Source organism: Mustela erminea, chromosome 7 (assembly GCF_009829155.1).
Source record: "Mustela erminea isolate mMusErm1 chromosome 7, mMusErm1.Pri, whole genome shotgun sequence".
In the NCBI taxonomy this organism is placed as follows: Eukaryota; Metazoa; Chordata; class Mammalia; order Carnivora; family Mustelidae; genus Mustela; species Mustela erminea.
Window position 1 is genome coordinate 104,895,607 of NC_045620.1, and position 60,948 is coordinate 104,956,554.

General features: G+C 40.5%; 1 protein-coding gene across 3 annotated transcripts; it reads right to left on the reverse strand.

The window, feature by feature from the left end:
- Positions 1-3,666: 3,666 nt before the first annotated feature.
- TMEM87B (transmembrane protein 87B) lies at positions 3,667-54,571 on the reverse strand. Of its 3 annotated transcripts, none has more exons than XM_032352764.1 (19): positions 54,172-54,571; positions 50,380-50,440; positions 42,325-42,416; positions 39,692-39,829; positions 38,635-38,688; positions 37,332-37,422; positions 35,011-35,072; positions 34,589-34,772; positions 30,208-30,307; positions 25,704-25,797; positions 20,076-20,147; positions 18,272-18,380; positions 18,130-18,188; positions 17,723-17,826; positions 15,623-15,696; positions 9,415-9,488; positions 6,866-6,918; positions 6,547-6,577; positions 3,667-5,406 (listed from the first exon to the last, which is right to left on the reverse strand). In XM_032352764.1, exons 1-19 carry the CDS (start codon positions 54,328-54,330, stop codon positions 5,347-5,349), a joined length of 1,671 nt encoding a protein of 556 aa, XP_032208655.1. In that variant the 5' UTR covers positions 54,331-54,571; the 3' UTR covers positions 3,667-5,346. The 3 variants fall into 3 exon arrangements, with proteins under 3 accessions (XP_032208655.1, XP_032208654.1, XP_032208656.1); XM_032352763.1 differs by lacking the exon at positions 20,076-20,147 and adding an exon at positions 24,107-24,178 and having other exon boundaries at positions 54,172-54,569; XM_032352765.1 differs by lacking the exons at positions 20,076-20,147; positions 54,172-54,571 and adding exons at positions 24,107-24,178; positions 54,062-54,140.
- Between the last annotated feature and the right edge of the window lie 6,377 nt (positions 54,572-60,948).

Below are 60,948 nucleotides of genomic sequence, written 5' to 3' on the forward strand. Positions count from 1 at the left end.
TAACGTCGCTGTGTTGTGAAGGCCTGAGCACCAAGCACTTTAGATACATGACCTTAATCCTCTAACCAGCAACCACATACCTCCTCCCTGCCAGGATTTCATAGAAACCCTTTGAGCGTTAACACCAATATTATACCAGCTTTCCATTCACCAGGAGGGTGACTTTGGACAAGTCGTTTAGCCATGCTCAGTCTGTTTTCTCATCTATAAATTCACAGGCTACACCCACCTTACTGACTACAGACACTGTGATGGTTAACAGAGCCTGCCACTCTGTGAGCACTCCCAACCCTCCCTAAACTATCAGCACTATTACTACAACAGATGTCCTTTTCCTCCAGGGAACACCCATCTTGGTCACTGCCGAGGCTGGGAGAACGTCCAAGAATGTTCTCCATGTTCCATCTACTCACTTGGGGCAGGATGGATTTTTATTTTACAATGGATTAAGCTGTGTTCTGAGACCATGCGCATTTCTAGATTTTCTGATAATCATATAGTCTACTACGGACTATCACTTTTTAGATATTTCTCCATATGTTTACCTTAGAAAATAGAAAGGCGTAAGTTTTTGTCTTCCTTGTCCACTGCTCCCAAAGAATCTGTAGCAGGAGCCAGTAGCTGTCCCCCCCCCAAATCCATCCTCTCCTTCACAGAGTAGAATAGCAGGCAAGCGTATGGCTCTTATTTCCTAGATGCCTGGCAGTTTGTGTGGCCCTGTGAGTGCCCACGGAATATGCTCGGAAGTGATGAGCAGCACTTCCAGTTTCACCCCATAAAACTCCCTAGTCTGTCCTTTCTCTTCTGTCGGCTACATGGAGATGACTGGCCCTAGTTGCTGGAGGGCCCACCAGAGAGAAACTTTGGGTCCCTGAGCCATGTGTGGGGGAAGCTTGTCTTGCCCACCTCTATACCCACGCCAGAATTGTTGCATGACCAGGAAATGAACTTCTTTTTGTCTTAACCTTCTGAAATGTTGGATCACCTTGTGACCACTGCTTAGCTAATTCTAAACATTAACCATGAATGCCACTGTGGTCCATTTCCACTCAATCCTTTCTCTACTTTGTGGTCTCATGGATAGTTCACAACAGTGACTTTGTATCTTATTTCTTTTTTTTTTTTTTTTTTTAAGATTTTATTTATTCATTTGACACAGAGAGATCACAAGTAGGCAGAGAGGCAGGCAGAGAGAGAGAGAGGAGGAAGCAGGCTCCCCGCGGAGCAGAGAACCCGATGCGGGACTCGATCCCAGGACCCTGAGATCATGACCTGAGCCGAAGGCAGCGGCTCAACCCACTGAGCCACCCAGGCACCCTGTATCTTATTTCTTATAAATAATTTTCTGTTATTATAATGAATTCTTCATAATTTAATGGTTGCAGTATCCCATAAAGTAGCTGGCTAGACCTTAATTCACTTACTATTCTACTGTTGATATTTAGTTTGTTTCTAATTCTGTCTCCACTTTAAATAATCATCAAATAAACATTTTTTTTGCAGAAGCCTTCTATAGTTTGAATCATTTTAAAAAAGATCACCAGAACTGGCAGGAACCAAAGGTTATAAACACGTTGTTGATCTTCTTTTCTTGAAGCCTGAATCAAGTATATTACTATAATTGAGTGTGTTCATCAGACTTTGCAAGCAGATTTTACAAATGTTAGCATAAACCTGTTAATTTTTAAAATTCCCCATCTTGTATTTTGCATTAAAAAATGTATTTATTTATTTATCAAAGATTTTATTTATTTATTCAAGAGAGAGAGGTAGGCGCAGGGAGAGGGAGAAGCAGGTTCCCTGCTGAGCAGGGAACCCGAAGCAGGACACAACCCCAGACCCTGGGATCATGACCTGAGCTGAAGACAGATGCATAAGCAAGTGAGTCACCCAGCCACCCCTACTTATTTATTGGGGCAGAGAGAGTGCACAGAAGGAGAGGGAGAGCGACTCTCAAGCAGACTCCCTGCTGAGTGCAAAGCCCAACACGGGCTTGATCTCAGGACCCTGAGGTCATGACCTGAGCCGAAACCAAGAGCTGGACACTTACCCACTGAGACTACCCAGGCGCCCCATATTTTGCATTTCTTTGCTCACTACTGAGGATGAACACTTTTCCGTATTTGTTAATTAGTGTGTCTCCTGTCTTAAGACTTTTGTTTAAAGCCTGGCATCTATTTGGGCCTACATTTCCTGCAGCTTCACATAATCTAGCACTAACAGAATACTAGAATCAATCACCCAGAATTTCAGAAAGCATTTTATTAAAAGTCAGAACAAATATTAAGGCACAAAAATACATAAACTTTTCAAACAAAAATCTTTGAAACAGTTTTGTCCTACATTCAAAGCAACCTTTTCCAAATTATGCAATAATTTAACCCTTTTAAATAGAAAAATATAACTTCTCAAACCCCTAAATTTTCTCCTCAAACACAGGAATACTTTCCTAGTTCTAAAGAAGTTCCTTAATGCAGTACTGAGCTTCTCTATATACTGACATTTCCTTAAAATCCTACCTTTGTCACTTATGTACATTTGATATGTTTAGAACTTTACCAATATGTTAACTTTTTTTCTTGTAAGTATAAGGCTTGGTGTTTTGTATTGCTTATGGCATGCTGTTGATCATACAAAGACACATTAAGAAAACTAGTTATTTTTTTAAATCTAGCACAACATCTCTCCACTTTAAATTAGTCATGTAGAGCTTAGTGCAATAGATTCAACCCCTTTTATTTATTTTTAAAGTAAACTCTACCCCTAACGTGGGGCTTGAACTCATGATCCCAAGATCAAGAGTTGTATGTTTTACTGAATGAGCCAGGCAGGCACCTCAAACCCCTTTAAAAAAAAAGATATAAAAATTAATCTTATATGTACATTTTTTATACTTCCAGTCTTGACATTATTATAGTAGTGCAAACATAATGTACTATATCACAGAGGAAAAGTTGGCTTTCTCTACAGGATATGAAAGATTTAAAAATTATCTTCTTTACAGGAAAAGTAAAGGATCATCATCTCAGTCTTAAAAAATTCACACTGATTCCTCTATTTTTCCTTATTTTTGAAATAAATTAAGTATCCTTTAAAGCAGACAATTAAATGCTAATCTAACACAAATCATGAAAATTTCCTTGTAAGCAGATTTCACACATCATATAAATCTAACATGACTTGCATAAGAACACTTGAGCATTTTCTCTAGAAACACATAAAACTGGACTCTACTCAGATTCCTTCATTTATATTGAGACCCATCTCGATGGCAACCCAAGAACAAACTGATCTGATAAACTCAAAAGCTCTAAGGACCAGTTTCTGGACACTTCGTGCAACAGCTGGGATTGGTATTCCTTTTCCCCAGTGACCTTCAGAGGAAGCACAGCTACAGCCCGAGGACACCCCCTCTTATTTCTGTGAGGGGGCTAAGAGGACCTTCCACAGGCATACTCAGTTCAGGTCAAGAGACATCAACTGACGATACAATCATCACTGAAAGTGACAGATACCATACATGCCCTTTGAAAAACAACATTTCTGACAAGGTTATCAGAAGGGAATCCTGCTTACTCTGGAAGATGAGAAAAGTCTGCATTTCAGCCTGGAGGTGAGCTACACACATCACATCCTTTATCTTTCCCTGCCGAAAGAGATGTTTCCATAGGCTCACCATTGACCCTCCCCATGTCTGCCCCACTACATCTGTAGCTCCTACAGTCTAGAAGCCTGGGACCTTATATTTCAAACTTCAGCTGGAGCCATGACGAGTTGGGGGTCTGCCTCAAAATCCGGGTGGTAGTAGAGAAAAATGTTAGGAATGAGAAGGCAGGGTCACCTCCAGTTCTGCAACAACTGGGCCCAGGGTAAAATACACCAAAACCAGAATAGACCCCACCTTAACTGACATTCTTTTCCTAGGAAGGATGCCCCAAACCGCTCAATGTTCCCTACTGAAAATAAATTTGAAAGTATCTTTCAAGACACGTTATTGCTAGATTTATTATTTTTTTTTGCTAACTCCTATTACATGAGTAAATGAGAAATAAATCGAAAAGGCAGGTTTGAAAGAAAAACTTCTGTTTTGTAGCTTCACAATGAAAATAAATTAACAGTTATACTTAAATGTTTGTACTGGTTAAGACTTTAAATGCTTCTCAATCAAAATTCTCTGAAGTCATTCTCGATTCAAAAAAGAGCTACAAGATTCTAACTTTTATTCCTATTCTAAATGTCCACTAGCCCTGTATCTTTGGTCATGAAAGCAGCAAAACATTCACATTTCCAACATTCTACATTCAACTACTTTTCAAGTTTAGAATGTTCTGCACTTAAAAAAATATTAAAACAAAAAATTCTCAAATCATATATTACATACATAATGTAACAAAATGATGTATAAAACATGATTAAAGGTTAAGGAATTATTACAAGATTAATAGTGACATACTGTGCAGGTAAATACATGTTTCATTATGAAACCGAATAAACCAAGATTATGTAAAGAGTGTTCTAGCATCTACAAGGGTCACTGGTAGTGAGCCCCCCAGCTTGCCAGAGAGGAACTGCGATATGGCCACATGTCTAGCACCTGCCCAGACAGATTCCGCAGCAGCACGTGCACATATGGCCTGAGGAGACAATGACAGAGCAAATCCTTGGAAGTGATCATCAAGACCTCTTTCCTGTGTACTTGTGTTCCCCTGAGCTCAGAGAGGACCCAACTCTGATTTGGTGTGCATGGTGATATTCACAAACAAGGACTTTGTGTGGACCCGTATGTATACGTACACACACACACCAAAGCTAACCATATAAACATGCTCATGTTCTAAGGCTAACCAAATTGTACTTAATTTCAAATCACTCCAGTATAAAAGTCAAAGAAAATTATTATTGCATCTAGTAACTATACACCCAAGAGATGGAGACGCTGCTTTACTACAGAAGAATCACATCATCTACCTCAAAGGTTAATGAAGAACAGTAGGAGTGTTTATGTAAAAAATATTTTTAAGTCTGGAATCGTCATATTTTCCAGAGAAAAGAGAAAATCCACGTCCCTATTATCACTCAGCTAAGGGGATTTGGGCATATTTTTTTAATCATAATACTTTTCTTACATTATTTCCAAATCCAGGCAATTTGACGGACATGAAGCCGACATTCCAGAGCAGCTTAAAATGGTCGTAGAACCCTCATACCACCTGAATTCTTAGTTGTAATACACAGATTTCCAAGATAATGCAATGAAACCTTGTTGCACTCCATCAAAACAAAGCCTGCTTTCAGTCTTGAGGAAGGCCTTCACCGTTAACTATGTGTCACTTCTATGGGTTTCAATCACATTATCTTTTCTGACGAGAACATTTTTTCTGCCATTTCAGATCTGGTCATGATTTCCTTAAAAACAACAACAACAACAAAAGATGATATACTTTTGCAAATGTTGATGCTCCTTTCAGAACATAACAATTCTCTAATCTTTCAATGGTCACGATTTTGTGGGGGACTAAGTAGAGTCACTGGCACACACAAAAATATTAGATACAGAAAATAAACACCAGATAATACACACGTCTAGTGATGTATGCTCGATATCCGTTGGCAAGTTCAGAAAACCTGAACAGCCTGCCAGCTGGGAAACGTCTTGAGTTTAGAATTAGCAGGGAGACGTAGGGATGGGGCTAACATGGATCTCCGAGGCAGAGTTCCTCCGGGGATCTGCCTCACTTTACACAATTCATGTGTTTTGAAATTACAAAATTATTTATCATATGAATCCTCTAAGTGCCCTTTTAAAAGCAATTCTCCAGGGCGTGTCTTTCTGTAGAGTTCTAAATCCTCAAGTTCAACTCCTTTGTAGCCACGTGCGTGTCTACTGCAGCCTCCTCAAAACTTGCCGCCTACCGTCAGATCAGCCTGCTGCGGCTGGTCACCGCTCTTCCCTTCTGTCAACAAAGCCACGGGTTCTCTCCTGCTCCCCTGGCCACCACCTAAATCACGCCTAGGCTACCACTCCTGGTCCTCTACGATTCCTTCCTGTAAGCCCCTATTCCCCACATCCACCCTTTAATTCTTATAATTCAGACTTCTTCCCATTGTGGGCCACACTCCAATGTCCAGATGATCTGTAACTCATTTTTCTCCCCCAAACCTTGCCAAATCCACATCTTCTATTCAAATCTCCAGGTTAATAAATGAATATGAGACAGAAACTCTAATATCCCCCAAAATATGTTAAGTATAGATTAATTTAGACAAACTGCCATCTTAAAGTATTCTAAACTCTTAAAAACATACAAGAAGTTAGAAAATCATAGACTTGAAATCTTGTAATTCTCCTTTCCTTCATACCAACAAGCGCTTATCTTTCTCCTGTTTTAAATGAGGCTCGAGCTCCTTTACGCTTTACTGACAAATCAGTGCAGTCTGCCAACCTGCTGAATTTATCATTTTATAAAGTTCCAGAATTTCTTTCTGAAATACACTTCTACTTTGTGAAAATAACAGGACCAAGAAAATACGCAAAAAATGTTTTACCTCGTCTGAATCCACTAACACTGGAAGAGCTCTGAAACAAAACAAAAACAGACAACAATGTCGTTAAAAGGCCAGTGTACATACTAAAGCCGAATATAGGCATAGTCTGTGATCTACAAATCTGGAGGGACAGAGCCAATGGAAATAAACACCTCAGTTCACTAACAAACATGACACGAAACTGGTCATTCGGTAGTGGTGGGGGCTTATAAAAACATATAGAGGTATGATATTTGAAAAGCACATGACAAAGTATGAGAATTATCTCTTTATACGATATCCTAAAGTTTAGAGTCAAACTTTAACAGAGGATATTTACACATCTGTGAATGAGGAGGGAATATTTTCTTCTACCCACTTCAAATCTTCATCCTGTAGAAATAAATATTTATATATTAGCATTTGCTTAGAATCCCTGAAAGTAGAATTTTAAGGTATAATGTATATAAATTTAAGCATTTAAATTCAAATGCACAATCCTTTTCATTTCCACATCTCCTAAGAAGTTGGCATGCATGCCACACAGAAATTATGCCAGTATTTTCTTAAACAGGCAAAGAAACAAAAATTCTGGATTTCAGAATTTCATACTTCTTGGTTTTCATTAGATTCACAGGTTTTATTTCTTTGTCCTGAAAAACCATAGCAGAAACACAGTTTCAGCAGCAAGAATACTGATTTTTATTGATTTTTTTACTCCTAGCATTCATTATGCCTCCTAATTTGTTCAAGTTTTTATATCATGAGTTTATAATCTTTCGAAAGAAAAAGATGACAGTTTGGTTTGCAAAAGCAAACTGGAATTTTGTACTGTCTGGGGCAAATTTCAGTAAGTTGAATTATGAACCAACTCTCTGTAGTTTTCAGGGATGACTGAGTTCAAGAGCTCCCAACAGCCAAATGTGGTATTGTTACACCCGATCCAAGAGATGGTGCAACTGGAGTACGAAATGACAAGCACCTAGTAATGACTGCTCCTCTGAAGTCGTTGTTAAAAATCAAGTAGTTGCTTATTACTAAATTTACAAAAGCCTATTTATTTCTGTCACTTCTATTTATGCTCATCTCTCTGCAGGAGACAAGAAAAGAAAAGCAGGTCGGTCAGGGTATCTGTTTCTTTTTTTTTTTAAAGATTTTATTTATTTATTTGGCAGAGAGAGATCACAAGTAGGCAGAGAGGCAGGCAGAGAGAGAGAGGAGGAAGCAGGCTCCCTGCTGAGCAGAGAGCCGGATGCGGGACTCGATCCCAGGACCCTGAGATCATGACCTGAGCCGAAGGCAGCGGCTTAACCCACTGAGCCACCCAGGCGCCCCAGGGTATCTGTTTCTTAACAGAGACTTACTTATGGTTATCTCACAGGGAGAAAGAAAAACAAAAGGTATATTAAGTTTCTTTGTGATTTGGCTACATGGAATACTCTGGTTCTAGTATTAATCACATCTTGCTCACCTAGGAGAGAAACAAGGAAGCTGAGCCAGTATTAATAGGAACCCCAATTCTCTGAGTGAGTCTCAAGTAGAAATAAGTCTTGAGATAAGGCTTCTGATTAAGAGCTGACTGCCCTTAATTTAGTGAAATGAAAAAGTATTCCCTCGATGTGCTTGCAAGCATGGTAAAATAAAGTGAGACAGGGATGCCTGGGTGGCTCAGTCAGTTATGTCAGCCTTCATTCAGCTCCCGTCATGATCCCAGGGACCTGAGATCGAGTCCCACACTAGGCTCTCTGCTCAGTGGGGAATCTGTTTCTTCCTCTGCTCCTTCCCCTCCTTGCGATCCCTCTCTCTCTGTCAAATAAATTAATAAAATCTTTAAAAAATAAAATAAAATAAACTGATACATATCTCTAAAATAAAAGGAAAATACCTTTTTTTTTTTTAAGATTCTATTCATTTTGACAGAGAGAGACACAGTGAGAGAGGGAACACAAACAGAGGGAGTGGGAGAAGAAGGCTTCCTGCTGGGCAGGGAGCCCGAAGCGGGACCCAAACCCAGGACCCCGGGATCACAAACCCAAGCCAATGGCAGATGCCCAACAACTGAGCCACCCTGGCATCCCAAAAGGAAAATATCTTAATGAATTTAAACTTTAATAGCTCTAACACCAGATAATTAAAACTGCTGTAATTTTTTAAAAGTTTAAATCACGATAAAACTACTTAAAAAACACATTCAAAAAAATTATTATCAAAAATAAAAATGAAAAAATTTACCAAAACCAACAGATCAAACTGTACTCCTGGGTCATCTATACTGTCAGAATTTATAAGCATACATAAATTTCATAATCTGTTGATCACAACATATATAATTATAAGAAAGCAGAATATAAAACTATATGAAAGGCACTCCCACTGCCTAATTAATATGCATGAAATATTAAAAAAAACTTTACTCTCTATTTGACCATTTTCTGCAAGCTTCCACAGTTCTATAACAAATGCTAATTTTGTTAACTGCACAGGCAATACATAAAGTCCTTTCCTAACAGATAGCAGATGTTATCTGAAATGGCTTCAAAAATCACTTTAAAAATGTTGAAAAATTAACACAAGCTTCCACTATGTCAAAGCTTCTCCATCTTTAGTGTGCATGTGAATCATCTCTGGGATCCTGTGAAGAAGCAGATTCAGACTCAGTAGGTCTGCGGTGGGCCTAAGCCCACGAGTTGAACAGGCTCCCAGTGACGCCCATGCAGCTGGTCCGAGAATGGCCCCGGCAGCCGGTGTCTACCGGCAGTAAAGGCCAGCAGGCTTAACTAGTGTCGCTGCTCGGTAACACCGAATGTCACGCAAAAAATCTTAGTAGAAAAAGTTTTCCTGACAGTCAGAGAATGTGACACAGACTCTGTTAAAATATCTTATACTCACAAAATTATCAGAAGTAGCAGGTTTAGCTGTTCCGTTGGAAACCGTTTTTGAGACTCTTAATTTTATTCCTTCAGCTATAATGAGAAACATTATGGAGAGAAATATATAAATTGGAAAATGTTATTTTCTTTCATAATCTCACATTTAATAACCCAACAAAGATATGTTTTTATAGAGAGATTTATATATATATCTAATTATTCATATATGCATATATTTAAAGAAGAGTTAATACTGGAAGCTTCAGGCAGGGTGCTGACTTTAACATACAACTTGGAAATATAGAATGGCAAAAATTAATAGATTTCACAAATGTTTCAATAACAACGAGGTTTTCAAGATGCTAGTGTAGAATTCTGGTTTTAGAGGAATTTAAATATACAAGCAAACATAAATGCATATTTCCTTAGATAGTTCTGATACATTTTAAAATTTATGGATTTAAAAAATCTATAGATGAGGTGCCTGGGTGTCTCAGTCGGTTAAGCATCTGCCTTCAGGCTCAGGTTGCGATCCGGAGATCCTGGGATCAAGTCCTGTATCAGGCTCCCTGCTCTCTGGGGAGTCTGCTCCTCCCTCTGCCCCTGCCTCTCTCTCTCATGAATAAATAAAGAAAATCTTTTAAAAAATAAAATAAAAATAAAAACCTGTAGAATTTGCAGTATCATATTTAATAATAAAACATCTTTGGCTATGCCTTCACTTCTCTGATGTGTACATTTTGGAATGTACCTATGGTCAAAATAAAATAGGGAAGAGGATTTTCTTTCTTCCTGTATGACCCAGGCTCTCCTTTCTGCAGCAGTTTCAGAGCAGAGGTTAAGAGCATGAGTCCTGGAACTAGACTGCCCCACCTAGGATTCTGGCTCTCCCTATGCAACCCTGGGCAAAACAGTTAACTTTTTGTGGCTCAGTGTCCCCAGCAACACAATGGGATAATACTGATCTCTACCCATAGGGTTCTGATGAGCATTAAACAAGTTAGTGATACAAGGTGCCTGACATGTAATTTATGCCCCTTAAGTATTCATCTTAATTATTAAAATAATTTTCAAATTGTGTTTCTCCATAAACAAGGTCAATTGGTATATTATAATCATGAAGTGCTATAATGAATGAAAATGAGATTCCTCGATCAAAAAATGTTTCCATGGGGGCATTTTTTTTAAAAGATTTTATTTATTTGACAGAGAGAGATCACACGTAGACAGAGAGGCAGGCAGAGAGAGAGAGAGAGAGAGAGGGACACAGGCTCCCTGCTGAGCAGAGAGTCCAATGCGAGACTCGATCCCAGGACCCTAAGATCATTCATTACCTGAGCCGAAGGCAGCAGCTTAACCCACTGAGCCACCCAGGTGCCCCTCCAAGGGGGCATTTTTTAAAAAAATATTTTATTTGTTTGACAGAGAGACACAGCAAGAGAGGGAACACAAGCAGGGGGAGCGGGAGAGGGAGAAGCAGGCTTCCCGCCAAGCAGGGAGCCCGATGCGGGGTCCGTCCGATCCCAGGACCCTGGGATCATGACCCGAGCCGAAGGCAAACACTCAACGTCTGAGCCACCCAGGCGCCCCTCCATGGAGGGCATTTAAAATCCCAACATTTGAGATCTATTCTCTCAGTGGGGCAACACACCGATTTTTTAAATTAAGGTGCAATACAGATAATAAAATACACAAATTTTAAGTGTATAGTCTAAGAGATTTTACAAGTATATACACTTGTGCAACTACCATCTTGGGTGAGACCTTTAACATTCCAACATTACAGAAGGTTTTTAAATTCCTTTCTGGTCAATCCTAATCCTACCAGAAGCAATCATTGTTCTGATTTACATAATCACCATGGTTTTGTTCTGCCTGTTCTGGAACTTCACATATAGAACCATAATCCAGGGGCTCAGTATTCTTTTGGATTTGCCTACTTTCACTCAACATAAAGGTTTTGAGATTTATGTTGCAGTGTTGGTTACTTTTGAGATGGAACAGCAGCCCACTGTGTGGGCTACTTTATCTATTGTGTGGGCCACATTGTGTGGGTACACCACAAATACTTTAACTATTCAACTGTTGATGGACACTGGGCTATATCCAGTTTTGAACTATTAAGAATAAACCTGCTGGAAAATAATGGTGTACATCAGTATCTTTCTATGAATATTGCTTTCACTTCTATAATTTTTTCTAGGTAAAAAGCTTGGCGTAGAATGGCTGGGTTGGGGGCACGTGGGTGGCTCAGTTGGTTGGGCAACTGCCTTCAGCTCAGGTCATGATCCTGGAGTCCTGGGATAGAGTCCCACATCGGGCTCCCTGCTCAGCGGGGAGTCTGCTTCTCCGACTGACCTCTCTCCTCTCATGCTCTCTCTCTCGTTCTCTCTCTCTCTCAAATAAATAAATAAATAAAGTCTTAAAAAAAAAAAAGAATGACTGGTTTGTATGATAGACATAGGTTTAAGAACCAAATTGGTTCTTTTTAAGAACCAATTTTTTTTTCAAATTTTTAGAACCAAATTGTTTTTTAAAGAAGTCTTAGTACTTTACATTCCTTCCAGTAGTGTCTGAGTGATCTAGCTGTTCCACATCCTCTCCAACATTTCATGCTGTCAGTCTTTTAATCATTCTAGTGGGTATGTGGTGGTATCTCACTCTGGTTTTAATTTGTGTTTCCCTGATAACCAATTATACCGAGCACCTTTTCACATGCTTATTGGTCATTCCTCTGTCTTCTTTGGTGAAGTGTCAGGTATTTTTTTGTTTTTACAAATTGAGTTATATTTTATTGATTGATAGGAATTTTACTTATATTTTGGATACAAGTCTTTTCTCAGATATATGTACAGAGAATTTTTTATTTAAGTCTAAGTCTAATTTTTGATTTAAGTCTAAATTTTTTATTTAAGTCTAAGAATTTTTTATATAAGTCCCTTTGTTTTCTTGTTTCTCTGGATGAGTATTTTAATTTCTGTAAAGTCAATTTATTAGTTTTTAAAACTGTATGGTAACTCCTTATGTCCTAAGGTTATTAAGATACTTTGTTTTCTTTCAGAAGAGTTAAAAGTTTTTGGGGGGGGGAGGGGCAAAGGAGGAGAGAGAGAATCCTAAGCACGTTCCATACCCAGCGCAGAGCCCAACATGGGGCCCAATCTCACAACCCTGAGATCATGACCTGAGCTGAAATCAAGAGTCAGACATTTAACTGCCTGAGCCACCCAGGTGCCCGCAGAAGAGTTATAGTTTAAGTTCTCACATCTAGGTGTGTGGTCCATCCTGAATTAATTATTATGTGATATCTGTGTAAGGATTCTAGGTGAATTTTCCTCCATGTTTTCATCTAGTTGTTCCAACAACTAGATTTGCTGACAGTACTATTCTGTCCTCATAGAACATCCTGGTTCTCTTGTAAAGATTAGTTGGTGAATGAGGTTTCCAGTTTGGAGCTACTTTAATTATTAATTCATTTTATTATTAATATTTATTTATTTATTTATTTATTTATGGGGGGGGCAGAGAGGGAGGGAGGGAGGGAGAGAGAATCTCAAGCAGGGTCCACACCTAGCAGGAGCTTGATCTGGGGCTGGATCCCACAATCCTAAGATTATGACCTGAGCTAAAATCAAGACCAGGACTTTCAACCAACTGGGTCCCCCAGGTGCCTTTGTTGCATTCCTTTTAAAAAATAAAACCTTTAGAAACCTACTATGTGAAATCAATTGGGTACTTATAAAAGTATATTCTTCAGAATGTTATTAACAGAGTAATGACAACAGTATCAACTGACCATATACTTGTGGATTTATCTCTGGACTTTTTTATTTTTTTAAGATTTTATTTATTTATTTGACAGAGAGAGACACAGACAGAGAGGGAACACAAGCAGGGGGAGTGGGTGAGAGAGAGGCAGGCTCTCCACTGAACAGGAAGCCTGATGCAGGGCTCGATCCCAGGACCCTTGGATCATGACCTGAGCCAAAGGCAGAGGCTTAATGACTGAGCCACCCAGATGCCCCTGAACTCTATTTTGAAACACTACTGTGTTTCTCCATCCTTCTGCCAATATCACACTATCTTGATCAGTATAACTTGAAATTTTTATAAGTCTTGAAATTACTATAAGTCTATTAATTTTATTTATTTAGATAGAATTTCTACACTATAAAATGCACCACCTTGAAGTGTACAATTCGGTAGATTTCAGGACAACCATCACCACTAATTTCAGAAGATTTTCTGGATGCCTAGGTGGCTCAGTCAGTTATGCATCTGCCTTCTCCTCAGGTCATGCATGACCCCAGGGTCCTAGGATCGAGTCCCACATTGGGCTCCTTGCTCAGAGGGGAGCCTGCTTCTCCCTTTGCCTCTCCCCTCACTCTTGCTCTCTCTTACTGACAAATAAACAATCTTTAAATGGTACCTTTTTAAAAAGATTTTTTCTTTATTTGACAGAGAATGAGAGAAAGCCCAAGAAGTGGGGAGAAGCAGGCAGAGGGAGAGGGAGAAGCAGGCTTCCTACTGAGTAGGGAGCCTGATGTGGGTCTCGATCCCATAATCCTTAGGTCATAATCTAAGCCAAAGGCAGACACTTGACCCACTGAGCCACCCAGGTGCCCCAATAAATAAAAGAAAGAAAGAAACAAAAAAAAAAGGATTTTCATTACCCTAAAAAGAAACCACATGTCTATTAATCTGTCTCTATGGATTTACCTTTTCTTTTTCTTTTTTTTAATAATGTTTCTTTTATTTTTTAAAACATTTTATTTATATATTTTACAGAAAGAGAGATCAAAAGCAGGCAGAGAGGCAGGCGCGAGGGAGGGGGGCGGTGGAGGGGGAGCAGGCTCCCCACCAAGCAGAGCCCAATGTGGGGCTTGACTCCAGGACCTTGAGACTATGATGTGAGCCGAAGGAGGAGGCTTAACCTACTGAGCCACCCAGGCACCCCTCTATGGATTTACCTTTTATGGACTTATCATTTAACTGTAATCATACAATTTGTGATCTGTAGGATTGGCTTCTTTCACTTAGTATAATGTTTTCAAGATCTGCCCATGTTGTAATTACAAGAATGTTCGGGCTCTTCTAGGTCCTCTTCTTTTTCATACATATTTTAAAATCAGATTAACTGGGGCACCTGGATGCCACAGTCAGTTGAGCGTCTGACTCTTGATTTTAGCTCAGGCCATGATCTCAGGGTCCTGGGATCAAGCCCCATGTCAGGCTCCATGCTCAGTGGGGTGCCTGCTTAACATTCTTTTCTCCCTCTGCCCTACCCCCATGCTCTCTCAGTCTTTCTCTCTAAAATAAATTTGAAAAAAAAGTTTCTCTAAAATAAATAAATAAAATCTTTAAAAAAATAATTAACCATTATTTTTGACATTAACTGTTTTTTAACATTAACCATAACACATTAACCGCTTTTTTTTTTTATGATTATGATTGGGATTAGAATTATGATTAGAATTATGATTGGGATTGCACTGATTCTACTCACCAGATTGTGGTACTGACTGCTTAATAATATTGAGAGTTACAATTCATAAACACATTATAGCTCTACACTTACTTATTCTCAGCAACTGAATTATGTATTGATGTTGCCTTAACAAATGTTTCAAGTACTATGGTAAAATTAATAAAATGAGGGGTGCCTGGGTGGCTTAGTAGGTTACAGCCTCTGCCTTCAGCTCAGGTCATGATCCCAGGGTCCCAGGATCGAGTCCCGCATCAGGCTCTCCTGCCTCCCCCCCACCCCACTTGCCTCTCTGCCTACTTGTGATTTCTTTCTGTCAAATAAATAAATAAAATTTTAATAAAATAAAATAATAAAGTGCTATGTAGAAATTAATTGAAAGATGAAAACAGCACTAAAACTGTAATTAGAAATGCTATGGGAATGAACAGATATCTATAATTCTGAAAAGCAAGAAGAGGTGATTCAAGAAAATTTAGCAATCCTCATTAAGAAGAAGATTATTAGGAGCTAAGCAAATATTTAATATTTAGACTTTAAAAGCAAACAGGTAACAAAAATTCAAACTACATTAATGATCATGAAAATTTTATTACTGACTTCCTTTTGTGGCTATCTACCATAAAAAGGGTTTGGGCAGATATAGTTTTAAGATTATTTTAATAGGAAAAAAAATGTATCTGACTTTGCATCATAAGTAAAGGTACAACATAACGGTCATTTAATAAGAAAACATGTCACTTACTTAAATTTTCAGATGGTACCATAAATTCTTCAATTTCATCATCAGAATCATCGATTAACGGCATGAAGGCATATCTACGTCAGAAACAAGGAGTAGTTTTACTAGTACATTTAAACCTGTTCAGTTCTTCAGTTGATATCTAAAAGCATCATTACATACAAAAATATTTACATTTTAAAAATTTCTTATAAACTCAAATAACGAATACTTAACTATTTTTACTCTCAAATTAGGAAAGATTATTAGCAATGCAACAGTCAAGCTGGAGCTCCAAGCCCTGCGGGTGAAAGCGTAACTGGTAAGATCTTTCTGGAAAGCAGTTCTTCAATGTTCAGGGAAGGGAACTTCATGCTCTACTTTTTTTCTCCCTGTCAGGTTTACCCTCCCTGCCCACTACTTCTAAACTTAACCCCTAACAAAAAGTAAATTGCTAATCTTACTGGTGAAAATAAAGTGTACTGACTGAGCCACATTTGCTAGGTCAAAAATATATTCAGAAAGCACTGCTGATAATAACAGTAATCCTAGAAGCAAAGTGCCTAATAAGCAGGGACTGCTTCTATAAATTAGACTACATTCATATCATGGAATGCTAAAGAGCCATTAAAAATAATGTGGGAGGGGCGCCTGGGTGGCTCAGTGGGTTAAGCCGCTGCCTTCGGCTCAGGTCATGATCTCAGGGTCCTGGGATCGAGTCCCACATCGGGCTCTCTGCTCAGCAGGGGGCCTGCTTCTCTCTCTCTCCCTCTGCCTGCCTCTCCGTCTACTTGTGATCTCTCTCTGTCAAATAAATAAATAAAATCTTTAAAAAAAATAAATAAATAAAAATAAAAATAATGTGGGAGATTGAGGGAGAGCTGGCTGGCTCCATCAGTAGAGCATGCCACTCTCAACTTCAGGGTCGTAAGCTGAAGCCCCACACTGGGCGTGGAGCCTACTTTAAAAAAAAAAAAAATGGGGTAGATCTATACAAGATGATATGGAAAGATGCATCTTAAACAAGAAGGTGAAGAGCAGTGTGTATGTGTGTATGTGTATGTATGTATTTCTGCATAATTATTATATACTTTTACAAAAAAGATGTATCTATTTATTAGAGAGAGTGAGTGTGTGTATGCGTGTGCACATACCCGCACAATGGGGTGGGGCAAAGCAGAGAGTAGACTTGGCACTGAGTTTGGAACCTGACTCAGGGTTTGATCTCATGACCCTGAGATCATGACCTGAGCCAAAACCAAGAGCTGGACGCCTAGGTGTGCCACCCAGGTGTCCCAATTACTATGTACTTTTAAAAAGAGAGGGAGAGTGGGGCACCAGGGTGGCTCAGTGGGTTAAAGCCCCTACCTTCGGCTCAGGTCATGATCCCCGAGTCCTGGGGTAGAGTTCCGCATTGGAACTCCCTCTCTGCTCAGTACAGAGCCTGCTTCCTCCTCTCTCTCTCTCTGCCTGCCTCTCTGCCTACTTGTGATCTCTGTCAAATAAATAAATAAAATCTTTAAAAAAAAAAGAGAGAGAGAGAGAGGGAGAGAGAGGGAGAAACACACACTCAGTACTTACTTTTCAGTTCCCTAGAAGGGCATTCAAGAAACTTCACAGCCCTTTCCCTGGGGAAGAGGAGTGAGGCGACGGCAGATGGGCTTTCCCATCACATGCAGCCAATGGAACAAACTGAACATACGACTCAAGCTCCTTCTGATATTGGCCCCACTTTTCCTTTTCAGCTTTACTTGCCTCCAACGTAAGCAGTATTAACCAAAATCAAATGTCTCAATGACCACCAAGGTATACCATGTTTTCTGCCACTACCTCAGAAAATGTACATTTTTTCTTAGCTCAGCTTTTCATGGTTCTATTTCTTTCCTTGAGGAAGATGCTGCCTTTCAAGGAGGCTTCCTCATCCCTCTTCGGTCTTCCCCCGGACTTCCTAGTTTATACAAATCTTATTTCCCTCTCTTGCATTATGTCCGTCTCCCTACTTGATTGTGTACTCCTTTAAAAGTGAGGACTACTTCCTCAGTTTCTATAAATGGGCTTTTATTTGAACACAGGAGCAGTGATCAACAAATGCTTGCCAAACTTCCATTTTACTATGTTAGGTACCTCTGATTGTTTGCTGATGGTCTCCACAAAAACATTATTACAATAAGGATAAGTGAAAAAAGGAAGCTCCAAAACGCATCATCAACCCAGCGTTCCATCCAATCCTATAAGGACAGTTCAAACATGAAATGTTTAATTTTTTGATAAACACAGATAGATTTCCCATTCAAATAGTGTACAATGACAAACATGAATGAAATCTTTCTAACCAGTCCATCTTCCAAATCAGTACATTTTTTTAAGAAAATAAAAACTAAGAAGAGCTCTTTATCAATGCCTACTTCAACCTTATAACTAATCAGATAAATAAAACCCTAACACAAATTATATACTAGAGCATCATAAAGAACTTCCCAAAATAGTATAATTAAAAATGAAAACTGTTTAAGTAGGAAGATTATACTTACTGATTGACATTTTGCAATTCTAAATGTCTTGGTCGTCCACACCATAAACACTATAGAAGCTGAAACACACCAAAGATGTCACCTTTGAAGGAACATATAATACTGAAATAATTTATTATAATAAGAAAATTAAATAGCTTACCCAGTACAGCAAAGATCAGAGTATTTGTAAAGTGCCTGTATAAAGAAAATTTCACTGTGTTCTTTCTTAGTCTTAGAGTCTTCATAGTTTGTGCCAAACTTATAAATATGTGCAAAAAGTTAAGGAAAGACATTTTAAATAGTAACAGTTTAAAAACAAAATAAGAATCTCCTACTACATTTCTAAAATTAGTACTGGTAAATATAGTTCCTGTAAAAACACAAAAAATATTACTTTAGCCAATATTTGTATGACCACGATACTGATTTTATCACGAATCTTGCTTTACATTTTACCAATGTCTGAACTAACTAAATTCTGGGGAATACAAAAGGCAAGAAACCCTATGATGTTCTCCTTCAATGCCCAGCTCCCAAAATACAGGACAGAGCAGTATATACACTAAACAACCAGCCCTCTTCCCCCTTAGGCCAGTGACTCTTACAGATCACATTATGACATGCCCTTAGGCTTGTGCCTTTGTCTCTGTTTCTTATTTTGTTCTTTCCAGTCTACTCTCTTTTTATCCTCTGAATGACCATAAGTAAGAAGGGAGGTCCTCTATCAATTCCACTGTATAAATTGAAAAATGAAATATGTTAAATAAAACAAATCTGGACTTGGGTCAGGAAAGAGATTACTGCAACAGGCAGAGGAGGTTTACTGCCATGGGGAGGATTTTCTAACTCTTAAGATCTGCAAAAGTCCCACAGGTCAGGCCAGATAGGGCTTTGTTTTTGTTGGGAGGGTAAACAAGACTGGAAAGCAGGTATGGGGAAGTGGGTGGCATGACTGGCCAGCTGCTCAGGGAGTCCCTTTCCCTGAGGTGTGCAGATTCTCAAGAGGGGCCACTGAGGAGGGCTGTGGTGGACAAAGGCTCAGGGACCTAGGGAGGGAGACCGCTTAGTCTGGTCCAGGGAAGGAGACTGCTTAGTTTGGCCCGATTGGTCAGTGGGGAAACAGGTCTGGCCTTGTCACTAATAACAAGGGGCATCTGGGCGTCTCATGTAAGTCCTATTGGACTTAAGTCTCCTGTATGTTCTTTGGAGTAAGCCTTTTCCTGGAACACAAAAGGGTGAGGGCTTTCTTAACCAGGGCTGTTTTCCAGGAGCACTGGGGTCAGGTAAAGCTCAAAACTGTCAAGTATGAAGAATCAAAAAGAGGCTTCTCCACTGATTCCTTGGCAATGAAGCCGGGATCCAAGCCAGGGCTCTCTTTGTAAATGGGAGTTGCTTCTTCTGGAGCACATCACCAGGTTTGTTCCTGAACCGTAGGCCAAAAACAACAGAGTGGAGCAAAAGAACAGAAGCGGCAAACTTTGTATTTATGCCTATTTTAAATTTCAAATACTTCATGAATCAGAAACTTCATGGTAGTACTCACAAAACTGCTATTTAGTCTTTCTAAATGACCAGTGAGTTACAAAAGAAGATCAATTTCTAAAATAACACAATATAACCAATTAAGGCTACTGTCAGAATTTACAAAAATGTAAATATGCTGTATTCATTTAACATTATCAAGAGAAATACCTTTTTTCAAAATTCTTGACTGAAATGAATTTTCTATGTTAAAAATAAGGTCACACTGAATAATTCAAAAGCATTTCTGAGAAGCCGAGGAATAAAAAGACCAGAAGCAAATTCAAAACTGCCTAAACCTCCCCTTACCAGGACACCATTAAATTTAAGTAAAGCTTAAATCATTTCTCCCCTTAAAGGAAAGTGGTGACAAAAGCAAACAGGCCTGGTTATCCTGAGGTGAGAAGCAACGGGAACGTGCTGTTGCAGTAGGAAAAGGATATCCACCAGCACAAGCCAGAGTCAAGGAGAGAGAGAGGGAGACTGGCCAGAAGCACAAGATCAGAGTCACTTGCCTGCAGCAAAACAGCACAAAATTAAAACAAGCAGGAAAAAAAGAGGAAGGGGGCTTCATGAGAAAAGCAATGGCTTTGATTTTTTCAGGTTATTTCTAGTTTTACTTCAGAACCGAACAGTTACAGGATAGCTATGTTAGATTCATCGAGCAAAGCAGAGTCGTCACGCAAGCGCTCAGTTCTGTATGTAGACCTGCTTCTTTTGCTTGCCATTTGTAATAATTTTAAAAATCTACTCTCTGTCAAATAGCCATCTCAAAGCAAACATAGAAAAATCAGGTGCCAGCTGAAATGGACAAAGTTTCTTCAATTCACCATGAAACATTAAACAAGATAATTTTAATTTCTAGATTTCTTTATAACTCTTATTTCAAACTGCTTTATTAAAAATATGGATCATTGGGCGCCTGGGTGGCTCCGCGGGTTAAGCCGCTGCCTTCGGCTCAGGTCATGATCTCAGGGTCCTGGGATCGAGTCCCATATCGGGCTCTCTGCTCAGCAGGGAGCCTGCTTCCCTCTCTCTCTCTCTCTCTCTGCCTGCCTCTCTCTCTGTCAAATAAATAAATAAAATCTTTAAAAAAAAAAAAAGGATCATTAAGCAAACTAAATTTTTTCCTTGTTTCTCTTATCTCCCCATTCCAATTTGGTGCATTATGTGTTGGAACAGTCCAAAGTTAACACTGTCCATAAAGGTGATAAATTACCCTCATTCAAATCTCGATGGAATTGGGCCTTTAGAGCTGCTTGTCTTTCGAAGTTCCTGCCAAGGTGCATTACTATTTTTTCCCAGTAAACTACCTTGTGGATGGTTAAGAACAAATCTTTGAAAAACGTATCAGTAAATTACCAGGAAAAAAGATAATACAGATTTTTTAAAATGCCAGGTCTATAGTTCAGTTAGTTGACTGAAAAACATACTCGCTAACTTCTTAAAGGTTCCAAACATATACTTTTGGAGACAATTCCAGATTAAGCAGATTATCTTAAGCTCACTTTCTAAATGCCCAATGACAGAAGGGAGGAAGTGAAGATCTGGAGCTTGCAATGCTGAAACTAGCAGCTAGGTTCATCTTCCACGATTTTGCCCATCCTGCTGGCACGTAAGTTCATCCTACCAGCCCCTTCTCCTCGGGTCAGCCAAGTATCCCTAACGAGTGATGCGGCTGCGGCAGAACAGGAACCACGGCCCCTGGGGATTAGCTCTCATGGCCAGAGCACAGTTATGGGCAGAACTGAGCAATGTAGTTCACCTTTTTTTAATAGCTCAATGTCTTTGAATGTGTTTTCATGTGGAAAATATAAAAATTACACTACTGTAAGCTTAGTATCATTCTTGGAAAGGATGTATTTAAGTATAATTTTTTTTCAACAAACATGGATTCTAAACTAGTAGCTCTGATTTTTAAGCAAGTTTGGTCAGAAACAACTCTTTAAATCAGGTATTATTTCTTAACTAGATACTCTTCAGACAGCAGGGAATCCACAGATATAATTTTGTGGACATTTTTAAATGCCCCACTGCAGGCAAAACTTTGGTAGGGTGTGTGTTTCTAATCTTGTGAAAAGAGGCTCCCCAGCTTTCATTCAACTTTCAAAGGCATCTTTGGTCCCAGTACCCAAACAAGACTAAGAACCACTGCTTTAGAGAGTAGGGATGGTAAATTAAATTAAAAGGCTTTTTTCTTTTGTTCTTAACTTGGAAGCATACTAAAAATTCACAAACAGGGAGTTTAAAGAGCAGACACACTGGGTTTGGAAGAAATCACCCACAGGGGACTCAAAAAGGCCATGTATGTTAGCATGCCTGCAGAAAGGAGAGCTTCCTTGCAGAGGAGGAACACAGGCAAACTCAAGCCCTCTGGCCTTCCTACAAGAGGTAAAGATGAAAAAATGGAAAGAAATTACAAGGAAACAAAAGAACAGTTAATATTAAAAGCAAAAAGACAAGTATCAAAGACAATGGAAACAAACAAAAAACTTGGTAAAAATAAAATCTATCTATAGGAAAGAGTTTCAAAGAGGATGTAAATGCAGAAGAAAGAGATAAAAATAATGTTCCGGGATATGCGTAACACTGCATTCTGCTCTGACCAGGTCACAGTTTCTTTAGAGTTCCTCCCATTTCCTCGAATGCGAATTAGAGGGCCCTGCCTCGGAGTTGAACAGACTCCACTGGAGTCACTGAAGCAGTGAGGAGGGTCCTCACGGTTACTTTGCATCTAAAACTTCTCCTGCAGTAACATGGTGTCTGCCTCACCAGCATCACTGAGGCTGCTCTCTTGCTGTCCCATTGTGACCTCCGGAATGACCAAAGCCACGTATACCCTGGCAGTTCATCTCTCTGTAGTACTGGCCACTGCTGACCACCCCTCTTTACCAAAGCTTCTCCTCAGAACAATTTCTAGGTTCTTCTACCTCCCTCCACCCAGGTGTTTCTTCCATGCATGTTTCTACCCACACTGGGCACCATCCTGGTCCTCTCCTCTCTCATTGGTCTATGTGTTCTTGGGTCACTTCCATGGGCTGCAACCTTCTTTCACATGAAGATGACCTCCAATATTCATCAGCCGTTCCAATTCCTCTTACAAACCCAGACAGGGATTTCCAACTCTCTGCTTAACACTAATGCCTTAGGCGGCTCACATTTCATCCATTATGGTCCCTTCCCTAAGTTCATTACCTTGGGGATGGCAACACTGTCCCCAGCCTCCCACTGAGACAGCAAGACCTCTCTGGAGCTCTCTCCCTTCTTTTCCCACCCACTTCTACTAAGTTTATCATCTGGAGTCTTTTTTCCATTCCCTCTGCCCTATTTTTAACCCTCACCATCTCTTTTTTGGACAACTGCAAATGACTCTTTATCAGACTTCCTATCTCTAGACTCCAGGATCTCCTTTTCCAGGTCATTTTTACATTTTTATTTATATAAGATTTTAAATTACTTCTATATCCAATGTGGGGTACGGACTTACAACCCTGAGATCCAGAGTTACATGTTCTTGGGGCACCAGGGTGGCTAAGTTGGTTAAGTATCTGCCTTTGGCTCAGGTCATGATCCTAGGGTCCTGGCATCAAGTCCTGCATCAGGCTCCCTGCTCAATGGAGAGCCTGTTTCTCCCTCTGCTCCTCTCCCTGCCTGTGCTCACTCCCTCTGTCAAATAAATAAAATCTTTAAAAAAAAAAAGTTGCGCACACTTCCAACTGAGCCTGCCAGGTGCCCCTTCCAGGTCATTTTTAAATGTCATTCTTGAGTTCTTTCTAACACAGATTTCATCATGCTGCTCACCTGGGCAGCTTTGATTTCCTTTTCTTTCTCCCCACAGAAAGAACATGAGACTCTTGAGCACGTCATTCTATCTTTCCCTTCTGGCCCCGCCTTCCATGGTTCTCCCACATACATCCACTTATAGGTAAGCTACTCTGGGACTTTCTATCACTGCCCCCATATTTTCATGCTTCCAACTATTTGTTCCCCTCTATTCTTCCCAGGATGCCTTTCCCCCAATTCTTTTCCCAGTTAACCCAATCTGTTCTCTTGGTCACAATTTAATGTCACCACCTCTGTGAAGTCTTCCCTGGTTTTTGCACTACAATTACTTTCTCTTTCCTCTTGTTTGCATAGCACCTCTTTAAAATGGCAACTACTATTGCTATACTGCTTTAAGTTATATGTTTGTCTTCCCTCCCAGAGTGTGAATTCCTTAAACATAGGGACAATAGCTTTTCCTTCTCTGCGTCCTCAGCACAGGGCACACAGTGAGTACTTAAGTTCGCTGAACTAACAGAAAAAATAAAAGATATTCTTTTTGGGGGGAATGATTGCTTTTTCACCTTTAACTAAATTCCTATACTGAGGTTAAAAATAATGTATACCTAAATTTCTATTATTATAAATACAAACTGAAAGTAACCTGATTTTAATGATACAGCAAACTACTTTAGGACATGGTAAAGGATATGAACCATACAAAAATGGAGTCAATAACTGCCAAAATAATGTCACCAAAAATAACAGCTAAATGGTTAGAACCCTGAAAGATAAAAATGGAGGAAAAACCTGAATGTAAACATTTCACTGTATCATAGAAATTATATGAAAAAGAAAAACCATTTAGTTCATCTCATCCCTTTACAAAAACCACATAAAAGTTTTATTCCTAGTAAAATCTGTGTCTAAGCATATGGAAATTTTTGTTTTGGCAGCAACATCTACCTAATCAATCACAATGTAAAACTGTATTATGAAATGGCAAGTAAAACATGTCATGTCCCCCGCCCCACTTAGGTCAATTTCAATCTCTCCCTTCTCCACACCAAACCTACAGCCACAGCCACTAATGAAGTGGGCTCCTGATTTTTCCTACTATCTGTGAAGGGACATGAAAAAAAGAAAGAAAAGGAAGTGTGGAATGGTAAAAACAAACCACAGGTGAGACACTTTGATCACAAGTTGACAGAAAATCATATTTAAAAATTATACTGAAGATGTTGGCTATGTAAAATTTTAAAGAAATACTCTGTGTGTGTGTGTGTGTGTGTGTATCTGTATGTGGGATATTTATCTTTTTTCTTTCTAGCAAAGACTAGCTCCTGTAAATTATATACACAAATGCGAAGCTTTCACTAGTCTGTACAAGTAAAAATAAATGTACCTTTCAAAGAGTCAAAGATGGAAAGCACAGGTGTATTTAATATAGAAGGCAGATGTATCAAAGATAACAGAAAGAAGGAGAACGAGGCTTTTAACAAATTGAACAAATGGCCTGCTTCAAGATCAAAATATGTGAAGTAAACAATCTGCAAGATAAGATTCATTCTTATGCAGTGATCTGATTCACACATCTAGTCCAAAAAACATTTTAGGTAAAAATTACTAGGTCCTTTGAATAAAGGAAAATATAATAAGCTGATTAATCACTCAGTTGTCAACCATACTATTAAGAAAAACGGAGAGCTAGAAATCTAGGGGTTTTCCCAGATATAAATGTTCTGCCTCCTCTTAGAGAGTAAAGCATTGTGGCCCACATAGCCTGAGTCATTTCCCCCTGGATGCTAACTTTTCGTGGTTCTTCCAAGAAGGGAGTCCACTGAATCCCCACACACTGAGTCCCCAAGAGCCGGAGAATACTTATAACCAAATGAGACTTCAGAGTGATGTGCTGTAATGTCTGCATGTGTGATGGGTACAGTTAATTCTATTCACTTCCACATTTTCAGACCAAGGGTTAAGGAAGAAATGAATGCGTTCAGACTTCATAGTGACAAAGACAAATGTTCTTTTTGAAGAGTAACTGTGAGCGTTTTTGAAATGGAAACAATTCCTGAGCTGACATCAAGTGGTGCCTTCATAATCAGTCAGACTTTAAGAAGTGCTCTGTCTGGACTTTCAGGAAGTATTTAAAAAGGGAAATATTCCTTAGAGGGAACAGAAAAACTCAAATTGGGCCTTTTTCATAAATGTCCTATCTTTAAAAGTTCAAATCAGGGGATAGAAAGTAAAACCATATTTCACAGCAATAACAAAAAGGGATGGAAATGGAATTACGCGGTTTTTACCCCAATAACTCGCATCACGCCTTCAATAGCTGCGAAGATAAAGTAAAGAATCCCCAGTCCGACCACCCGGTGCATGACTGTTCCTAAACGGGGCCTGGAATGAGAAAGAGAAAACAGGAAAAAAAGAAAAAGAAAAAGCACCAGTAAGTAAAATGCATCTGAATATAGTAACTGGTCCCATTTCCAACATAGAGAAGTCATCATCTAGTCAGATCAGTCTGCCCCCTGCATCCAGCCTATGCTTCCTCAATTAAAAAAAAAAAAAAGTCTATTTCCCAGGAACAGGGCACAAACAGGCTTAGGAGAAACAGGCCTCCTGCTCTAGGACTAGAAGCTGTTCTGATGCCCACAAAGCAACACGCTGAGGCCGCCCAGGTGCCAGAGGATTAGCATAACCAGGTACTCACTGCACCGTCTGGAAGAGGGGCTTGAGGAAACCTAGGAGGCTAAGAGCCAACTTGTAAGTGTCCCTGGCAGAAACAGTAACTTAATTCTTTCATGAACATTACTTAAAAACTGTTCTGGTATATGTTTTGTTAGATAATCCACTGTTTTTCTGACTTGGGCAGAAAAAGAAAAGGAGTATTAGGCGATTGAATTCTATTCCCTTTATTCTCTCAATCCCAAAACAAGAGGGCTAACACACTGTAGCTTCCATTCTTTACACTGAAAAAATTAAAATAACATTTTTGGTTCTTTAAAAATATCAATGATTTGGGGCACCTGGGTGGCTCAGTGGGTTAAGCCGCTGCCTTCGGCTCAGGTCATGATCTCAGGGTCCTGGGATCGAGTCCCGCATCGGGCTCTCTGCTCAGCAGGGAGCCTGCTTCCTCCTCTCTCTCTCTCTCTCTGCCTGCCTCTCTGCCTACTTGTGATCTCTCTGTCAAATAAATAATAAAATATTAAAAAATATATATCAATGATTTGGGAAGATGCAAAGACAGTGATTTTTGTGATGAGCAATTTGAAAACAGAACTGAAATTTCATGAAATATGCAAATTAGAACACAAACATTTCAGCTCAAAAACCCTCTGGCCAAAGTAATTCGAAGAAAAAACCAATTTTGGAAAAATACTTAATGTAGTCACTTTAAAACAAAATCCAACTAAAAATTCAACTAATAGCCACAGCTTAGATTTAAGACTCTGTATCTGATTTAGTTCACCTAAATTCTGACTCATTACAGTCCCCTAACTGGAACCTTCCACCTGCGAGAACCATGAGTGCTCTAAAGTTCATAACTAGAACTGTGGGTTGTATAAGATTCCACACGAAGACTCTGTGTTCTGTATACTGTATTAAGGTCAAAAACAAACAATCTCCCAAGACCCCAAAAAGCATTTGAGAAGGAATCTCAATAAATACCCAATGGAAAGGTTTCCTGGCCAAAATCTTCCTAACTACATCAATCTCAAGCTCACAAGTATATGTGTGTGCATTCAGTGCATATTTACGGAGGGCCTACTATGTGCCAGGAACTACAATGGGGCCTTAAGCATGACACAGACGGGCAAAGCTCCAACTCCGCAGAAGTCACACTGAAGTGGGGGGAAGAGACAACAAATCCTAATATATGCATCAAGCAGTGCTGTAAGAGGGGTGAGGGTCCGAGTGACTGAGGAGGGTGTGTACCCCACTGCAAATCCCAACAGTGCTAGCCTCCTTGGGAGAGGACGGTGAGCAGAGGCAAGGGTGAGGAAGCAAATCATGCCCAGGATCCAGGGGAAGACACTTACAGGCAGAGGCCTTTATCGCACTGTGGTGGAAGTGTCTGTTGTGTTTAAGGAACAGCAACAGCAATAAAGCCAGCAGGACAGGGCAGTGTTCAAAAAGGGAGAATGGCAGGAGGTGAAGTTAGCCATCTAAGAAACCACAGAAGGGAATTGGGTTTATTTAGCAAGATGGGTGTAAAAGTAATGAGATCTTCGTTATGTTTAAAAAGGATCATCTCGGCAGATGCTGTGTCTAAAAAGACTGACCGGAGACTAGGGCAGATGCAGGGAAACCAGTTAGGAGGGTACTCGAGTCATCTAGGGAGAGACGATGGTGTTTGGAACCAGGGTGGTGGCTGTAGAAAGGAGGGGTGGGTTCACTCTGGGTGTGCCCTGACATTAGAGCCAAGAAACTGGATGAGCGTGCCCCAGGGACGTGAGTCGCTGGAACAGAGGTCTGGGGCCTGAGCCTGGAGCACTTCAGTGCTGGAGTTCAGGAAGACAGAGTCCGGCAGGGAAGCTGGGGAAGAGGAGCCAGGGCTCCAAGACTCAAACTGCCACAGGGCCCTTGCACAAAGGCTAAGCAAGGCCATGTGGTTTGGCAACAGAGGTCCAGGTGACTGACAAGAGCAGTCTCGATGGAGGAGTGGAGGCAAAAACCTCATTAGGGTATATTCAGAAGAAAATGAGGGGAGTTGAAGTGGCAAGTACAGACAATGCATTTGAGAAACGATGCTGCACAAGGATGAATAGAAATGAAGGGGGAGGGCGCCTGGGTGGCTCAGTGGGTTAAAGCCTCTGCTTTCAGCTCAGGTCATGATCCCAGGGTCCTGGGATCAAGCCCCACATCAGGCTCTCTGCTCAGCGGGGAGCCTGCTTCCCCCTCTCTCTCTGCCTGCTTCTCTGCCTACTTGTGATCTCTCTCTGTCAAATAAATAAATAAAATCTTAAAAAAAAAAAAGAAATGAAGGGGAAGCAGAGGAAAGGGCCAGCTGGGATGGGGGGAGGTTTGCTTTGGAAGATGACCAAAATAACAACATGCTAATGGCAGTGATGCCCCTCAAGAAAACGGATGACCCCAGAGGAAACACAGCCGGCTACTGGAGCAGCCACTGAACACATGAGAGGTGACAGGATCCAGACACAAGGGCAGGGGCAGGACTTAACCACTGCCTTTCAAGAGGAGGAAAACACTAAACATGGTCCAGATGTTGGGGGACGGCACAGATCTGGTGGCAGGTATGCACTGAACTCCCTTCTGATGGCTTCCATTTCCTTGGGGAGTAAAGAACCAAGATCAGCTAAGATGGACATGGGTAGGGAGTCCGAGGCTAGAGGGGAAAGAAGGAGGTAAAACAGTCTTCTGTAGAGTGGGAAAGGGACTGCCAACTGGCAAGAGGATCTAGAAACTGCCAGGGGCACTAAGGGCACACTTAAGAGTTCTGGGTTATGAAGAAGGGAAATGAGCCCACAATGTGGTCAGGCAGATTCTGCTGCTCCGGTATGAGCCTGAGGCTCAAGGGAGACCAACAAGGAGAAAGGCAGAGGGCTTTGGGTGTACGTGGGCATTCAGCACCCTATAGGATTGATGAAGGATGGCAGGATCAACAGGCCAGAAGCCACACTAGGATCAAAGAATGAAGTGACCTGATCTGATAGGAAAAGTAAATGGGAAACAGAGAAGATGACAGCTGAAAAGAGGCTTAACATTTGCAACGATAAAGAGGGTACAGTTAAATATAATAATAAAGTCTAGAAAGTAGAGTGGGAATCATAATTGAGGTGAGGGGACAGGTGAGAGCAGCTGAGGTGGCGAGGTGAGATCGGGTTACTCACAGGAGCACCCACACGGATACGAAATCACAGGGAATTCTGGCACAGAGGGAAGCGCTGAGAAACAGAGAGAAGCAAGTACTCGGAGAGTTAAGGGATGAGGGCAGAAATCTGGAACTTGAAAGGCAACTGCAGTAGGAAGATAAAGCAGGTGCTCCAATTTGAAAGCTTGAGCTTCTGGGAATTGGAGAGTTTTAAAGAAGGAGAAGGGTCCAAACAAAAGGGCAGCGAGGAGAAACAGGACAAGCTCTTCCATGGTCACTCCCAGGGACTCATGGGCATGGGAGAGAAAAGATGGGGCCCAAGAGGGTCTGGAAGAAGCAGGGTCCTGCCTGGATGGCCAGGTTTTAGTCTGAATTCTGCTGACCTGTTTAGTCCTCTCTCCCTTACAATACTCAAATACAATTGCAAAAACATAATTTGGGGTGACTGGGTGGCTTAGCATCTGACTCTTGATCTCAGCTCAGGTCTTGATCTCGAGGTCATGAGTTCAAGCCCCACGTGGGGCTCCATGCACGGAGCTCCATGCTCCAAAAAAAGCGTAACCATGTGGCTAGGAAAGAGAAAATGGTTTGAACTTTAAGAATCATTTAAAATTTTCCTATCCTTGGGACGCCTGGGTGGCTCAGTTGGTTAAGCAGCTGCCTTCGGCTCAGGTCATGATCCCAGCGTCCTGGGATCGAGTCCCACATCGGGCTCCTTGCTCAGCAGGGAGCCTGCTTCTCCCTCTGCCTCTGCCTGCCATTCTGTCTGCCTGTGCTCGCTCTCTCCCCCTTCTCTCTCTGATAAATAAATAAAATCTTTAAAAAAAAAAAAAACAAAAACATGTTCTTGCAGGTGCTTCCCTACAGGGTTTGTAGAATGATACTGAGATGTGTCCAGTTTCACAGACTCATAATGTAGATGGCAGGAGTCACAAGACTGGAAGCTTGTATCTTTCCAAGATGCCAGTACTTACTTCACAATGCCGTAGCCCAGACTCACAATGATCACGAGGAGGCGAGCCAATGTCCTTTTAACTGCAGATATCAACTCTGCAAATATCAATAAACCTTGGGCTGTGGAGAGGAAAGAAAAGAATTCATTCTATATACATCTAGAGGCCTGCCACAAAAATTCTAAATATGTACTGTGTATAACTACATTCGGACCCCATATGAACTGGCCATATTTGCTTTAAAGATCAACTAATCCATCTGATGTTTGAAAGCCTCAGTGGAGGGGAATTTGTTACTCCTGGAGAATTCACTGACCCCGTATTTGCCAGCACTATCGGGCACTGCTTGCATACATCAATCTAAAAGCTGTCTCCCTCAATTTCCCTCTGTTCTTGTTCTTCCCATGAGGCTACGAAGAACTACATCACTCCTTCTGTCCTGTGTATATTTGAAAACCATAAGGTCCTCTAGCGCTTTCTTTTCTCCAAGTTGCCTTTATCATTTATTCACTTATGCTCCTACTGTGTGACTATAATAGGAAAAGAGACACCATGATCACTGCCCTCATGAGATTATATTCTGGTTAGGACAAGTAAACAGACACAACAAGACAACCCAGCGTGATGAGTGCTACAGGCAACACAGTATCTCCCAGGACTATGAAGAAGCCAACCTAATCCACACCTGAGGAGGGTACAAGTGGGTTCTCAGAAGAAGTAATATCTAAGTCAGGATTTCAAGGCCTAGTGAAAATTAACTATTTGGGGGAAATAAGGGGGAAAGCAAAATTAAAGGTACATGAAAAGGCACAGAGGAGAAAAGAGGAAGAGTAAAACATACTGCAAGAATTCAAAGTTCAAGATGTCTACAGCATAGTGCAATGAGGGACATCAAGAATAAAGGTGGTCAGAGAGGCAGGGATATTCACACAGGGTTTTCAGGCCATGTTATGAGTCTGGATTTTATGCTAAGAGCAGTGAGAAGTCATGACAATTAACAAGGGCATAAAACAGGAATTGGTAAACTATAGCCCATAGGCCAAATCTGGCCCTACATCTGCCTTTGTAAATAAAGTTTTATTGGGACATAGCCATGCCCACTTGTTTACATGTTGACTGTGGCTGTTTTTGTGCTACAATGGCAGCTGACTAGTTGAAACAGAGACTGATGGCCCATAAAGTCAAAAATACTTACTATATGGCCTTTGCAAAGGAAGTCTGCTGACTCTTGGAATAAAACTGACCACTGTGTTTTATCAAGATTGCACTACTTAATGGCTTGGAAAGGAACTGGGTGACAGACAAGGAAAATGCTAAGGAGGCTATTCCAGAAATCTAGGTAAGAGATGATAAGAGCACAGTGCTGGCAGGAAAGACAGAAAAAAGACAGACATTCAGAAACTAGTAGTAAATCTACCTACTTATTTTTGTTTTCAGCTCACAATTCTCCAACTTATCCACAAAGAATCATAAGAGACCTTATCAAATGCTTTGCAGACAGATGTGAAACTAGAGGGAAAGGAAGAGGGTGGCAAGAAAATGGCGCCAAGACTGACTGGCTCAGCCAGTCTAGGTTTGGACTACAGTGAGTCAAGGACAAGGGCAGAAAAGGTGCGTTCCTTTTCTGCCATAGAGAGACTGAGAAGTCTGTAAGGCATTCAGAAGAGTTAGCAGGTGACCAGCTACTAGGTCTGCAGCTCAGGACAGACATCGGGCCAGGAGATTAAACTTCAGGAGGAAAACAACGGCTGAGCCCTCCAAGACAGCATGTGGAATGTGAAGAGATCTAGGATGACAAATGGTTAACGGTGGTGTGTTTTCAAATTCCTTCACGAGCCGCTTAGTCTGGACTATTTCCCCCTTGGAGAAAAGCAATTATACAACCTTCCTGGTACAGCTAGACCTGCCAAACAGGAACCTCCAAGTCTTCACTGCTAGTCTTCTTGCTGTTACCAAGGTTGTAGGAGCTAGTGGGAGGCAACCATCCTATAATCGCCCGTGATGAGTTTACTCTTCATCAGCTTCACCCTTTAAATCCTTTAAAAGTTGCCCATTGGTTCTTCTGTGATTTGTACTTCAACCCCAAGATCAAGGTCTTGCCTATTAAGTTTCACCTTTCCATTAGGATACCAAAACTCTCTGATCCTTCAAATACTTCCAGGTGAGAAGGGTCCATCTAAAATTATTATCTATACCCCCAGTATTAACAACTCTGCCAACATCACACTGTCCACGGAATTTTAGCGTGTATTCTCTGCATATGCATAGGTCTGCAAGGAACATTAAGTGGATCATAAGGAGAAACCAGCAACGAGGTCTAAAACCTATGAGGCAGACATTATTCAAAACCTCCTTCTAACCCAGTGGTTCTCCAACCTGGATGTGCATACTACAATCACATGGGAAGCCTCTCAACAGAACCAATTCATAGGCCTAGGCCAACCACAGCCTCTGGCCCTAAGTATTGTCTTAAAGTTCTTCAGTGATGCTTACATGCACCTGGAGATGAGAACCATTGCTCCAGACCAGTGCTGTCCAACAGGAGTTTCTGGGATGATGGCAATGTTCTACATCTACGCTGTCCAATAAAGTAATCACTGGCCACGTGTGGCTCTGAGCATCTGAAATGCAGCTAGGACAACTGAGGAAGTGAGCTGCTATTTTAATTTCAAACACCCAGATGTGGTCTATAGCTACCATACTGGACAACACGGCTCTACACTGACAAAATGCTGACGGGTAGTTACATGCACGAACCCTTTACACATGGTCACACAGCCAGTTTTCAGCTCACATTTCTCCACCTTGTCCACAAGAAATCACAGCTGTCAAATACTTTGAAGAAGTCCAGCTATACTAAGTGTAGCAGCACAAAGCAAGTCAATGTGACATGACCTATCCTTAAGGTCTCCAAGTTGGGTCCAACAATCACTGTTTCCTGTCCCTGCAGTGCTTTTTCCAAAGTCTATCCTTCCAGGATCAGTGCTAAGCAAGACAGCCTGGGTTACAGGCTTCCTTCCCACTTGGGAAGAGGAGAAACAGCAGGAGCCCTGCGGTCTTCTGGCACCTCTCTTTTTCATAGGGCTCCTCAAAGACACCGACAGCAGCCTGTGATTTCTCTTCCAAGGCCTTGTATCATCTCAGAAAGAGAGCTTCAAGTCCCTGAGGATGGCAAGTGGCCTCTCATCCCTTCATGTATCTTAGGCTGCTGCTCCTCACTGTACCTTTCCTAGACAAGGCCACACTTTACCTTCCCTAGACAAGAGATGACAACCACTAAAAGCAAAGGAGCTCAACTGCCTTACTAAACGTTCAAAAATGCTCTCCCTGGAAACCATGAGCAGCAGCCTCACCTCTCCTAGTTTGGTTCAGAGCAAACACACACACGCAAACACACACACACACACACACACACGTGCGTGTGCACAAACAGCACTAAAACTTTTCATGGTATAATAAGACCTCTAATATGCCTCCCTGGATATTTGTCCCTTCTTTCTTCTCTTGTACACATCCTTTCATTTTGGGACATTATAAATATTCCCCAATATAAAGAAAGCAGTATAATCAACTCCTCTGTACCCAATACTCCGCTTCAATAACTATCCACATTATGCCAAATCCATTTCATCTATACTCCAACTCATTCTTCTTTTTTTCCTGGAGTATTACAAAAGTAAATAGCAGACATAACCACACCCTATGAAAGTCAGGACAAAGATTATTTTAATGGATCACTCAGAAGCACATTCCTGAGAGCTTTCAACCCTTTCGAGCTACCTCCTTTTCCAAAGTTTCGGTGATGCAACTGTACCTTTACTTCTCTGGCCTTTTCGCACGCTACCTTCTAGAAATCTGACGCACACATCTGAGATGCCCAACTCCCTGCCCTCCTTAAGTAAACTGTGCGGGGCCTCCAATGGTCACGTGAGGTTTTCTGTGACAGTGAGGAGACAGAGAACACTAGATGGCTGCAGGCACCATCCATCGCCGCACTACTGATTTTACTCCCTGGGGTCCAATTTTCCTTCTTTTCTTTTATGGAGGAGACAGGAGAAGAAAGAATATGGGAAAAACACAGAGAAATAATGTTAAAAGGATTAGTAGCACCTAAAGTGCCCCTGTCTGGAACGTTTCCTGTTTTAAGTCAATCACTGGAATAGGAGTTTTCTTCTCCCCAGGAGGAAAGTGAAGGAAAGCAGGGGAACAGGAAACGAGAACAGCTCATCCGCTAGCCTAGATCAGAGCCCCACTCCGACATTCCCTTCGTGGCTCTAGTCCTCTTCATCTCTAATGCAACTGTTTCCAAACCACTGGACGAAGGAGGCCTCCCACAGTTCTGCTCACAAATGCGAGGGGTTTCCTGGATCGTACTGCATTTACAAAGAGAGTCACAGCTTACTTGATAGCCCAGTGCTGCTGATGTTTTGATATTCAGAATAAAAAACTGCTTTTTCAAGCATTCCCAGGAAAATAACAGCTGCGATCCAGAACTGAATTCTTAATATATCTTTCCAATAACAGGCAGACCACATCAGCCAGAGTACGCCATATAAAATATAAACGATACACATCACCATGTAAAACTGTAGGAAGAAAAGCAATTTAGTCAATTAAAGCTTGTGATCATTTGAAAATGGACACTTCTGCATTCAAGTTATCTAATCTTTTATTTTCCTGTCACTCTGGAATCAGAAATAAAGTATATGCCAAAGCATTAGCTACTAAAGGATACCATCACGAGCTCTTTAAATTGTCAACATTACCAATTAGGATAAAAAAAATCATTTTTTAAAAAAGGAAAAAATGATAAGAAATACTCACAATCATCAGAGGCCAATCTGATGCAGAAATATATCCATGAGGCCCAATCATAGAAAGAGAAACTGGTGAAGATGGGGATAAAGAAAATAAAGAATTAAATGGCGCACACATCTTAACATTTTAAATGTAAGCTCATTTCCCAGAAGGCTCTAGGAGCACAAACTGAGCTAACAAATGCTGAATTTTTACTTAGCATACACAAAATGCCAGATAATTACTAGTCACCGGCATGTCAGCTCATCAAGATACCTTTACTTGTATACATGCTGGTATCAAACTGGGCCAAGTCTGATCTTAGGCAGACAGCAGAGCAGTACTGGCCTTTGACCGGCCCCATGCTCAGTCACTGACCTCACTGAGGACTTCATCTTCTTTAATGTAACTTGGGATAAAGTACCAGACTCAAGCATCTGGTTGGGGTTGTTGTACAAGACAACAATAATAAGCGGGGTGCCAAACACAGAACCAAACTGTCTCAGTAACTGCTCCAGTTACTAACTGGTGGGGTCTTCAAACTGCCTGCTGGTATCAGGGGAAGAGACACAATACCTAGGGAAGTGAGAGAACACACAGTCTAGGTGCAGAGTGGCCCCAATGTCCCTGGCTCTCTTCTCTGGCCGCTTATGTCATCTCTAGGAAAGGCCCAACTTCCCATTGTTCCAGAGCAGCTACCTCCACCGGCTTCCCCTGTCGTACACCAGTTTTCTGTCTCCTCTGAAGCAATACCTGTGTCCGCTCAGTACTTTCTGCCTCCCCACAGGACTGTGCAACTCTTAAAGACAAAGGCTATCTTCACCTCTGTGCTCCTAGTGGATGAACTTGAGCAGTTTGCAAATGCCCAGGACCTTCGCATGCTGTTGACTACTACTGGTCCAGCAGACACTCACTCTAGAAAATGACAGCCAAGGGATGCCTGAGTGGTTCAGCTGGTTAAGCATCTGCCTTCAGCTCAGGTCATGATCCCAGGGTCCTAGGATAAGTCCAACATAGGGCTCCCTGCTCAGCAGAGAGCCTGCTTCTTCCTCTACCTGCCTCTCCTCTTGCTTGTGCTTACGCTCTCTCTCTCTCTCTGATAAATAAATAAATAAATAAAATCTTAAAAATAATTTCATAGAAAATGACAGCCGAAGCAATTCTAAGATCTCTGAAAGCATTCATTCTCTTAAAAATTGCCTTTTGGGGCGCCTGGGTGGCTCAGTGGGTTAAGCCGCTGCCTTCGGCTCAGGTCAGGATCTCGGGATCCTGGGATCGAGTCCCATATCGGGCTCTCTGCTCAGCACAGAGCCTGCTTCTTCCTCTCTCTCTCTGCCTGCCTCTCTGCCTACTTGTGATCTCTCTCTCTGTCAAATAAATAAATAAAATCTTTAAAAAAAAAAAATTGCCTTTTGTGGGGCGCCTGGGTGGCTCAGTAGGTTAAGCCTCTGCCTTTGGCTCAGGTCATGATCTCAGGGTCCTGGGATAGCGCCCTGCATTGGGCTCTGCTCAGCAGGGAGCCTGCTTCCCCCTCTCTGCCTGCCTCTCTGCCTACTTGTGATCTCTTTCTGCCAAATGGATTAATAAAATCTTCTAAGAAAAAATTTGCCTTTTGTAAGCCCACTCTTGCATTGGGTACTAAGAGAGGAACCATACAGCTTAATGAGACACAGAGGGCCTACCTTGGGAGACAGGGGTGGGCAGGGACCTCACCGACCCACAGAAGCCACAATTGCCAGATAAGCTCCTTCTACTCCTAAGCTATGGAAAGATGCTTTAAAATAAAAATTTTAAACCTCCAATGATAGCCATTTTCATGAGACAGTATAATCTACCTTAAATACAACTAAAATGTTGCCTACCCATTTCTATATTAGAAAATTCTTTTTTAAATCTATAAGGATGAACAATTTTATATCCCACTATGGTTTGAAATTTTAAAAGTTTACCCTAATTTAAAATTTCCAATTCATTAAAAAATATTACAGTTAAGTATAAAGTTTTAAAGTTTTAAAATAAACAGATTATTTGTTATTAACAGAAATAATTTTTTAAAAAATTTTATTTATTCATTTGAGAGAGAGACAGAGACAAAGGCAGAAAAAGCACAAGCTGGGGGGAAAGGCAGTGGGAGAAGCAGGCTCCCTGCTGAGCAGAGAGCCCAATGCAGGGCTCGATCCCAGGACCCTGAGACCATGACCTGAGCTGAAAGAAGAGGCTTAACCCACTGAAACACCCACGCATCCCTTGAGCGACATTTTTAACAAAAAAATGTAGATTGGGGCCAACGACAAAAATATAGAATACAGTAAAAGCAGACAGCAAAAATGCATGCAGTTTAACTATACCATTCAAATTCCATCTTGCGTCTGTTTTTTCCGTTTTGATAGAAACAATAAAGATATGAAACCCATCTCTCTGTGTTCTCGCTACAACATCCTGAAACAGGGGGGAAAAAATCCTTCATGTTATTTTTAAAAAATTGCTATATAAGCTACAGTTAAGCAACTGCCCACCACATTTTAAAACAACTTTTAGTAATTCAGTTGGGTTACTTTTTACTGTTTTAAAACAACAGAAAGAAATGGTAGACAGTGGAAGGATAGCAGACTGTGGAAGGGTTGCCCCTATACCTGCCCCTCTCAGACCCAAAGCAATGGAGGAAGAAAAAATCTTTTCCTACTGTTCAGGTTTTCCCCTTTTAATATTTTTAAAGGATATCCTCCGAAAGCTATCATTCTAGGTTTTACTTATTAATACCATTCAAATATTTTTTCTAATATTACACTTCCCATATTTCATTCTAATATCAAGCATTCAGTTGTTAAATGTGGCTGTTTTTAAACTGAACCAGGGGAGTAAGAAGTCAGGTAACATTGTTAGAAAGGCTGTACAGATTCAGTACATAGGTTCAATTACTTAAATTCCCTAACATCTATGTTACTAGCCGTCCTGCCAGGAAATGAAATTGCCCCCTGTAATGCCTAGGAATGCTGCAATGTCCCACATAACTGGATCAAACTTCACATTTATCCTTCCAGAATATTCCCTATCCTTCCCTTTCACTTCCTACTCCTCCACCTGCAACAGAGTCTGTGCAGAGCAGAGTTCTGTCCCAGTCACTGCAGAGTGGAACATATTTCCACTCTGAAACCACTCTTTAAGATCACTGAGAAACTTAGAGGCACGGCATCAAAGCAAATGTTTAGCCCTCCCAAAGCCACCTTCAGTCCCTACACTCAACTGCTTCCAAGCCTCTTCACCTCTTGGTCTTTTGACTTTTAGGAATTCCTCCAAATACCAAATTCTCTTTCCCCTGGAGCTACATTCATGGTTTCTATTTCTTTACATCCTTAATGGTGATCAGGACCAGCCCACTGTTATGTTAGGCATTTGAAAGAAAGGTAGCAAAGAAGTTAACCTTAAATTACAACTTCAAAGGAATTTTTAAACAAAGTCAGAAATAAGTAAATACAAAATTCATACAGATACACATAAAAAATATACTATTTGAAATAATGCTTCTTTTTCTCCCCTTACTTCTAATCACCCTACTGTATATTGCTCTCCAAGTATCTATCCATCACAGATTCTTTTCAGGCTTACCAGAATTTGTAAACATTTGATTTAAAGACAAATAAAATGACTCACTGTTGATCTTTCCTGGTTTGAAACATTTCTGGTATTTGTAATTAGTTCCTTATTCTGGAAAAAAAGAATAAAACAATTCCATTTTATATTGCTGCATTTCTATGGGGAAAACTGCTTTAACAATTAAGAAAAATTGCTTTGAAAAAAGTAAAGAACCAGAAAAAATTAAAAGTAAAAAAGTTTATAGCCCAAACATGAGTAAAAAAAATCCTGCTTTTGAAAAATTACTGTTTAAATCAGGGTAGTGGTTACCTTTGGTGGAGAAGATATTGCAGGGGAGGTTTAGGGGCTAAAATATTCTCTACTTGATCTGGGTCTATACTATGTGCTCAGGTTCTGAAAATTCATCAAGCCATACACCTCTGCTATGCACACTTTATGTTTTTATTTATAATAAAATAAATTTAATTAAGTTATTTTTATAAAATAAAATAATAAATTTATTTTAAGTAAAATAAATTTAATTAAATAAATTTATTTAATAAAATAAAAACTTTGTTTTTAATTATCACAAATCTTAAAAACACCTTTATTATTTTCACTGAAGACTTGCTTTCAATTTTTCATTTCAGAATTTACAGAGTAAAAATATCAGTTACAATGACCCATAGCCTCACAACCCATGGATGACTGCTGTTAACATTTCAGAATCAAATCTTCCAGGCTGTGAGGAAGTAAGGGAGGAGAGAGTGTTCAAGTAGGTTTATTGCTGATAGCCAAGGGAGCTGGCAGAGCTTTAGCACTGGAAAGCTTGACTAGGTGTTCTGATGGAATGATGGGGGCAAAGGTCTCACTGGAGTAGATAGAGAGAGAGAATGATGGAGGAACTGACAGCAGACCAGGAAAAAATGACGAAAGGGTTCTTTTTCAAGAGTATTTCTGTAAAGGGTACAATGAAATGGAATAATGGTGCCAGGATCTTACTTGTTAACACCTAAAGTTAACAAAAGAAGCACCTTTATTTATCAAAATATTGATAAAATAGAATTTAAGTTAATACTTATATTCACTGGGAGTAAAGTACATTCTACTTTGACATGGCAAGACAGGTACTCACAGTCAGTGAGGGAAACACCTGCAAGTCACTGTTGCAGTCTAAGTTTTCATATTTTGTTGTCCAACATTCAATGTTCTTGAAATAATGGCCACAAAAGTCTTCATCAACACTAGGATCCTGTTTTTGTGATAGCTCCTCCTACCCAAGGAAAAATTCTATGTTATAATTTATTTCTACACTTCTTATTCAAGAAGATAAGTAAAACTTAGTATCTAAATGATAGCAAAGATTTATTCAGTTTGGAGCACTTGAAAACATACAGAATACTAAAAAGAAAAATGTTTTGGATATAATTTTAAGTATGACAAGGTAATCATAACATGTTAGCCATTCCAAGGCACTCAGATCCAGTAACACATAATATAAGCATAATCTCAGAGGAAGAAAAGTGACTAAGGTATTACCACAGGAAATGGTATATGAAGAAGTAAAAAATACTTTAACCTGAGGCTACTTTCATTTGATCCCATGTATAAAAGATTTTAGAGAGAAGGAAAACCAGCATTTAACTACTACAAGGAAGGTTAAATCAAAGACAGATGAATAAAACCAGGCTCCTAATGGCAGCTTCCAATCATCAAGAAAAGGTTAAGTTGGCTTCTACTGGCCAAATAGACAATTTGAGCAAAATAAATTTAAAATCATAATATATTATAACCCATGTAACAAAGCAAAAATCAATGAGTCCATGCTGATGATTGCTCAGTTAAATGACTGACAGGTAAAATAAAAGGAAAAGAGAGAGCTCATCCTGATGGCAGAATATTAACAAAACAAAAGAAAATATGGAATTAGAAAAATCACCATTCAGCAATCATCAGAGCAATAACTGATTGATCAGGCCAGAATCAAAGGATATTAAAACAAGGATTGATGAAAAATCAGGATATTCGGGATGCCTGGGTGGCTCAGTCGGTTAAATGGCTGCCCTCGGCTCAGGTCATGATCCCAGCATCCTGGGATCGAGTCCCACATTGGGCTCCTTGCTCTGCAGAGAGCCTGCTTCTCCCTTTGCCTCTGCCTGCCTCTCTGCCTGCCTGTACTCTCTCTCTCTCTGACAAATAAATAAATAAAATCTTTAAAAAAAAAAAAAAAACAGGATATTCACATACAAATACAAAAGTATTTCTTCACAAATTATTGTTAACAACAAAGAGAAAAGTAGTAACTTTATAGTGGAGAAACCTGGTAGAAACTTCCTTAACCAATTGATCAAAGTTAGCATTACCGAAAATGGGACAAGCCAGTACTAATCTAACCTAAACTAATCATGAGAAAATATCAGAAATATTGGAACCGAAGGATATTTTATAAAAATAAATGGTTGTACACCCCAAATATATCAATGTCAGGAAAAATGAAAAAAAACAAAAACAAAAAAAAAAAAACAAAGCTGCAGCAATGGCAGTGTGATCTTGGACTGGAACTTATATGAGGAAAACAACAAAAAACTGCTAAAAGGGATGTTTAGGGGACACTGCCAAAACTGTAGTAAGATCTGTTTATTAGGGAATTCTGAGTGGCTCAGTCGGTTAAGTGTCTACCTTCCGCTCAGGTCATGATCCCAGAGTCCTGGGATCAAGTTCTGTATTTGGCTTCAGGCTCGGCAAGGAGACTGCTCCTCCCTCTGCCTGGCACTCCCCCTGCTTGTTCTCATGTTCTCTCTCTCTGACAAATAAATAAATAAAATCATTAAAAAAAAAAAATCTATTAGATAACAGTTTTGTATCAATGTTAAATTTCCTTTATTTTTATCACTGTATTCTGTAATCTAAGTGAATATCTTTGTTCTTAGGAAACACATACTGAAGTATTTAGTATGAAGGGGTAAAATATTTGGGGATAAAGTCACAAAGGCACTATTTGAGGAAAATGGTAGCTTTCATCCCAAATGAAAAGATAACACAGATAAAAGTATGGAAACCTACGCATCATTTAAGGTAGGAGCTCACAAGGAAGTAGCGGTAAGCGACCATCAGCACTGTCAAAAGAAACACCTTGCTGAAGGACACAGGAGCCCAGTGGACATCCTCCTCTCACAGGCTCCTCCTCCCTTCCCTGGGGGTCTCCTTTTCTCTTCTCACCTCCCTGCGATCTGCTGCTACTCACTCAAGTTACTCAGCCCCCCTAAAGTTCTAGGTGCCCTATAACTAATTTTTTGGATGAAGTAAAAATTTTACATTACTTTCTTAAACTACATTGATTTTTATTTGTAGGGGACCCACAACCCCTTTATTAATGGTTCTTACATGTCTGGTTAAATATTTATTAACATTTTTCATAAGACAAAAGGCAACGAAAAGATGTTTCTTTCCTCAGAAAGCATATACTATGATACAATTAGCACATTTCTTGCCCAAGTCCAATAATAAATCTGTGGCACTTTCAAAACTACAATCTGTATTTCTGGCCTCCTCACCTGATGAGCTAATAAATCTTTATACTCATTTTTCCTTCATAGCTTTTTTTTTTTAAGAAGATTTTATTTATTTGACAGAAAGAGACACAGCACGATAGGGAACACAAGCAGGGGGAGGAAGAGAGGGAGAAGCAGGCTTCCTGCTGAGCAGGGAGCCCAATGCAGGAGCCCCCCTTCATAGTTTTATATACACAAAAATTTGCATTTTACTTACCTCCAGCTTAGAATATTCATTTTGGCAGGTATAATGCTTCAAATGCCACTCTATGGCAAACTTCACAGGCCCAGAACAACTGAATGACTTAACTGTTTAGAAAAAGAAAGTTTCATTTTACAGTAATCATATATATGCTCCAATATAAGCTTAAGGTTTCGAGAATGCAATTTAAAATAGGCTACTTTAATGAAATAGTAAAATATTACCTAATTTCTCCCAAAGTCACTGCAAAGTGAGATAAATTCATTAAATTAAATTATTTTAGTTAACCAAAAGTTGCTATAATATTATTCATTTAATCGCTATATTAAATCTATAGAGTTAAAAATCAACTGAGTAACAGAATATGCGGTCACTGCTTACTCTAAACTATTCTTGTCACTGACTTACTCAAAAAATACTGAGTGAGCATCCCTTGTGCGTCAGAAAGAGACATAACGGTAAACTAGAACAACTCTAGTCCTTGATGTTAGAGGTACTGGGGAGAGAAGGGTTAACAATTAAATAGGCACCTTTGATAGAATAAGGGTCTGAGAACAGGGGGTCAAGGGAGCCGTGGGCAGGGCACCTAACATAGTCTAGAAGAGCATGAAGAAGGGGTACCAACAGGCTTCCTGGAGGAGGAGGCCTTTAAAGTGAAGAGCAGGAATTAGCTAGGTGATGAGAAGAGGGGAACAGTATACAAATGTCCATGAACACCACAAAATAGTTGGCTATGGTCAGAACATAGACTGGGGAAAGGGGGCGGAGCTGAAGCCGGGTAAGAGTGCTGGAGAAGGGGTGCATGGGCGACTCAGTCGTGAAGCATTTGCTTTGGCTCAGGTCATGATCTCAGGGTCCTGGGGTCAAGCCCCACGTTGGGCTCCATGCTCAGCGGGAGGGCTGCTTCTCTCTCTTCCACTCCCCTTGCTTGTGTTCCCTCTCTGACAAATAAATAAAATCTTAAAAAAAATTTTAAAAAAGAGTGCTGGAGGAAAATTGTTAAGGGGTACTGTGCTCTGCTAAGGAGTTTTCCTTTATTTTGAATATTACAAAGCACTACTGTATGTTTCAGGTAGAAGGGTAACATGATTAGAAAGACTGAAAAGGATTAAGTCTAGAATTAGAAAAAGCTCTTTTGGGAGTGTTATCACAACACTCCCAAAGTGATAATCAGATAATCAGAGAAAGAGAAAGAGAAAAGAAGAAGCCACAGTATCTTTTATGGCCTAGTTTCAGAAGCAATATGCCATTACTTCTGCCATATTCTCTTGGTCAGACCAACCTTAATACAATATGGTAGAGGACTATATAAAGTCACAAAAACCAGGAGGCAGGGATCACTGTGAGCCATCTTGAAGACTGGTAACCAGAGGGAATCCAACCTGAGACTGAGACTGGTAAAACTACTGAGGCAGAACACCTAAGAGTTGGGAGCTGCCTAGAGAAAAAGTAAATGAAATCTGGACAAGGATACCATTGAGCCTGTCTGGTATAGTAGTCAGCCCCTGCATAGGAAGAAGTCCAGTGATTCTCAGAGGTCACGCAGGGCTGGGAACTAGTTGAGCTTCCACTAACCAGAGTGGAAATTAATATATATTAAATATACCAAGCATTTGGAGAAATGTAGCAGGGTCATACCTTAGAAGTGGTGCTAAGTTAGCCCTACAGTAAAGCTACTCCAGGTCCGCCCTAAAAGAAATTAAACATAAAATTGGAAAGAATCAAACTGACCCAGAAGAAACTTAGTTGTCTGCCAGAAAAAAAGTTGTTAAAGGAGTACAACACCTCAGCACTTAAGAATGTAACATTCAGGGGCGCCTGGGTGGCTCAGTGGGTTAAGCCTCTGCCTTTGGCTAGAGGCATAATCCCAGGGTCCTGGGATCGAGCCCCACATCGGGTTCTCTGCTCAGCAGGGAGCCTGCTTCCCTTCCTCTATCTTTGCCTGCCTCTCTGCCTACTTGTGATCTCTGTCTATCAAATAAATAAATAAAATCTTAAAAAAAAAAAAAGAATGTAACATTCATGGGTCGCCTGAATGGCTCAGACAGTTAAGCACCTGCCTTGGTCACAATCCAGATTCCTGGGATCAAGCCCCTCCTCAGGCTCCCTGCTCAGTGGGGGGTCTGCTTCTCTCTCTCTCCCGCTGCCCCTATCCCGATTGTACTCTCTCACTCTCTCAAAAAAAATCTAAAAAAAAAAGAAAAAAAAGAATGTAACATTCATGACATCCACCATCCAAACAAAAATCAGATATAAAAAGCAGAAAAATCTGATTCATAATCATGATAGATTAGTCATTATGATAAAGATGGAAATGACAAAGATGGTTAGCAGAGAAGAATATTAAAACAGCTGTTACAAATATTTTCCATATGCTCAACAACATAAAGGAAAATATGAAAAATACTGAGAGGGAAAGAAGATATTTGAAAAAAAGGAAGCAAACTTCTAGAAATTAAAAAAAATACAGTATTCAAGTAAAAAATTCACTGTATAAGATTAATAGAGATTAAATGAGATTAAATACTAGACAAGAAAAGATCACTGAACTTGAAGACAAAGCAATAGAAAAATCCAAAATGAAGCACAGAAAGAGACTAAAAAAAATTAACAAAGCCTCAGTGACCTATAAAACAATATCAAGCAGCCTAACATAAGGGTAAATGGAGTCCCAGAAGGGAAGGACAGAGAGGTGGAGACAGTGTCTAAATTCATGAAAGAGAAGAGATTTTTTTCAGTGCAGACACACAGTTGTTCCAGCATCATTTACTGAAAAGACTAACTTCTTTCTAAAGAATTAACCTTGGCACCTTTACTGAAAGTCAATTGAGTTTACATATGTGGGTGTATTTCTGGGCTCTCTGATCTGTTTCACTGTTCTATATGTTCTACCTTTATACTAATACCACACTGTTAGGATTACAGGATTATATACATTCTGCAATCAAATAGAAGTCTTTAAACTTTGTTCTTTTTTTTTAAATTTTTTATTTTTTATGAACATATATTTTTATCCCCAGGGGTACAGGTCTGTGAATCGCCAGGTTTACACACTTCACAGCACTCACCAAAACACATACCCTCCCCAATGTCCATAACCCCACCCCCCTTCTCCCAAGCCCCCTCTCCCCAGCAACCCTCAGTTTGTTTTGTGAGATTAAGAGTCACTTACGGTTTGTCTCCCTCCCAATCCCATCTTGTTTCATTTATTCTTCTAACTTTGTTCTTTTTTAAAATTGCCTTGACTATTCTAGGTTTTTTTGTATTTGCATATAAATTTTAGAAACCACTAGTTAATTTCTACATTAAAGTCAGCTTAGATTCTGATTGAGATTGATTGAATTTATAGAAAATCTGGGGAAAACTGACATTATGTTAGTTATAGATTTTTCATAGATGCCTTTACCAGCTTGAGGAAGTCTTTTATTTCTAGTTTTAGAATTCTAAGAGTTTTTGTTTGTTTGTTTGTTGTTTTTGTTTTGTTTTTTGTAGAATTCTAAGAGTTTTTATCATGAATGAGTGTTACCTTTTTTCAAATGCTTTTCTGTACATATTGAGATGATTATATAGCGTATTTCTTTTATTCTGTTTATATGGTGAATTACACTGAGAAATTTTCGGCAGTGACTCCACAAGACTGCATCCTGAATGGGGTAGCAAAAGAGGGGTCACCTAAGAGAAAGCCAGATACATATACAAGGAACTAATTCTTAGCTTTGCAAGCACTAAAATCTGGTTCTGTGAGAACACAGAGACTTGGCCTCACCCCTTCACCACACCATCAATGTAGATGTATAATCTAGAAAGCCCAAATACTCACTTAAAATGAATAGTAACTGTAAAGTGGTTGTATAATGATTTATTAACTCTCTCCCTTCAGCATACTTTCCTGCATATCGGAAGTTGCTGAAAGTTGATCGATGAGCAGAGCACCAGAACGAGGTGGCTCAGGATGCTGCACCTACACCTGCCAGTGACCTCTCATACCTACAGTCACAGTTCAAGAAGACTTCTCTCCCATTGGTGCTGCTAGACCTCTGTTTTAACCTGACTTAACACTTGTATTTCCTTATGCTTTTGCTTCTAACTCCCTTCTGCTGCCTCACTCTTTCTTTAGATATGTTAATACCACCAACTTGAGTGTGGTCTACTCTTAGCTGATCACAAACATTACCTATTGATTTTTTTGGGGGGGGGGGAGATTCCTTTTTTAAATTTAAATTCAATTAATTAACATATAGTGTAATATTAGTTTCAAAGGTAGAGTTCAGTGATTCATCAGTTGCATAGAACACCCAGTGCTCATTACATTACATGTCCTCTTTAATGCCCATCAGTAGCTACCCCATCCTCCCACCCACACCCCTTCAGCAATCCTCACTTTGTTTCCTATGCTTATGTGGGGTGCCTGGGTGGCTCAGTTGGTTAAGCCTCTGCCTTCTGCTCAGGTCATGATCCCACGGTCCTAGGATCAAGCCCTGCATCAGCTCCCTGCTCAGCAGGAAGCATGCTTCTCCCTCTACCACTCCCCAGCTGTGTTCCCTCTTTTGCTGTCGGTCAAATAAATAAATACAAATCTTAAAAAAAAAAGTCTCTCATGGTTTGTCTCCCTCTGATTTCATCTTGTTTTATTTTTTCCCAGGTTTCTTTCTTTTACTAACCAGAATCATGCTGTATGTATTGTTCTTTGATGTGCTTACTGCAGATGTTCTCAGCCTAGCACACTCCTTTTTTTAAGATTTTATTTATTTATTTGAGAGAGAGAGCATGAGAGCAGAGAAGGTCAGAAGGAGAAGCAGACTCCCCATGGAGCTGGGAGACCGATGCAGGCCTTGATCCTGGGATTCCAGGAATATGACCTAAGCTAAAGGCGTTGCTTAACCAACTGAGCTACCCACCCAGGTGCATTAGCACACTCCTTTTATCCATTACATAGTGTCAAAGTTTGGGTTGCTTCCTTATGCTGTTATAATTATGCCCACTTTTGTGGAATTTGAGGGGAAATTTGAGGGGAAAAGTGCCAGTTTGAGCCCTTGGCAATCTGAGGTGAAGCCATATTGACTTGGCATTGAGCTAGTGGCAGGCCGTGCATACTCACTTGGGCAGGGGAATGGCTGGACTGTGAATTTGGGGCCCACAAGCCGATGGGATGTGTGACAGGGGCATGGCTGGTTTCGCTTTTAACTTTTGTTTTTCCAGGAAACTCTATCTCTCCTTCTATCCTAAATGAATGTCTTGCTGGATAGAGTATTCTTGGCTTTAGATTTTTTTTCCTTTTAGCACTTGGAATTTATCAGGCCACTCCCTTCCGGCCTGCAAAGTTTCTGCTGAAAAACTCATTGATAGCTATATGAGGTTTCCCTTGCATGTCACCGCTTTCCTTTCTCTTGCTGCTTTTAAAATTCTCTCTTTATCACTACTTTTGGCCATCTTATTTACTTTGTATCTTGGTGGAGACCTCTTCAGGCTGGTTTTGTTGGGGGCTCTCTGTACCTCCTGGATCTGGATTTCTCTTTCCTTCCCCAGATTCTATAAGTTTTCAGCTATTATTTCTTCAGACAAATCTTTTGCCCCCTTTCCTCACTCTTCTTCTTCTGGAATCCCAATCATATGACTGTTATGCTTCACAGTGTCGCTGAGTTCCCTGGGTCTATTCTCATTTTTCATATGTTTCTCCCCTCTCATCGGCTCAGCCTGATTACTTTCCATTACTCTGACCTCCAGGTGGCTGATCCATTCTTCTAATTCCTCTTGTTTGCTATTTATTCCACATGGTCTATTTTTTATTTCCATTTAGTGAGTCCAGTAACTCTAATTAGTTCTTTTTATATCTCCTATCTCTTTGTAGAGGGTTTCATGGAGGTTCTGAACTTCTTTTTCAATTCTAGCAAGTATCTTTATGACCATTACTTTAAATTCACTGTCAGACATATTACTTATCTCCATTTTGTTCAGGTCTCTTGCTCTGATTTTGTTCTGCTCTTTCATTTGGGACACAGTCCTCTGTCTCATTTTGCCTACTGTTTTGTCTGTTTCTCTGTGTTGGAAAGTCATCTACAATCTCCCACATTTGAAAGTAGTGGCTTTATGAAAAAATGTCCTGCAGTGCAATGTCTCCTTTTTACCAGAAAACGGTGCTTCAGGGGTGGTGCCTCCTATGTGTGTTGCTACAGGGGTGTCCTACTGTTGTGGTGGAGCTGTTTTTGCCTTCAGTCCAGCCTGCAAAGGCTCTCTGCCTGTTGTGGGCAGAGTCTGGTGCCTATGTTGTTAGTTGGCCTTGGGCTTGAGTTGAGTCAGATCAGATGTTTATAGGAGATGAAGTAGGACTAACTTCGGGCACTTTCCCTGTGTTTCCCTGTATACCTGAGAAGCTTTTGTTGGTGGGTGGGGCCTGCAGTCAGACCGGCTTGCCTGCCCCCAGCCCACTGCTGGGGTTACAGTCAGACTGGTGTGTGGTTATCTTCCCCTCTCCCTGGAACAGAACTCACTTTGGAGTGATGCTGGCCCTTGTCTGGGCTGTGCGCATACTGCCAGGCTTGTGGCACTGCTTTGATGGGATCTTGCCAAAGGCGATCAGAGTGGGTGGATTTGCTTCGCTGTGGCCTCTTATCTATGTTAGAGTCTGTTCTGCTAGTTTTCCAATTGCTTTCTGGATTATTTATGCCGATGTGGGGGTTTTCTAGGTGGCCATGCAATAAGAGTTGAACCCAGCATCCTCCTACTCTGCCATCTCCCCAGCAGCCTCTATGTATTGATTTTTTAAATCAAATTATGTTTCATTGGTACATATCCTTCCCCCCACCATTTAACTTTTTTGTCTGCACCTTCTAGCAATAATTGCGCCTCAGATAAACCTTATTGACTACGATACTGCCACTGCGCAAAGCTTGTCTGTACCTTCTAAACCTTACTTGTCTAGGCACTGAGATTTAAATTCATTAAAGCAAATGGATGCCCCATTTTTTTCATCACCTACCTCTGACTTCAGTTTCCTCTTACTAAGTTAATATCACCACTGATGATCTATGATACCAATGAGCTGCTCTGAACTACTTCTGCTTTCTAGTTCATGGCTGGCCAACTTCCCTCAGCAAAGACCCACATATGACAGAATCACCCAACAAATGATCTGTAAATGCATGAATACGGTGTGACAGAAAAAAGGGGCATGGCTTTGGATTCCCAGGAAGCCAATTAACTCTACCCAACAAAAAACTACTCCTTATTCCAAAACTTTGACCCTAGCAACCGAATTACCTAGTCAAGTTACTGGAAACACTAAGAGAAGTTAGACTATAGTGAACAAGATTTGCTGTAAACCCCTTAAAAATATTAAAAACCTCAAAATCTATGACTTGATAGTTCTTTTTTTTTTCTTTTTTTTTTTTAAGATTTTATTTATTTATTTGGCATACAGAGATCACCAGCAGGCAGAGAGACAGGCAGAGAGAGAGGGGAAAGCAGGCTCCCCGCCGAGCAGAGAGCCCGATGCAGGGCTCGATCCCAGGACTCTGGGATCACGACCCAAGCCGAAAGCAGAGATTTCAACCCACTGAGCCACCCAGGCGCCCCTATGACTTGATAGTTCTTACACATCAGTACTTAAAATCCTAATTAAAATGTTAGTGTCTAGTAATTTTTATTATATTCTATGACCATGCATATATTTACAAAAGTTTCAGGGACAAAGGCTTTACCACAATCATAACACTTCATATATTCATAAAAGGAATTTATCTAGTTTTAAAAGTTGGGATTCACAGTAAAATCTCACAGAAGTGAAATACTTTTTTTTTGCTGAAGCCTACCTTATTATACTTTAATTTTAAATTTTAATTAATGATTCATATTACATTTTTTGAGACAGGCTCAGAAAAATCCATTCTTGAAAATAACCAAGACTTGATCGAAACAAAAGAAACCCTGAACATGTTAGAACCACCTAAAAACAAAACATCTGCATAGCTTAAAATATGTTATATTAGTTTTATTAATATATCAGCTTATATATTACATGATGTTATTCATTTATATACTATTGTTAGTATTATATTAGCTTATTGTACTTACCAGAAAACCTGATTTCAGTAGAGTTAAACATAGTTTTTCTAAATATCAAAGGTCCTGATTTCTAAAATGAAACACAAGAAAATACAGAAAGATTTAGTTAAAAAATTTTTTTCTCTATTTAGTAGTACTGTTTTACCTTTGAAAATATACACTTCTGATTCTAGCACTCCCGTGACCAGAGTGATTATTTTTTAAAAATGTAAATCTGGTCCCATCATCCACTTGCTTAAAGTCTTGTCCCACGGGTCTACTCTCTAAGAGGCTCTGGAATGCCCTTGTTTCAAGTGCCTCAGCTGGAGAAAGCCAACACACAGGAGGTAAGGGCTGCTGCCCTGTACCATTACTGCTGCTCAGGAAGGAGACCTATCTGTGCATCTTCAGTTGCTTTCTCGGTATCTATTCAAATGTACTTTCAGTAAAACAACCATTCCTGTTCCTAAATTGTTATGATTTCCCAATGTGTGCTTATAACAAACCAATTCTTAATGCTGCTCACGGATCCCTGCATGATCAAGGCCTGCCCACCTCTCAGCACCTTTCTCTCAGTGCTTTGAGAGCAGGATACTCCTTCTGGCTCTCAGGACCTTAGTAGTCAAGCTGAAAACTTACTTAAGAGCCCTTCCCTGTCACTCTTTGTCCACCTTTTTAAAGACTTCTGAAGTTTCTCAGGCCAGTTCAAGACCCCCTTCCTAAGAAGTCTTCCACCAGGCACCACATCAGGCCAGAACTCCCTTACACAGTCTCTAGGACCCATCCTTCAAGACCCTTGCCACAATTAAAATGAAATAATCCATAACTTAGTTATTTAATATCTACCCTAAGCAAGAATGAAAACACTGTGAGAAGGGATTGTGTTCAATGAACAAGTAGTTAGGAATGAAAACCCCAGATGATAGGCAGCTCTTTCTTGATAAACTTCCACCCCAACATTTTCAACAATAACAATCCCCTAGCCCAGACCCCCTCCTCTGAGCCCCAGATCCACATACCCAACTGCCTCAAGGTCATGTCCACCCTAGTGGAGACATTCCACACTAACCTGTCCTAAAGCAGACACATTCCTCTCTGTTCCTCTCTAACTCTTTCTACACTACCCATGTTGGTTGCAGGTGATGCCATCTTCAGTCACTCCAGCCTTGACTCCTTATAGCTGCTTAGCTCCATCACCCAATCCCCAAGGCATGTCTACTTTATCTTGCAAAAGTTCTTTTTCTCTATCCCTGCCACCACTGCACCAATTCAGGCTCTCACCATTGTCTGCCTCCTGCTCTGCAATAACCTAACTGGTAATTCTGCCACCAGATCTGAGTCTATAATTTATGCTTAGATAGCAGCCATAGTGATTGGTACTTATGCCTAAAATCCTCCAGTGGCTCTTCGTTCACACCCAAAATCTGTTATTGGTGGCCTAAGGAAACCTATAAATGGGGTCTGTTTGGCCCACATTGGAACTTTTAAAAATGTTTTGGATTAGCTGACATGATAAAAATATGGATTCTGGTTTTCCCTTAAAAAAAGAAAAAAGAAAAAAGAAAAAAAAGAGGAGCCTTGACAATTCTGTGTCTACATTGCCATATAAGATCCACTAGCTGAATGGCAGCTGACCTCTTCAGAAGGAGCACATAATCGACAGGCCACAGCTCTCCCAGCATCCCCTGACTCTAGTTCACTTTACTCAGTGACATCACTGGCCTCAGACCCTAGGAGTCCTGGAGTTTAGACCCGCGGCAATAGGTTTAGGGCTAAGCTGTGGGAGGCTTAGAGTAGCCTAAGTCCCCTTTAACACTCCAACCAGAACCTCATTCAGCAGAAACACTAAGAATTTCCTGCATTGCTACTTTTCTACTCCCTCCTTCTCCTTCTTCTAGGTAACACCCACTCATCTTTAAAGACACAACCAGACATCAAGTCTCGGAAGTGGAGTTAGGCAACACTCCCCCCAGTGCTCCACTAATATTCCAAGAATGCTGCCATGTATATAACTACTCATGAATCTGTTGTCTCTACTACTATAGGAGCTTCTTGAGAGAAGAGACTGTTGTTTAAATTCATCTTTGCAACAGCAATGGCCAGTCTAGTACACTGTGCACAGCAGATGATCAAACTATTTGTTGGCTTTACAATCGAAAGAAGCACTTCTTAATACATCTGCAATACAAATAAATGAGAGCCTCCCTCTCCTTTCTTATTCCTTTTTTTTTTTTAAAGATTTTATTTATTTATTTGACAGACAGAGATCACAAGTAGGCAGAGAGGCAGGCAGAAAGAAAGGAATGGAAGCAGGCTCCCTGCTGGGCAGAGAGCCCCATGTGGGACTCGATCCCAGGACCCTGGGATCATGACCTGAGCCAAAGGCAGAGGCTATAACCCACTGAGCCTTTCTTTTCTTAAGGACAAATTCTAACAGCTTGAAATGGGGTGGGGGGGAAATCAGTGTATTCTCCACAAAGAAGAGATTGATGGACTGCTACTGATCTGATAAAGGACCCAAGGAAAAATTTACCTTCCTAAAGCAGAAAGTAAAGTCATTTTTTCTTCAGGGCCATTGGAGTTTCACCACCCAAAGTATAGCTGGCAAAGAGTTTTGCAGATAATGATCAAGTAGTTTAAGAATCTGTGCACGGCTCGTTCACTCCCAGTATTGTTTACTCTAAGTTTATGATATTGTCATTCGCTAAAGCGCCATGAAACCACAAGTGTGGTTCTCTGAATTTTGCTTTTTACTGTTCAGATAAATTCAATAATAGAGATGTGCACGCTCTGTCACTGACACGTATAATGGGACGCCAACCCAGAATAATCCTCAAAGGAATGGTAGCACCTGGTACTAATTTTTTCTGTTTGAGTAAATAAAAATGTAAGTTTTGCCTTTAAGGCTCAAACAGCATTTCCAATGCATGTGGAAAATAGTCATCTTAAAACAGAGCTGGTTGAATCATCTGACTAGAAAAGCAAGGGATAAGGCCTCTTCCCGATTTCCTGTCCCTCTTCAGCAAGGCTTTCCAAAATTCTACTCCTGCGTCGTTCCTACATCATCTCATGTGACTCCTGGATATCAAGTTCTCAAATGGCCTGTCCTGGAAAGGAAGTTTCCATACGCTCATGCCTCCAGACTAGCCTTTCAAGCCCTCCTTAATCATCCATCCCTCCGCATCTCCACACACACATTCCCAGAACTATGATAGGAGCCCTAGAGAAATTCAGGAACCCTAGAAGAGCGAAAAAGGGGTGGGGTGGCTGCTCCATGTTTCCTCCTTGTTTAAAGAAACAAACAAACAAACAAAAAACAAAAGCGGCACACAGGCTTTTAAGTTTATGCCGAGTGAAGCCTGGGAAAGTCCTGTCTAGAGTGGCCTCACGGGTGTGTCTCTGCGGCTGCACCCGGGCCCGAGGTGGGGTCAAACGGAAAAGATGCGGGCCTGAGCGAGTGCCAAGGGATCTGGGGGCTCGGGTCTGAATAAACAAGAACCTGGACGAGCCAGAACGCGTCAGAGGCCAACAGGCGCCAGGACTTCGGGAAGGCGATCCTTAGGTACAGTTCCAGCGCTCAGAAGGGAGAGCCGTCCTCAGGCACAGGATTCCCCACAGCCTAGGTCGGGCCGGAGAAGGGGGCTCTCCCGGTCCATAACGGACGAAAAACTCAGGGGCCGTATCACCGAGCCGGAGCAGGCCGGGTAAAAACCAGATGAACAAGTCCCCGGCCCGGGGGCCCGGGCCCGGTGGTCGCAGCGAGCTCCGCAGGACCGGTAGGGCCCGAGACGCGCCACGCCTCGGTCTCCACGCTCCACTTACGTCGTTGACCGTCGCTGCCCAGAGCCCGGGCTCCGGGACGGCGCCCACAGCCGCCGGCGCCCAGCACAGGAGGTAGAGGGCGACGCGAAGCAGCGGGGCCCCGACAAGAAGGCGGCATCCGGGCTGCAGCCGGGCTCCGATGCGGCAGGCGGCGGCCATCTTGACACGGAAGCCGCACCTGGCGCTCCGAGACGCCCGCCACGCCCCGGGTCCGCACCTGGTGAGCTCCGCCCCCGGGAGGCGGGCTCGGGTCGGGTGGTGTGTCTCTAACTGGGAGGTGGACGAGGGGGTTTGGGCTTGGGCGAGGAGGCGCGGTTCGGGCCCGCGAAGCTGGGCTGAGGCCCGGGCGCAGGCGTGGAGCTAAAGAAACTAGAGCAAGGCTAGGAGGGGTGGGCGGGTCAGAGAGTGGAGGCGGGCCTCGGGGCGGAACCGGAGTGGGGAGGCGGGGCTAGATTTGGGGGTGGGGCCGGGATGGGAGGCGGGACTAAGGGGAGGGCCCGAGTGTGGAGGCGGGCTACGGGAATAGGCGGGGTGTGGGCGGGACCATACTGGGGTCGGAGCAGGCTGGGAGGCAGGGCCAGCCTGAAGTCGAAAATTCAGGTCCTAGATTTAACTGTGGTTGTGGTCCGAGCTTAGTGGAGAGTATGGGATGGTTTCATGTCAAACTTCTGCTCTTTGTGTCTCAGTTTCTTGCATCCTCTGCACGTGCTCCTACCCCAGTCCTCTCAGCTCAAGGGAAACAAACCGTTCTCTAAATTCATGGAAAGTGGTCCAGAAAGTACTTTGAGGTCAGGGTCCCTGAACCCAAGCGTAACGTCGGTAGCACAGTTAGTAATTTTCAGACAAATAAAGCCTCCTGGTTACTTAAAGCTGAAAGTGGCAGGGCTTACGTCTATCTTATTGTGTACTTCGCCCAGCGTTTTCGTCTTTGAAAGCTTGCTGTCAAAGAGAACTCCTTTATTGTCAAATGTAAGTAATGTCCAGAGGAAGAATACAATCCCGGATTAATATTGTTATAACTTAAAATAGAACTGATTTATAGTCAAGAGGCTCTCTCTGCCTTATCAGTCACTCTAGTCACTTACTCAGCCAGTAATTACTGAGGGTCTAGTCCAGTGTTCTGAGTTGAGATTCATGTACATATATAAATGTGAAGATTGAATTTGTGATAGCTCCTTTTCACAAGAAACTTGTAATTATATATAATTTTTTTATTGTGCCAGATTTTTATTGTTTACTAATGCTTCCTTGTTATACAACCATCAAAATTTGAGAGCACGGAGATAGATTTCTGGAACACTGGCCAATCCTGCCCAGTAGGTGGCACTAGCAGTTTGAAAGATATTTGCTATAAATTCGTGTACTGTAAATGTCTTTGTTATCCAGAAGTCTTTAACTTCCAACTTCAGTTGATGATGCTATGTATATATATGTATATGTATATGATTAAAATCATTAAAACCTTAATTCAGTCAACAAATATTGTGTGGCTTAGTGCTAAGTATTGCACATTTGTACAGATTGCTGGTAATAGACTCAACAAGGATTTTACATTATTAAAGTATAAGTACTGTTGTCATTTAGATTTTGTGGCTATTTTATTAAAACATAGCTTCCAAGGCAGACTAGAACTACTGTCACTGGGGCGCCTGGGTAGTTAAGTGGGTTAAGCCTCTGCCTTCAGCTCAGGTTATGATCTCAGGGTCCTGGGATCCAGCCCCAGCCTGCTTCTCCCTTTCCTCCCTGCTCATGCTCTCTCTTGCTATCTCTCTCAAATAAATAAATAAAATCTTTTTTAAAATTTATAAAAATTTGTAGGAGACTTCTGCTAGATGGAGCAGTGGGACCAAGTTACCCTCCTGCCTAAAACAACAACAATAAACAGACCAAATATGAAACAACAGTTTTCAAGACACTGGACAGCAGGTAATGGACAATTATCACATTCCATAAGAAATAGATAGATAGATAGATAGATAGATTAATTCAGGCCCTCTTATTGGTCCAGCTTACTAGCTTAAAAAAGTTTCCAGATCAAAATATGGGGAAGAGAAACCAAAGCAGACCTAGAAGATTCCCAGAGGCTGGAAGATGGAATCCAATGCTAGTTTGTAGGACTGAATTTGGAGAGGAAAGAGCTGTACAATGAGGGAATCTTGGGATCTCTAGATGGTTCTCCTCAAATCTTCAGCAAGAACTGATCAGTTTCTACATGTGAAGAAACTGCCTGATGCCAAGAAAAGATTTACCAAGAAGGAACAGTACCAGAAAGGCTGGGAATAGTGCCTGTTCTGATCAGCTAACCTAGGAAATTTCATAGATTTATAGGGCATTTTCTAGAGTTCTCAAAATTTTTTGGCCCCGATAATGGAGACTAACAAGCCTTAAATAAGGCTCTTAAACCCAATTAACAAATCTTAAAAGCAAGACCTAAAAGGTCAAATTGTTTCCAAGAAAGTGTGTCCAAGAACAGAGCTTAAGGATATTTATAGGCATTATAAAAAATCTCTAGCACCCTAGAAGATCAAAACACAATGTTTGTCATCCAATTAAAAGTTACCAGGTAGGGGTGCCTGAGTGACTCAGTGGGTTAAGCCTCTGCCTTCAGCTCAGGTCATGGTCTCAGGGTCTTGGGATCGAGCCCCACAACGGGCTCTCCGCTCAGCAGAGAACCTGCTTCCCCCTCTCTCTCTGCCTGCCTCTCTGCCTACTTGTGATCTCTGTCTGTCAAATAAATAAATAAAATCTAAAAAAAAAAAAAAAAGTTACCAGGTATGCAAAGAATCAGGAAAATATAAGATATAAGAAGAGGAAAAAAAATTGAAACTGATCTAGAATTGACATGTCAAAATGAGCAGAAAAGAATATTAAAAATTACTGTAACTTTTTGAAAAGATTTTATCCATTTATTTGAGAGAGAGTGTGAGAGAGAGAGCACACAGCATGGGCAGAGGAGAGGGAGAAGCGGACCTCCCTGCCAAGCGGGGAGCCCAATGCAGAACTCAATCCCAGGACGCTGGGACCATGACCTAAACCGGAGGCAGACAACCAACTGACTGAGCCACCCAGGCTCCCCAAAAGTTATTGTAACTTAATTCCATATGTTCAAAAGTTAAGTAGAGACATGGAAAGTAGAAAAAAGACCAAATTAAGTTTCTGGCAATGCAAAATACAATGCATGAGATAAAAAATATACTGGATGGGATTAATGACAGATTGGCTACTGTAGAAGGAAACATTAGTGAACTTCAAGACATAGGAATAAAAACTAATCAAAATCTTAGAAAAGAAAAAAGAATGAAAAACTATTAAACATCAGTGAGCAGCGAGGATCAAGTGGCCCAATATATGTGTAACTGGAATCCCAAAAGAGGGGAGGCTCAGAAAAAATTTTTGAATAAATAATGGTTGAAATTTTCTCAAACTTGATTAAAAACTATAAACTCACAGATCCAAGAAGATAATTAAAGGCAAACAGAAGAAATCCAAAGATTACACCAAAGCATATCATAAGCAAATGCATAAAATCAGTGATAAAGAAAAAAATTTTAAAAGCAAAGAAAAAGGGAGCACTTAGGTGGTTCCGTCAATTAAGTGGTGACTGTTGATTCTGGCTCAGCTCATGATCTCAGGTTCCTGGGATCAAGCCCCACATCAGGCTCCGTACTCACTGGGTAGTCTGTTTGGGGATTCTATCTCTCTCTCTCCCTCTGCCTCTCCTTCTGATTGCACTCTCTCTGTCATTCTCTAAAATTAGTAAGTGAATCTTTTTTTTAAAAAAAGGGGGAAAAAAAAGATGTGTTATATGCCCAAAAAAAAAACCCCAAAGAGATAAGAATGACATAAATTTCTTGTCAGAAACAATACAAATAAGAAGACAATGGAGAAACATTTTCAGAAGTATTGAGAGAAAATTTTTTTTTTCAATCTAGAAATCAATACTCAGCAGAAATATCTTTCAAAACAAATGAGAAGCAGTCATTTTCAGGGACACCTGAGTGTCTCATTTGGTTAAATGTCTGCCTTCAGCTTGGGTCATGATCTCAGGGTCCTGGGATCAAGTCCCCCATTGGGCTCCTTGCTCAGTGATGAGCTTGCTTCTCCCTCTGCCAGCTGCTCTCTCTGCTTGTGTTCTCTCTCTTTCTGACAAATAAATAAATAAAACCTTTAAAAAAAAGAATTGTTAAAAAAATAGTTATTTTCAGATTTATAAAAGCTGAAGGAATTAATCATGAGACGACCAGTCTTCAGTAGAAATGTCCAGAAGATGATTCCAGGTGGGAGACTGGATTCACACAAAGGAATAAAGAGCAGTGGAAATGGTAACAACATAACTATATAAGATCTTATTATTGAAAAATCTTTAACAGATATTTTACTACTTAAACAAACATAATAACACTATTTTGGGGTTTATCACATGTGTGAAACAAAATCCATGCCTCAATAGCATAATGCCCAGGAGTGAAGCAGTAGAAATATATTATTATATGGTTTTTATACTATACATGATATATCACTTGAACTGAGACTGAAAAAGTTCAGTATATAACTATAAATCTTAAGATAATCACTAGAAGAACAAAAACTGATGGAAGGTGAAATGGAATTATAGAAAATATTTTATTATTCCAAAAGAAGGCAGAAAAAAAATAGATAAAGGGAATAAAACACAGATAGGACAAATAAAACAAAAAGCAAGATGGTTGCTTGAAAACCAACCGTATCAATAATCATTTTACATGCCAGTGGTCTAATTAAGTAAAAGACAGTGATGTCAGATCAGTTGGAAAAAAAAGAAAAACCAACTATATGTTGCCTACATGGAAGGCACTTTAAATATAAAAATGCAAATAGGTTAAAATTGAAAAGCATGAGAAGTTGTATGATGTGCTAACCATATAAAGAGGAAAGCTAAAATGACTATAGTAACATCAGACAAAGTAGATTTCACAGCAGAGAATATTATGAGGGATATAGGGAAGGTAATGTTATAATGTTAAAGGGATCACTTCATCTGAAGGAAACAATAATCTTATATACTTATGCACCTAATAACAGAGTTTAAAATGAGTGAAGGAAGAACTCGATGGAAATCTATAAACACCCATAATTATAGTCAACCCCCAAAGAAACCTTGAATCCATTAGCAGTCACTTTTTGTTCTCTCCTCTGCCAGCCCCAGGCAAACATTAATCTACTTACTGTCTCTATGGATTTGCCTGTTGTGGATATTTCACATAAATGGAATCACACAGTATGTGGTCCTTTGTGATTAGCTTCTTTCACTCAACTTATTTTCAGAGTTAATCCACATTGCATCATGTATCAGTACATTATGGCTGAATAATCTTCCATGGTATAGATATCCCACATTTTGTTTATCCATTCGTCATCCACTGATGAGCATTGAAAAATCTTTAACAGATATTTTACTACTTAAACAAACCTTTGGTTTGTTCCACCTTTTGGTTATTATGAATAGCTCTGCTATGAATATTTGTGTATAAAGTTACTGTGTGAACCTCTTTTCAATTCTCTTGGATATACACCTAGGAATGCAACTGGTGGGTTGTAATGTAAATCTATATTTTAACTATTTGAGGAACTGCCAAACTGTTTTTTTTAAAGCTGCTGTAGTATTCTATAATCTCATCAGCAATGTATGAGGGTCCAATTTCTCCACATCCTTACCAACACTTTTCATTAACTGTCTTTTGGATTACAGCCATTCTAGTACCTGTGTGATGGTATTTTACCATTATTTCCTTTTTAAATATTTTATTTGTAAGTAATCTCTACACTCAGTGTGGGGCTTGAACTCACAACCCTGAGATCAAGAGTTGCATGCTCCACCAACAGAGCCAGCCAGGTGCCCCTCACTGTGGTTTTGATTTACATTTTCCTAATGACTAATGAGTTGAATATGTTTTCATGTGTTGGCTGTTATATGTTTTCTAGGAAAAGTATATATTCAAATCCTTTGCCCTTTTAAGAAGTGGGGTTTCTTCCCTTTTAAAAATTAGGTTGTCTTTGTATTGTTGAGTTGTAAAAATTATTTATATTTCTAGATATAAGTCCCTTTTTATCCAGCCTAATGATCTCTGTCTTTTTTTTTTTTTTAAGATTTTATTTATTTGACACAGAGAGAGAGAGAGATCACAAGTAGGAAGAGAGGCAGGCAGAGAGAGAGAGGAGGAAACAGGCTCCCTGCAGAGCAGAGAGCCCTACACAGGGCTTGATCCCAGGACCCTGGGATCACGACCGAGCTGAAGGCAGAGGCTTTAACCCACTGAGCCACCCAGGGGTACTGATCTCTGTCTTTTCAATTAGAATGTTTAATCCACTCACATTTAGTGAAGTACTTATCACTGGCTGAATAGAGAACACTGTGAAAGCAGGGCAGACTTGTAAATTTCCTGAATTTGGAATATATTCTCCAAGCTGTAGACAGATCTATAAACAAATATTGTTTTATATATTTATATACATATTTTATATATATAAACAAATACCTTTCTACAAAAGGTAGAGGCTTTATTGCCTCAAGATGTTTAAGTACAGCACTGTTTAGTAATCTAAACCATGCTGACCCAGGGATGACATCCCTAAAAGCCAGACTTAAAAAATGAAAACAAGAATAATTTTTAAAAATTAACTAAGCAGCTTTCTGCCCATGGATGCCGCCGAGTAAGCATCGTTAAAAGTCTCCCCTCCCACCGCCATCATGTCTAAGTCAGAGTCTCTCAAAGAGCCTGAACAGCTGCGGAAGCTCTT

Excerpts from the sequence above, each read along its gene's own strand:
- TMEM87B (XM_032352764.1), bottom strand. The coding sequence starts at position 54,330 with ATGGCCGCCGCCTGCCGCATCGGAGCCCGGCTGCAGCCCGGATGCCGC. Across the intron at positions 37,423-38,634 it reads CAAACCAGGAAAGATCAACA|GATGTTGTAGCGAGAACACA; the intron begins GTGAGTCATTTT and ends CCCCTGTTTCAG. Across the intron at positions 5,407-6,546 it reads TGTTAGTGGATTCAGACGAG|GAAATCATGACCAGATCTGA; the intron begins GTAAAACATTTT and ends GTTGTTTTTAAG.